At 36.3% G+C, this 60,948-nt stretch overlaps 1 protein-coding gene across 1 annotated transcript; it reads right to left on the bottom strand.

Annotated features, from left to right (window-relative positions):
• Positions 1-647: 647 nt before the first annotated feature.
• Positions 648-43,914, bottom strand: SHOC1 (shortage in chiasmata 1). Its single transcript, XM_058824259.1, has 28 exons — positions 43,870-43,914; positions 40,079-40,208; positions 39,406-39,487; positions 37,618-37,808; positions 36,698-36,860; positions 34,709-34,811; positions 33,863-34,013; positions 32,460-32,567; positions 29,014-29,143; positions 28,098-28,192; positions 26,863-27,105; positions 25,284-25,730; positions 22,794-22,919; positions 21,222-21,398; positions 20,826-20,933; positions 19,038-19,225; positions 14,141-14,213; positions 12,650-12,719; positions 11,866-12,050; positions 11,262-11,367; positions 9,538-9,649; positions 8,476-8,597; positions 7,439-7,532; positions 6,473-6,604; positions 4,938-5,087; positions 3,778-3,918; positions 2,974-3,538; positions 648-755 (listed from the first exon to the last, which is right to left on the bottom strand). The coding sequence occupies exons 1-28, from the start codon at positions 43,912-43,914 to the stop codon at positions 655-657; spliced, it is 4,338 nt and encodes a 1,445-aa protein (XP_058680242.1). The 3' UTR covers positions 648-654.
• Between the last annotated feature and the right edge of the window lie 17,034 nt (positions 43,915-60,948).

Genomic DNA, 60,948 nt, shown 5'->3' with positions numbered 1-60,948 from the left:
TGGATGCCAACAAATGGCCTCCAGCAGGTTATGCAAAGGGTGAGGGTCACAGCTTAGGCCCCTGAATTAAATCTATGAGAATGCTAAATTTCAAGACAGTCTTATTAGCATGTTGTCCATAAAACAAAGAGCTTTTTCCTAGACTGATTATGATTAAAAGGAGGTGAGGAACTTATTGTTCCTGAAGGACCTGTCAGAAGAACAGAAGTGGAACAGAGCCCAAGGGACAACTGCAAAAAGTCACAGCTGTAATTGCAAGAAATCTCTAAGACTCTGAGAAGCCTTGAGATGCCTTGAGATTCTGGCAGATCTAGACCATCTTTACATTGGAAAAGCAGCAGAGTCAGGCAGCAAACACAGGAGCCTCACCCAGAGTGACCCTCGTGTTTCTGTTTCTTTTTCCTTTTTTTTTTTTTAAATATAAAGAGTGATAAAGTAGCTGTATATCACCCATGACAACAGAGAAGCCATAATTATCCAGCTTCAAGAAACTAGTTTGTTTAGCAACATTTTAAAAACATACAGAAAAATCCTGAGCTAGTAAGTATTTCCAAATCCTAATTACTTTCTAAAAACTAATAACAATAATTCATTTATTTCCCTGTAAAGAACAGAAAAAGAAAGAAGTATGTAATATGCAAATCTTCATTTTGTTCAAAAGAATTTAAGACGTGTTTGTCCATCTCTTCTTCCAGGGACTCTTTCATATGTCAATCTCCTTTTTTTGAACTCCTGCAGTTCTGGAAATCCTGAATCTGTAAACGAAGTGGAAAAAAGAAAAACCATGATAGTACAGCATATATGCAGACTTAACTGTGTGCTTCTCAGAAGCAGGAGCAGACTTTGGCTTTAACTAGTGTACTCCCTAAGAAAAGTATCAGCTGTCATAAAATAAAATGTGTACAGATTAATATTTGCTACTTCTTACTTCTACTGGCCTGTTTTATGCATATCATCGTGCAATAGGAATATGGGACCTCATACAAAAATAAATAAATCAACCTATACTTAACCACAATTCAAAAATATTTATTTCTATTTCATTAATACTACACCTAAATTATTCTATAATTATTGAAATTTAGTTCTTTTTAACCAGACAGTCATGTTTCTAAGTTGTTTTAAAAAGCTGCTTACATTCTTAAGATTCAAGTGCTTTTACAATAATGCATTTGAGAAATTGCTTATTCAAAACAAGTTACTCTAAGGAAGTGAGGAAATTATATTTAGCCTTTATAAAAGGTATAGTCAGAAAATGCTAAAACCGACCTAAGGATTTGATCTGTTCCAGTGGAAATACTGGCTTGGCATGGCGTCATGAATTACCTGTGGTTTAATGAGTGTTTTATCTGACATCAGAAGAAATCCTTGGGGTTTGTTCCCAGTGTGTCTTTCTAACTTGACTCTCTAAATATTTTCCCCTGGTTAGTGAATTATAAAGTAGAACAAGTCTGTTCTTCCAAAATCTAAACCAAAAATCACTTTTCCTTGTTTTGTTTTGATTCACATTCAAGCATACTTTTGTCCTACTAGGCAAGTATAATAGAGAAAGCTTATTATTTGGAGATGACAGTATTTTCAGAACACTGTAAAATTGGTACCAGGAGAATCTGCCCTGATTTCTACTGAAATATATTGTAGAATTTTATGCTCTCAGTGCCAGTTACAGGTTACTGGAACATTTGTTTTCTACTCAGCAATACTGCAGGTCAGAATTTTAATTGCAGAGAAGCAAAAGGTCTGTTCAGAGTTTCTGTATGAACATTTAAATTTACACAGGCTGAAAATTAAGAGAAGTTTACTATGTCCAATTAACTTTTTCTCTCTTTATCTCCATAATTAGCCTAAGCAGTCAGTGAAAGAGTGATTTAAATTAGTTACTTAGGTTTTCACGAATGAGTGTGATCTAAATAGTGAAAGCATTTTAATGCTGTGCTGACCTTGTACCACCAAGAGATTTAATGACAGCTGCTAACAGACAAATCATAAATTGAGTAATCTGTAGTAGGTGTTAGGCACTTTTTAAAACAAACTTAATCTTGGATTTTTTTTTAAATGTGGCATCTTACTAGCAGGGAAATAGAAGAATTAATAAAAATACTACAATAAATGATCCAGCAATATGTTGTCTGACAGAGACTGTCTTAGTTGCAAGACTCCATGGATACATATTATGGTTTATTAAAAAATGTTTCAAGCTTACTATATTTGATGGAGTAAACCAGGGATAAGAAAAGTACAAAAAATGAAAAGCCTAATATTTTGTATAAGGACTGAACATACTTTCAGGGTAAACAAAGTTTTGAAGTACACATCATACCATCTTTTTGAAAATATAAGCTTTGGAATGATTTCAAGTGGAGAGTTTAACCCTGGAGATACTAGCTAAAAATATTCCAAGAATAAGGAAGTTTATGAAACAAACTTAAAAGATTTTCGGAGTGTCATTTTTACTCCATTAGTGCCAACAGCAAAATATAGCCATTACTAGAATCTGAATTCCACTCTCAGGATTTGCTGAATCTCCTTTTGGTCCTATGGAGAAAATATAATTTTTTTGTCTAAATCTATGTTTACAAAATAATATTTCCCATAACATTAAAATTAATTCTGGCATGTTCATTATCTATATTTTAGGCACTGTCAGAAAGAGAAAAGAAACTGAATCTTATACTATTGAAGAGCTATGCTTTTCAATATTTACCAGGGAAAAATAATGGCAGTAACACTATTCTAGTTCATTTGGTTTGGCTTTTTTTTTTAAAACACCAAGACATCTTTATCCTCAAAACAAAACATGTATCACAGAAGAGATATATATGCAATTACATATTAGCAAAGGGAACATGCAACATTGTTGGGCTGAATTTGATTCAAGAACTATTTAAATAAAAGATAAAGTATAGTCTTACAACTTTGCAGTTGAGTAACAAAAAGAATTTCAGCAAAATCTTCAACTTACTTTGGACCTACCTGTTTTAACTTTTTCCTTTGTCCATAAGAATGGAGGCCTTTTTTTCCTCTTTCCTTTAGGTGTTTCACCTATTTGGCTAAAATTCAGATCTTGAAGCTCATCCGTATCATCAAAGAAATCAGATAGAAAACCATCGTGAGCAAATGAATTATGTGGGCCTGTGGATGAAGAATCATTCCACAGGGACTGGTCGATCTGAATTTCTGGGCTTTTAAATGTTGAGTCTCTAAATTCATCTAGAAAACTCTTAGAGCTCTCCTGAGGTGCACAGTCACTGAAAGCTGCAAAGAAATCCTGTTTTTCAGAGTCTTTGGAAGAATGATCAGAGCTATTATGCATTCTGAAAGGCTGTCTTTGAACATGGAGAGAATTTTTAACTTCTGGATGAGCAAAATCTTCATTGTCCTTTGATACAGCAAAGAAATCCAGCTTTCTCCTTGTAATTACATATGACGAGCATGCTTTCTTTTGCATACAACTTGGAAGATCAGACTTTAAAAAACCCTTATGATGATTCAGTGGAGGATTTAGGGCTTCAGCATTCATATGAGATTGTCCTGGTAGAGAACAATTTGAACCATTTTATATGGAGAATGAAAGATTAGCTTTTTTTCTACATTTTACAGAAAACCAAGATGTAATTGAGAATTGTGATTGCTGTCTGTCTCATCAGAATAACTGACCTTACCATGGTTAGAAAATAAAGATTCTAATACATTCAAATTTTTCACTTGGTTTCAAAGGAGACACATTTACTAGTAATTCAAGATATTACCTGTGCTGTTTTGTGCCTTATCAAGCAGCTCTAAAATCTGACAATTTTGTTTATTATCAAGATACAATGTGTTGACTTTATTCTGGTTTCCTGGCTGTGATGCACCTTTCACTGTTTTTTCTAGAGCTGCAGCATTTAGGCTGTATGAAGATATCATGTCACTGAAATGCTGAAATGATGAAGAAAGTATTTGTTAGGAATGTTGATGATACATCACTACTTGGTCTACATTTCCAAGTACAAAAAGTTAAATCAGTTGTTAAGATTCTGAGATGTATAAATTTCTGTTTACTGGAACCAAAAAAAAAGACTTACCAAAGCAGGAGAGGCATGTACAGTACACAATGTACCTGTCTTACATCTATAAACAGATTAAGTAATAGTCTCTGTCTCAAAACACAGGAGAAGCAATATCTTAATAATACAATTTATTCTCCTTCATTACTCCAAGACTGTAGGAAGCAGTCTGCAATTGGCACCTATCATGCATCACAGAGGAATTTAACTGAGCTTTTTCTGCCAATAAAGATAGCTTTACATATTTACAGTTAAAAACAATAGTATGCAAAATTTCACATCCAGGGCTCAAATACCTGTTCACTTGCTCCTTCACCTTAATGGAATGCTTCACCTTAAATGAATGGTGTCCTCAGCCATTTTCTTGAATGATAAAATATGTGTATTTTTCATTGAATTAGATGACTATATTCAGCATACAATTTTCCCAGACTTGACCCAAAAGTAGGAACAGTACGAGCACACAATTCTTCATCTCTACGGCTGTGTCGCTTAGTGCTATGAGGAAGGGAGGCAGGCAGGAAGGAAGGAAGGAAGGAGGGACGGAAGCCCTGGAAATACTTAACTGGAAAACATCTTTTACATTAGAAATACAGAATACTCAATATTGTGAAGCTTGAGGAGGAAGTTGATCTAATGAGTATTTTTCCAGTTAAGGAAATGCTCTCATTATTTTCCCACAAACAAAATGGTGACTTCACAAAATTTGCTGAGAATCAGCAGACTCAACATTTGGGATATGAATGATATGCTAAAACCTGTAATTAATTTTTAAATGACACCAGCAAATGCACATTTAGCATAAGATTAAAAAAAAACAAAACAACAAAACAACCACATATTACAACAGAGCAAAAAAATGATGTAGTACATAAAATAATTTTCACCAACCTTTAAAACTTTTTTTGGAGCCTGTGGCAGTAGTTCCTGGAGTTGATCAAAGCTTGCAAGAAATAATCTGTTCAGTGATGATCCCTTCTTTAACATAAACTGGGCAACCAAAGGATTGATACATGGAAAAGTAAGCAGGCATTTCTCTGGCTGGAAATGGAAATTATTTTGTTAGACTGAGATCTGACAAATTTTTAATCCTTTTTTTTTCCTGTTCTCCAAAGTCACATCTTATTGAATAAGTCCTAGAGTATATAATAGAAAGACAGCTTTCAAACAGTGCACTTTTATAGTCCAATAAAAACTAATGGTTTTTTAGTATCATTTCTGAAAAAGAATAAATTCTGCATAACTATTTGACAAAAAGCAAGTCTAAAGATGTTTATTTTCTAAACTTTAAAACCAGTGAATAACTTAAACTTGATTTTAAAATGCATGGCCAGATTTACTAATGCTCCATTTTAAAGTGAATTACCTAGATCAACATAAACTGACAAAACTGGTTCTGTTTTACAAAAGTTGTATTTGCTAATGTCAATGAAACAGGTGGCAAAAGCAGGAGTTCTCAAGGGGAGGATGAATGTCACAAACAGGGCAGCATGTTGAGAGTAGCTTGTTTTCAGTGTCACCTTCCTGTTCCTGACTTCCATAAAACACTGCCAAGATCAAATATGTTTAACAGACACAATACATTGACTCCTCTACATTCTTTACCAGTATCCTCAATCTCTAAATTAGAAAACTTACAACCAAATATCCCCCTCTTGAAAGGCCATGCCAATACTTGCTTTATGCCTCTGAACTTTGCAAAGCCGAAAACCATCACAGCTTTACAAGAGTTCAAAGCTGTCACATAAAATGAACAAATCTATACATTTAATTTGAGAAACTTACTAGACAAGTTAAAGGATATAATATATTTGATGGGGATTGATGGGCCTGTTCCAGCATTTACTGGAATATGAGTTAAACAAGTAACTGCAGTAGTTAAACGAGATTTTTCCATCTGTTACTGAAGCAAGTCAGCAAGCAATGCCACTGACTTAAGTAATGGATCAGCACTGCTGAATTTGGCTTCCTGCCCAAGTGAGCCACTGTATGTTTTTCTTTTACAATTTGGGTAGTTTTTTAAACCTACTGCCTAGAACTATAGAACTGTACAAATTGGCAAGTAGATGTGGTGGATAAACCTCCCTACAGGTTAATTGTGAAGGCACAGGGAAAGTCCAAGTTGCATCTAATTGTACTGACAAAGATGATGAAAATATTACACACACACACACACATATATACATATATATATATATGTATGTATACACATGTCTTTGCATATATACTAGAAATATGCTTGTATATATATCTGCATATATATATATATATATATATATATATATATATATATATATACACATACACAAATATAATAATGCTTGTTTTAATAATATATTTAAAGAGAACTACAATAAAAAACCCTAAATCTTTATGAATCTTAGAAACAGGAAGAAAACTGTCAATTCATAGGAAGATAAGCAAACCTCAGATGGTAAGACAGAAAGCCAGGATTTGTCCAGCCACTCATGAGGGCTGATATTAGATGCTATCAAAATGTTGTCAGCAATCTGACGAATTACCAGTGCTGTCTCTTCAATCCCTGGCGTAAGTACTACCTAAAAGTGATACATAATACTCTTGGTTAAAACTTACTCTAAGGAGTGTATTAATTTGCTCCAGATATTGACATGTCAACTAAAGGTCACCCTGAACACAAGAGTCAGTACTGCTGAGTAATTAAACCTGATCAAATCTGATCCATGCTTATCATGCAGAAAAACTCCAACCTTTGACCGGGCTGCAAATCACACTCCTTATTTATGAAGATCCTATGTAGGTGAAAATAACTTGTTTATCCTAAAGGTCTTTAATATGTGATCAAGTTTATGGTCATAACATGAGCTCCTAATAAAACAGGCAATTGTGAGATGCCTACTACAGTTTTAGATGATGTGTAACACTTTGAAGCTATAATTTCCATAAAAGCTACACTGGTGAGTACATGAAATGAAAAAGCTTTGTCCTCTATTCATCCTCATAACTTTCATTTAATCAGGTAAATTTTATACAAAGTTTAATATGCAAATAATATTGACTTCATAAAGATCTGCAAATAACTTATTTTTTTCTTCTGTTACATCAGCAACAAAATATTGATCTGAAACTTCAAATTAAGACATAAGCAAAATTAATGTATATTCTAATAATTTATTAAAGGTGTGATTCCATTTTATGACTCCTAGTTAAGAAAATATTTCATCTGCTATTTGATTCTGATTCAACTTGTATTGCAGTCAACACAGTCTTTTCACTGACTTTAGCAGCACTGAATTAAGACCTTCTCCTATTTAAGTCATTTTGAGCTATTTTATGTTTTTGATGTAGAAGGCATACTTGATTGAGCTTTTTAGAAATAGCCTATCATGAAGATTAAGACAGAAAAAAGTTACCTTCACTTCAAAGTCTTCTGACTTCTGTGTAAGTTCAATTAGAGTGGCATAAATTAAGACAAGGTTAAGCAGAGTATTTCCCTTGAGACTGTACCTGTAAAACAGTTTCACTGGATCATTAATATTTAATATGCACATGTAATAATCTCAAACCATTTGTTCCATGTCTTCATAAATATCTGTTTCATTTTCTGGAATTCAGAATACTGATACAGTTGGAGCATTAATATCTGTGGAAAGAAAACTAGAATATATTCTACGGACTGACTGCTGAAGGACTTTAAGGAAAGAAAACAGTAGTCTACAGAAGAGCAAGTCTGGTCTGAAGCAAAAGGTATGGATCAAGGTCAGTCACTGGAGACACTGGAGGAAAAACAGAGAAGAAATTACCACTTGCTTACAGAAAAAAATCTCAAGAGGTAATAAATTAATGTTTATGAACTATGTCAATAGAAGTTGTGCTTCCACTGCAAAAGGAGAACTACTGATGCGTTGGAAGAACACTTAAAAAATATTTCAAGTTGCAAATAATATACAATGCAAATTATATACAATGGTATTAACACAGTAATTCATAACCATGCATTTGTATGGGTTCATTTACTTCAAACAGATGTAAGAATAATTCCAGTATTTCATATCTTTGGAGTTGTGAAATTTCCAGACCTGTTGATTTCAAATATACCTCATGTTAATTTTGGCTGCCTCAAACTCTCTTATTTTATAACGACCATTTCTTTATCATTGGTGTAAGATTGAAAATAGTCTCACAAATAAAAAACTTTTCTGAGCTTTTGGTGGTCTCCAGTGATCACTATTACTTTTACAATTCCACTAAGTTTTTCAGTAGAAGCATGACAACATTTTAACTAAGTGAAAAATCCAAAGCACACTAGAAATATGAGCTTACAATATTTGTATTGTTCTAAGAGAAATGTATTCCTACAGAGAAGTTCAAAGATAAATGAGTATCAACTTGTTTTAATAAGCAGTTTTCTTTAGTGACAAGTTTGTTACAAAAGAATTTAGTAACTTACTCTAAACTCAGTCTTTCTTTGGAATAGAAAATAATCCAACAGCACATATACTGGAGTGATAATGCCATCAGCCTTGATATTACAGTGTCACAGGAGTCCTCATAATTTAGTTCTTTGACACTCTACCATGAAATTTAAATAAAGAGTAAAAACAAAATAAATACATTACCATGGCTGCCCCAAGCTTTTAATGAGAATCAATATAATATGCAGAAACTAGATCAAACATAAATACAGCTAAATAATGTAAGCATTAAGGACACATATGAGAGTTGGGAGAACTAGTTTGTATTCCCAACTTTTATTTTCTTTGAACATCAAAAGGCTGAATCAAGCTTTATGCCTTTTCTTCCTTCCTTCCTCTAAAAAGAAACAATGATAATACCTTTTTAGGCTGTTCTCAATATTTTTGTGAACTTTAATAATGCAAAATATTGTTATAAACTTCTGAAGTACTTACTTGGCCTATACAAGTCATATCATAGCTACACGAACTATATAAAGTACATCACTAATTGCAGCAGCTAGTAAGAATGTCTTTGCTGTACTTGTAATACTAATTGATTATTTTATTATGTATCTATCTTTCAGAAGCAGTTCTTCTACCTGTCATCTGTCTTGTTGCATACCAGAATATAAGTAGTATGCTATTGCTTAAACTATTATTTTTTATTAAAACTAGTACAAATTATTCTATAGATTAATTCAGATAACCATCTGAAATGGAAGGAATTAATATGCACACTAGTAAGAGAATAGAACCACAAACACATTTAATTGGTAGCTACAAAATTTTACATAACCCTCTTTTGAAGTATGCATTCTTTAACTACATTTTGTAAAATCAAATCACAGGTCAAATGTTACTTCAATGAAGAAACTGAGAACATTTCAAACTAGTCAAACTGGCACAGACTTTTAGGGTTAATGATTTGTGATGTGAAACAATGCATGAATTAAGTAAGATTATGGGGAAGAAAAGATGTGTCAGAAGTCTGAAGATATGGCCTAGAAGTGACTGAACACATAACAGAATTTGGACACCGTAGTTTAATTTTGTACCTGCAGAAAGATAGCAGTGCATTCATCTACTGTCAGCACAACATATCGATCTGCACTTCCAAAGAGCCTTAAGGAGTAACTGCTGCTTCTTTCAACAAAGGTAATGCTGTACCTGAAAAAGTAAAATTATTTCATTAAAACTCAGACAAGTAAAATAATACTATTTTCTTAAAGGAAATGGATAACAGACACCCCTTAATACAGTTTTTTAATTATATAGTCTTGATCTTTCTCAAATGCTCAGTTCACTTTAAGATATGTTCACATTTGAATAAAACATATCAATGTAGCAGTAATTAAATAATATTGCTAACTGCATTGAGTATGACCTTGACATCCAGGCTTTGAGTTTACAAAAAATATAGTGGTAACAGAAACTAAGATAGATACTTAGAAACTTTTTCTGACTTTACATACTGCATTTCTTTTCCTCCTTTCATGATTGTGCAGCATAAAGCTGCACAATCATGAAAGGAGGAAAACTGCCTGATTGCCATTGGTATGATCCTAAAATTTCTGAGTGACTTAAAACTGCCAGCAGTAAAGGTTCCTGTTGTGTTTTACTAGGAAACGCAAGAAACCTAAACCTGAATCTGCCAGGGTGTCCTCTAGAAACTTGTATGGACAGTGTATTCAGATATTTTAAAAAAGTAAACTCTTCCCTTTTCTGAAATTGTACAGCTCTTTGCTCACCTATTTAACTCCCTCACCAGTGCTAAAAGAAGCTAGTGAAAAAGTAATAAAACATTGCTCCCTATGGCCAGGCTGAACAGAGAACTTGAACAAGTCAGAGTAAAAGCATATCAGATGATGTGTTCAAATTTTAAATGTCAGACATATTTTTTCTCCCTACTGAATTGTTAGAAACAGAACAAAAATGGCTCCACAGCTGACTTAAGGATATACCCAGGATTAACACTGGCATGTCTGTGCCACAATATGATGAAATCAACTATCTGTATCTCTGTCACTATGTTTGAGCTGCTCTGCACCCCATTTCTTTGTTTCAGTGTTTCTTTGCTTCTTTCATTCTTTCTTTTCTTTTTTTTACTTTCCCCTCATGAGATATAAGGTAGCTTTACCAAGTATTTATTACTGTGAGAGCAAAATTCAAGTAATTTTTGTCAAAGAAATAGTAAAGAAGCACAATGATTTACAACCCTAGCAGTATTCATACAGGTTATAGAGTACTAAAAATTAAGCGAATAGTGGACTTGAATTTTATGAATAAATTAGCTTTTGCTTTAAACTTAGCCTCTCCTAAACACTGTGATGCACCAGAAAATAAGATGTTTTACTATTGTTCAGTTTGAGCATTTAGCATAGCTTCAGTGGATAAAAACAACAACAACAAAAAGCAATTTTTATGAAGAATTAAATACAAAATCTTCCAAGGACCAAGAAGCACTAAAGAAAAGTTTGTGAACATCATGATTTTCAGAGAAAAACAGACAATTAAAAAAGTTGTTCTGATTTAAAAATACCAGCTACAATTAAAAAATTTGTACAATTCCATTCTGGTTGGCATGTGTGTGAATCTCTAGTACTAAGTTATCAACTTCAACAGAAAAAACTATATTCTTGTCTCTTAAAGAGCTAGTAGTGTAATTGCAGAAATGTATGTGATAGCCAAGTAGACGACTAATACATGATATAGTCGAACAAAATACGTGTGCTGAAAATCTGAAGATAAATAGCCCACAGAAGCCCTTCTTTTCACTCACTTGGATTCAAAAAGCTGAAGAATATCTGGCATATTGAGAAGACCTTCAGTTGTCAGAAATACATATGGAATCTGTACTTCCAGAAGAAAGGAACCACCATGATTCCCTGAAACATTTTGTATAAGTAAGATAATAGTTTAATAAGCAAAAAACTATAGATATATCAAATGGACATTCAAAAATGCATCTTTTATTAATCTCCAATAATATACTTCCACTCCATCCTTTCCCCCCCCCCAAAATGAAACTCCCTCGAATCTTTTTGAAATTATGCTGAAATTCAGATTCTTTTTAGATCTGCAGAATTCCCTTAGAATGAGGAAGGGTGGATACAGTTTGCAGAACTGTAAACAACTTATGAACTTGGCACAAGTCTCTTATAAACCCACATGTACTCCTACATCCTGGCCAAAACTAGGCTTACACTCAAATAAAAACACCTTCTTGCTGCATAGATAACCTAGCTCTGTTTGTTGAGCTTTAGCCCTCAACATTTTACTCATTCTCTTCCACAGGCATAAGAATGTAGCATTTTATGGAACAGAAAATGTTTTCTTTTCATATGTCAGTCTAACTGTTTATTACAATTCTGGAGTACACTTACCCATTTGTCTTGTTTCAGGGAAGGTGGTTTTAAAAGTCATGTAAGTAACATTCAGATTTTTGCACAGATTTTTCCAGCCAGAATTTTCAGAATAATCATACTCCATTACTAGTGAGAAGTGAGTCCAAGGGAAGTCAGCTCCAATTTGCAGATTATGCACAATAATGCAGGAATATCTACTAAGACTTAAAAAACCCCCAAAAATATGAATAAAAATAAATGTAGGTAGAAATACCCTCAACAAAATAAACAAGAACAAAATAAACTCAGTTTTACTTTGACAATTCCCACTGCTAAAGTCTATTTACAAAAATATATTTACCATTCCTGGCTAAGGTTCCAACTCCTTTAAAAGTAAATTTAAAAATCAAAAGTTGTACTCTTCCTCCAACAATTATCTGCCTAAAATATTATATATTTCAGAGTGTCATAATTTGTAATTTCTTCTGTTATGCCTTTTCACCATCTTTTTCTATAACAAGCAAACATCATGTTTCTCTACATATTTCTCTTTTTCTAAACAGGCAAAACAACATATAAAGAATATGCAATTGTTTGTTCCTAAAGTTCCTCTAGGCCTCACTAAGCCTTTTTCTAGAGTGGACAAAATTCTCAACTCTAAAAATGAAGCTATAGGTGAAAACTACAGCTATCAAACTAATACTACCATGAAAACTTTACTCCAGACTGGAAAGACTCATGAAAAGGAACTAAAGTAACTGAAGTTTCACTGACCTTAGTCTAGACTAAAGAATTTTTTTCATGAATATAGAATTTAACTTACTTGCTTATGATCTCTTTGCAACTTAAAGGGCTTCCTTTTTTCTCAGAATTCAAATCCACAGCTTTCAAACCTGTTTAAAAAATAAAATTAAACAGATGATGAAATAAATAAGCCTCTGTGACTATGAATCAACACACAACAGTAAGTAGCAAATGTGGAAAACCACAGGTTATTAAAATTTTAAGTCTTACATAGTCTATCTTGCTTAAGTCCTCTACAATTTCTGCATTGTATTGTTGAATGTAATGATTTAGAAACTTCCTTCTCAGAAACCAAGGAAAAAGTAATGCAAACAAGTTTAATGTCTCAGAAACTCACAACCCTATTACCTTAAAATGAAAAATTAAAGGGTAATGCAAAAGGAAGCACATTTGCCCCTTTACAAATTAAATTTCTTTACACTTTTTGTACATTTGAAATTTTAACTGGAAGATGTATCTAAGAAGGAATGTTGGTTCTACACAAGTGCCTTTTTTCAAAAGCGTAGTTGGATTGATCTGTGTTTGCAAACAAGTCTTAAGATCTTAAAACAAATAAAGCTCTTTTCATTAAATATTATTATTAGTAAAAGCATTGCGAACATGCCTCCTCCCTTTCAAAACATTCTAAAAGACAGACTTTCTTCTTTCAAGAGCACAGGAAATCTAACTTTTTTTTAAAAGGCAAAAGATCAGCACAATACACAACACTTGATAAGGTTCAAGCAAATAGGATTTATGAAAATGGATTTTAAAAAATCAATTTAAAAGGACTCGGTGACTTGTCCTAAACATAACTATAGGCTCAAATTATAATTTTCCTAAAATGTGTTTGTTGTACCATCTGAATTTGCAGTGTTGAACAAGCTTGTACTTGTGAAATCACACAGGTAAAAAGTTGAAATTATGAAAATGTTGCCTGTATCAGTAGGGAGGTGGGATATTGGAAACAGTATATTTTTACCTTGAGCTTTATAGATTGATACAGCTTATGCTGACATATTTAACATATTAGCAAACAAGATCAGCAACATATAGTTAAAGGAAATTTGATTTATACCTCATTCAAGGCTTTATGCTGGGGAGCTTAGTTAAGACTTCTAGAATCTAACTGCTCTGAACATGCTTGCAAGGAAGAAAGCTTGTGACTAATGATCAGCTAAAAAAAATGAGACAATGTGATCAAGATAACAGATACAAATATAATTAGACTATGGGCTGTCCACAGCTCCTTCATGTTCTGTTAAAAAAAAAATCTTTGACTTGGCAGATAAATTATCACTTTCTTGAAATAGAAGGCATTAGACCAGAACTCTTAAATGGGAGAAAACAAAATTAAAAGATAAAAGGCTGATAGAAGAGTTATGAAATATTAAACACTGAGAAAAATACGTAGAAAGGATCCTGATGAGAAGGGAGAAACACCTGCACCAAGCATCTACACAGGAATGCAGCGATCTACAGAATAACAGCCACTTTTTATTTCAAAAATACACATAAAATAATAATTCACCTTCTATCCTAGATAATGGGTGAATGAAGGCATCTTTTTCTCTTTCAGAGTCCATCCTTGTAATGATTAGTATCTGTATGAAGACAATTAAAAGAAACTCAAGTAAGGTAAGTTTTTTTTTCTTTCAGCCTGCATACATCTTTCCTTCTCCTCTGCACAGAAAACACAAGATTGAATAAACATATGGCAAACCCAGAAACTGTGGAGTTTTCCACAATAACAATCAAAGAATATTTCAAGTTGGAAGGGACCCATGATAGAGTCCAAAACCCTGCTTCTCACAGGACTACCTAAAACCAAACCATACGACTATATCCAAGAGCTTCTTGAACTTAGATAGGCTTAGTGCTTTAACCACTTATACAGAAGTCTGTTCCAGGGAAGACCACACTCTAAGTGAGGAATATTTTGCCCAATGTGCCTGAATTTCTTCTGACACTACTTCATTCCAGTTGCTTGTGTCCTATTACTGGTCACCCGAGAGAGGAGATATGCACCTTCCCCTCCGCTGTTTTGCTTGAGAAGGAGTAGGCTGTGATGGGGTCACCACACAAGGAACAACAAAAGTCACCTCAGCTGCCCCTCCTCTTGCCCTTGAGGCCTTCTACCATCTTGGTTCCTTTCCTCTGGACAGACAAAACAGACAAGTTTGATATCCTCCTTATATTGTGGCACCCAGAACTGCCCCCAGTGCTCGAGGTGAGGCTGCCCCAGTGCAGAGCAGGGCAGGACAATCCCCTCTGTTTCTGGGCTGTGATGCTGTGCCCGATGCCCCCTAGGACATGCGGGCCCTCCTGGCTGCCAGGGCACTGCTGACTCAACTTGCCATTGACCCAGACTTCTAGTCTCTTCCCACTGTGCTCCAGTCTCTTTCCCAATTTGTATGTATAACATGATTGCCTGTCGCAGACATCTTTTCATTAAAATCCTTTCATTAGGATTTTTCCTGCTGAAGCTGAGAAGTTTCAGCAACAAAGTGTAAACAATGGTTATCTGCTGCTGTGGAATGCAACAGGTGGATCTGTGATTGGTCTCCTGTGGATGTTTGGATTTACTCACCACTCACGGCAGAGCTGTTCTCACTTTCTGCCGGGACACAGAACTTTGTTATTCATTCTTTTCTATTCTTAGCTCAGCTAGCTTCTGAGAACTTTCCTCCTATACCTTTTAGTATAGTTATAATGTAATATCTATCATAAAATAATAAATCAAGCCTTCTGATCATAGAGTCAACATTCTTGTCTCTCTCTCATCCTGAAAACCCCTGTGACCACGGTCACAATTGCCCCATCCCAGGTGGAAAATTTGGCACTTAGTCTCCATATATTTCATAGAGCTGGTGAGTACTCAGCTGTCTAGTTTAACTTTTCTGTAAGGCCTTTCTACCCTCAAGAGAATCCATTTAGTCCATTTCCTCCTAATTTAGTATCATCAGTAAAATCACTTAATGTACTTTTAATTCCTGTGTCCAGACAACTTATAAAAACATTTAAGAACACTGTCTCTAAAACTGAGTCCTGGGGAATGTCACTGGCCATGAGCCTGATGTAATTCCATTCACTGTAATTCTTTGAGCTCAACCCATCTGTCAACTGCTCACCCAATCCAGTATCATGCCTAGCTCTGTGATGAACAGTTCATCTAGGATACTGTGAGAGACATTGGCTGAAGTTAAAAACTACACTCACTGGCTTCCCTTGGTCAATTAGATGGGTCACCTTGTCATAAGTGGGAAAAGAAAGGAAATTTAGTTGGTTAAGTGGCACTTTTCTCTTGTGACCCTGTGCTGGTGATGGCCAATGACTGCATTGTTTCTCAAGCATTTTTCAGTAACTCCCAGAATAAACTTTTCTATAATTTTAACAGGCACCAAAGTGGGACAGACAAGTCTGTAATTACCAGAGACTTCCTTCCTTCCCTTGAAAATTGAAACAACATTTAGCATCTTTCAATCAGCTGGGATCTCTCCAGATTCCCAAGACAGTTGAAAAATAATGGAAAGAGTTCCCATAATGACATTTTTGAGCTCCTTCAGTACCCTGGGATGAACCTCACTGGGCTCTATACATCTGTGCACATCCAGATGGAGCAGCAAGTCTCAAATAAGTTCAGGAGTGGCTGGGAGTTCAACATTATCCTTAGTCACAGTCTTCTAACACTGGGCTCTGGGGATTGAAGGCAGAGGCCAAAGAAGGCACTGAATGTCTCTGCTTTGTCTACGTCCCAATTTTGAGGTGACTATCTGTGTTGAGAGTTGATGATGTTGTCTCTGTTCTTATTTTGCTCTTGACTTATTTAAAAAGCCCTTTTTGTCACTCTTCACAGTGTTGGCCAGCTTGAACTTCAACTGAGTTTTGGCATATAAATTTTCTCCCTACAGGAGTGGACAGTCCCCTTTAAAGTCACCAGCTCATAAGTGACATCCCAAGTCCATACACATTCCTTTTCCACCTATTTTCTAGAAAATCCCTGCTCAGGCAGGCCAGGCTTCTGCCTTGCTTGCTTGGCTTTTCATTTGACTTGCTCCTGAACTCAAAAAGAACGCTAGTTATAGACACTATCTAAAGATATTATACCCCATTATGACTATTGTACTATACAGATCTGTCACATTAGAAAAATCATCCTCATGGAGACAGAACTTAATCCGAAGATATTAGAATTCAGCCTGCAAGGTACTTATGTAACTGGATGTATTGCTGAACTGGTTAGAAAGATTTTCCAATATGTAGATAGAGTCACAAAAGTGTTTCTGCCAGAGATCTGGAACTCATTGAATATTGCTGAACACAAAAATGTTGAAAAGAATTAGAATCTACCAAACTGACACAGTCTTAAAAAGAATCCCCATCAGTGAAAGTGTTTACCTCGTCCATCATTTTAACTGATACAAACTAAACACATGCTACACTAAGTGTATAAAGAAGAATATGTACCTAAATACATCACCATACTTTCTGACAGGATGCTCTCTGAACTTTTTTGCCATTGTACAGATAATTTTCATGTTGTACACAAGATATAGATTTTAAAGAAGGCACATAACATTGTCTGACTCTTAAGATTTACAGTCATAAGATAATGGTACATGTAAATATGAAAAGCATTTTAGATCTTGTCAGAAAAGGACTTCTGGTCAGACAGCCAGAGGCAGATTTCAATTTCCATAAGCAGATGCACAGAAGAGCCACTCAACCATCCACTGGCATCTTTATAAGCAGTTTTGGACAACTGCATTTAAAAATGTAGACCTGCTTTTCCACACACAATTCAACAACAGACTCATTATATGTTCATGTGAGCCAGATGAAATTTTTAGTCATTTTCTATCTAATCATTAGTACAAAAGATAATGAAACAAAGAGCAAAACTCTTTTTTTCTAAACCAGCAGTAACTTCTTTCTTACAAAGGAAATGTCCCATTACAATCCTGCATCAATAACAACTTTGGCTAATAAAAGGATAATGAAACTATCCTATTTCACACCATATTAATGGATATTTGATGTGATATGATAGAACAGTAAATAGTTCAAGGAATACAACTTTTACTTCTTTTGAACTGGAATACTCCTTTTACCTAGTCTTGCTCATTAAAACCTGTCTCTAAATGTTAGGAAACAGGAAACAATTAGTAATTGTGAATAAAATCATAGATGGCATTATATTGCATGCATATCTCTGTATGACTAAGTCAAGCAAACAAATCAAAACTCAGGAGTTATAGCTAAAAACTTAAAAAATCATGTTTAGTGGAGTTTAGAAGAAAAGCCAAATTGCCACTGAGCTGACTTCAAAATGACATCAAGTTCTCATACACCTCCTAATACAACATAATCCTAGTATCACAAAGCAAAATGTGCTGCTCTTAAGATGACAAAAAGGATGCAAAATCATCTTAGTGTGTCTGTTGAAGGACAGACAACAAGACAATCAGCATCATTTTATTTTTGTTGCTTCATTTTAATTTTAAATTCAAAAAGGGTGTATTATAAGTTATTATATTGTTCTTCTCAGCAAAATTTAATCAAAAGATATTCAGAGCTCCAAGTGCAACTCGTAAACACAACAAGAATAAATCCTCAGGAAGTGAAGTATGGAAATAAGCTAAAATGAACTTAAAGACCTTTTTTGGCTGTGTTTAGGATCATAAATTCTATTCCAAACAGTTAGAACACTTTAAACACTATGCATTTCATCCTGTTTCTTAATGTGATTAGTTTTCTGTAAAGAAATAATAAATATTCTGCAAAGGAAGGTGGTATTTGGCACTGTGTCATATCACCCAAAATATTCACACGTCCAGGAGAGAGAATCTTTCGGTAATTTGAATATAATCCAAAACTCTCTCTTCCATGCCAAAGCTATCACTCACAGATATTTCCTTCTTGTATCATTCAAATGCCAGGAGATTGGCCAGATACACTGGTTAAGCAGAGGTTATCTGTGGATAACACCATCCACACACTCCTTGGCGTATGTGTGCTCCACATCATGCCATGAAAGCACACAACCATGACTTGCACTACGACTCTGTCTATGCCAGATGAATGAGGCTTTCAACAAAAGACTATATTATAATTTTTAGTAACTGATATAACTGATACAATAAACTTATCAGGAAAACAAAACCACCTGCAACAAGATAAAGTGCTGGCAATGCGAAAACTCTTTTGCATGTTATTTCAGGCATGGAACAAAAGGAGCTTTGATCAAACAAAAACTTGTACTGCTGTGACAGAGTTCTAAAAAATTATTTAGCCTTATTTAATAGATACCATGAAGTAATTATTAGACTTTTTTTCATAAATGAACCTCTGTTCAAACACCATCTAGCAATTAGTCATGTAATCTGGAACAATTTTGTTTGTTAAGAGAAATTGGTTACTTTGTTAACCTTAACACTGCGTTTCTCTCCACAACTTTTCATCCAATTTAGCATTTCACACTGAAGTGCTGTTATTTTGGGATGAGTTTCATGCTTTTTCTGGCTGCTGTACTGTACAATCTTCAGCTGCCTCCAGATATTATTCAAACAAGATTCTAAAATGTTTTTGTAGATATCCTTTGCCTTGGACAAATAACCTGTTAATAAAGCAACAAAAGAAGTAAATGGAGTGACAAAAGATAGATGTCAAGCATTGCGTTCAATCTGCACACCAATTTAAAATCTATGTGAAGGTATCTTGCACAAAAACAGATGAAATGTTAATGGCTCCCCAACATGGAAGGAGAATATGACCACTGGTACATAAATCATGTTTATAAAACTGCTGTACTTTATGTAGTATCTGCTATGTAACTCCAGATAGAATTATATAAGATTGCATCCTAAAGCTGCAGATGCTAGCAGCAACATTCCTATACTTAACTACTTAACTAATCTGTATTGTTTACACTGAGTAACAACAGTATTTCTATGACTGTTGTCTAAAGCTTGTTTGTCCTGTGTGTTTACCACTCTCCATATTATCACAACTACTCTCAACACTGAATGGTGCCTTCTATGTATAAATGATGAACAATGCTGGAGTTATCTGAAAATGCATAAAGAAAAAATAAATCCAATATAACTACATGATGAATCACACAGCACAAAAACAACAGTGAAGACTACAAGGCCTACTTAGTATCTCACTCAATTTTCTCATTTTTTTCAGATCTTTTTTACTTGTACAATTTCCTATGTGAGCTGTTCCTCAGGTTTGGAAACATAGGTGCTTTTGCAACTCTGAAATATCATCTAGGAGTGCTTCTGCTACATAAAGGGTAGAGGAAGAACTGCTCATTTTTCTTCCTCCCATCCTTCTATATTGTTTATAGTAATGATGGAAAAGAATTGTACTTAGGCTTCTACTTACATATTCATTCTGTATTCTTCTTCCTACTCTTTTATTGCTAGAAATATTTAAGGAAATACAAAGTATTTCCCCCTACAGTTCAGTTTATGGCAGATGTTTTACATTTTACATCAATATTAAGGAAACACCTTCCATCAAGGGATAGTTCAGAGTGAAGGTAGATGCTCTGAAGCAACTTTATCTCCTATAAAGACAGAAGGAGTCTGACTTTCCTAGGGCATTCATAAACACTCACTTCAACATCTTGTAGACCTATCGTGATAGAGATATTTGAAAATTCAAAGCACACCTATAGGAATTTGACAAGCTCAGCATTATCATTTCAGGCATTAAACTGGGTTACAATGGATTGCCATATTCCAAATTTGAATAAGACCAAAAAAGCTCAAAAAAAGCGCTTCTACATAAGTCCAGTGTTGGAATATCAAACCTGTTTCCTTCTGACACATTAGATAATATTTAAGATTTTGCTTAAAATGCTCTCAGATTTAAATAGTTCACTTCCATGAAGCCTAACAATATTTTATGTGGAATGTGTTCCACATTCACAAAAGATAGATGGTAAACAGAAAAGGACTTGATTTTTCCATGTTCCTCAGTTTCCACATAGAGATTCCAATGAAAATTTGTCATTCTGAGATACAAGACATATTATATATGTGAAAGCTGTTAACAAATGGAATAACAAACAGCACTCTAGTAGTCATGAACTGAGCATATGCCCTGATGGTAAAGAGTCAGAGCTAAAAACATGAGGGATTGTCTGCAGAATGCACACAAAGATTTGGGTTTCTGGGTATCATTATTCAGGACTGAAAACATACCTAGAGCTGTATCCAAGCCACATGTTAGTAGCAGATCTCGAACTGTCACCAGCAGGTGTACCAGAGCAGCATGTTTGAACAGCAGGATCTCCTTCTCATCTATTTTACCTTTACAAATAGAAGACAGATGTGTGGTCTACAAAAGATGTCAGAACCTACATTTTATATGTCTATATATGTAGTCAATATATATTGACTACAATATGCAATATTGAAGTTAATAAATGTAATGTTGAACAATGAGACATTTTTGAAATAAAAGAGGAAATCAGTTGTTGTAACTCTATAAGATAAACTGTTAAAAGATTTACCATTAATTTATAAAACATCTTGACCTTGTCTCACCAATTAAGTCTGAATTAGTTGCAAAGAAGAACAGATGTTTTAAAGACATACCTTGTTTAAAATTATCACATATCACTTTCTCTTGTTGTTTCAAGAAAAACCTTGTATGATCAAATTTAACACTGTCAAAGCTCCAAGTAACAGAAGCAAGTACACCCAGGTGTATCAAATCTTTTAGCACAGGAATAGCTGCTTCTTCCAAGAGGCAGTATGCCTGGCATTGGCTTTCTGGATAACACAATGAACAAAACATAATAATGAAGTTTGGTTTCACATACCACTACTGGACATGAATATTAAAAAGACCCAGCAAAGCATTAACAACTTTATCTTGTTCAGGCAAGCTGCAACATTAATGGAATGAAGTTAACTTGCCACAGGCTCTCCTGAGTGTATCAATCAGCTCATCTTCACAGCAGGTAACCACATTGCATTTGATAACATGATGAAACTCCATGAGGAGAAGCTAGAATTTTTTACTCCTGTGACCCACACTAAGATTGTTCTACTATTCGCCTGTTTCTACATCACAGTCATTTTTGAAATGCTTATTTTTGTTTTGACTGCAGAAATGCTTTAATTTCCCTCTCCTGTTGCATTAAAGGAATTTTGCTTCAAAATTTAAAAAAAAATAATTCAAAAATAAGCTTAAAGATATGATTCCCATCTCAGATGTGAACAGATGAAAAGACCACTCTACTCTTTCACTGGTTCTGTGAAAGAAAATTCTATTAAGCACATGGCTCAAATGAATGCATTTCTCAGAAAACCAAAGTAATCTCTGCTAGGCCTACAACTTCCTAGGGCTGGTTATATATATAGCTTGGATTAATATTTTCTAGGTTGTCCTCTACCATTTCTATTACATGAAAAAAACATTGTCAGTTATGTTCTTTGATACAATGCCTCATACAACAACCAGAGTTCAAGGGGTAAGGCCCAGTCATATCTGAGATAAATCTATTGCTGATCTCTACTGTGGTGAAGACCTTTCCTATCAAAACGACCACTGATCTCTTCCATCCCCATTTCCCATTTACTTAGACAAAAATGTGCAAAATAATAAATGGAAAGTACTAAATGGTATTAAGAGATTTCATGTCTGCTAATTTTGATCAGACATTACTCTAAGTCTCAGTTACTTTTTTTCCATGCATGCAATTGGCTTTAGTCTTAAGATGGAGCTCCATAGCCTCCTCTCATCCCTGTGCCAAATAAATATCTTTCTACTTATAATACTTCCAGCCACAAAGAGAAGAGACTAAGTCTAATAATTTCTGTATTTGTCTGAGCACTACTATTTTATATAAAATTCTACTACAAAACTATATAGAATCATAGAATAAGTAAGATCATTGAGCTCAACTGCTAACCCAGAATCACCATGTTCACCACTAACCCATGTCCTCAAGTGCCACATACTCAGGTTTTTTTAACACTGCCAGGGCTGGTGAGTCTACCACTACCTCGGGAAGCCAGTTCCAATGCCTGACTACCTTTCCAATGACAAAGTTTTCCCCAATTTCCAATCTAAACCTCATCTGGTGCAGCTTGATGCCATTTCCTCTGTCCTGTCACTTATTACCTGGGAGAAGGTAAAACAGTTCTAAAAACAGTGTATACCTGATGGCTGAATATTGATAGTGATACTGTCTTTATTCTCTTGGGTTTTTTCCTCTGTTTTTACAGTCTCACAAGAAGAATTGTCTTCTTTGAGAATATTGATATGCTGATCTTCAGGCTGTACCACTAAATAATGAAACCACAAGTGAATATTTAGCTAATCACAAAACCAGCTCAATAAATAAGAAAACTGCTCTATAAATTACTCTACATGCAAAAAAAATTTCAAATGAAGTTGGTTTTGTGAAACATACACTTTCTTTTTATGAATTCTTTATTGTTTTCCTGGACTTTTACAGTACAAAAATCCACAAGGTGCAAAAACAGGTTAGGCCCTCTCAGCCTTCACAGCCCAAGAAGTTAAGCATTATCAGATTGCTCTTCCTAAGAGCAGAAATACAGACCTGGAAAAGTTAAGGAGCTGGTACTACTGCTCTATAATATAGTTCCATAGGAAACCTCATATGCCTTTATATGGAGAAAAAACTTGCATGACAGAAAATATGCTGCTGACGATAAGGAGCTCCAAGTATGAAAAGTACATCAGTGAGTGTGAGTAGAAAAGTTTAGATACTTTAAGCCATGGGGAAAGAACACAGAAGTTGCAAATGGAAAAAAAAAAAAGATAAAAAGGATTGCATATTGAAAATAATTTTTCTCCTTTCATCTAGCTATCTTCTGCAACTTGTTAATATTTCTAAGTAGCCTTCCTTCTTCTTGATACATACACACGCATGAGCTTCAACTTCTGGCCACAAAGCCTCTTCTCTTTATTTCTGATTATTTTTCTGTGAGAGCAGTTCTTATTGAATAAGAATATTCTTAAATATTATTGACTTTTCTACTTAAGAAGGCCACTTCCCTCAGCAAATAAACTAATAATACAGAGACAGAAGGCAAAGAAAAACTGAATTTTTATTCTAGTTAACTTAGATAATTTGCCTTATTTTGAAAAGAAGTCTGGGGTTCAAAACTGGATCATTGAGTTGTTTCTACTATTTCCCTCCTGCGTATTTTCTAAACATTACACGAAATTATATCTTTAAAAAAATAATTAAAACAATGAAGAGGCCTTACAGGCACCTCTGGCCTTTCTACTTTTCAGTTAGAGTTAGAATGACCCTTGATAAAAACTTTTCTTTATTGCAAAAGGATGCTATGTTTTATATAATTTCTACATCGATGTGGCTCATCACAGTCCCCTGTATTTTAATGGCTTCTCTATATGTCAGGCGTAACTGATCCGCACACTGTTGACTACCTGTACACAATATCCTAATCTGCACTGAATCTTCTGAAACCCTCCCAAGCCTACTCGAGAAGGTGACAGCTTGTCTTTCAATACGCTTGGATTCCTCGTTAGCCGATGCAGTGCTGGTCAGGGTCCATTAGACGGCAGCATAAAACTTCAGATACCTTGGTCTCTTACTTCTAAAATTTGGATTATTGCTTTCTGACGCCATGAAAAGTTTTATGCATCTTCGACAGAGTCAGAAACACATGAATTTTACAAAAAGAAATTACTCCCAAAAGATTACATAAGCTTGCAATTAAACAAACATCCCAACTCTACAGGAAGTATTGCTGAGGCTTTTATGTAACAACTGTTTAGTTTTGGGGTTTTTTTTAATGCTAGGACATTTAACTAAAACACAGATAAAAGTTATTGTAAAAATTCTCTCATACAAGTCCAAAAAGTTTATAAAAAATTTTTGTACATATAATTACATTCTGAAAAGTGAATTTGGAGGTATGCCACTGTTACCTGCCACTTTATGCCACAGAGAATTTTTTTACAAACCAAATAAGGAAGTTCTTCTACTTTTTTTTACCTCTCTGCTATTTTGCACTCCTTCAATGCTGAGCACATAATATGATATTCTTTTCCAAGTACTGTCATCAACAAGAACAGGCTACCAACAATTTTCTGTTTTCCCTAATATCTGTTCTGGTGCATTGTTTGATGAATTGATGGGGTTTGCACCAACGTCAATAGCTCCAATGAACAATTCCTGTTCATTTCCTAGGCTACAGAAGTGAGTACTGATATTTGCCATCTGACAACTACAATGAATTTGAGGATTACTTCTTCTCCAAGTGGCCAGGAGATCCAATTTAGAACATATGGATGGAAGAGATCTCCAGAATTAAGAACCATTTACAGTTACTTTGTCAGAATAGGAATAAACTCAAATATGTATTTTATGAAATATCACTTTCAACAAAAAAAATAGCACCCCCGCCCCCAGCTCATCCTAAGTAAACCAACCAACCAACCAACCAACCAGCCAACCAAAATCCTCTAATATATCTAAGGGAAAACAACAAAAGGTAAGATAGTTAGCTAAAAATTCAGTTACATTTAAGACCACAAAAATGTTGCCAATTTACTTCAAATAATTGACTAGGATGAACTAGCATCTGTTGTAACTGGTGAAATGGAGAAGAATTTAATCTGGAAAAAATGGCAGATTAAACTGGTTCACATACCTTTTTCAGGCCTATCTACATAATATTTGTCCTCTCTTTGGGTGACTGTATATTTAGATCTCATCATAATGAAGTTGTTCAGATCAGAATCATCGTTGGCCCATTTAGAAGCAAGTGCAAGAGATGCAGGCTTTCCACTACAGGATGATTTGTCTAGTTTAGAAGACACATCTTTACAGCTGTCTGATTCAGATGGTTTGGGGGTTTTCTTTTCTTGGTTTAAGAACCAAATTGCCTCTTCTGTCTTAATCTTGCTAATGCTTCCTCCAGTAAGCTCTGCCACAGATGTATTTGTACTGTGAATTTTGGCAGGTGATGGAACACTCACAGCAAAGTTCTGCCTTTGAATCTGCAGTGACAAGTCAGGATTAACTACTTTCTCTGATGAATGTCTTTCAGCAGAAAGCAACTCTTGGTTTGTCACACAATTCTTCTCCTCAAGCCATCCTAAAAAATACAATTTAATTTATGTGCTGCAACACAGATTCTTTTCTTTTCTTTCTCCTCATTGGAATTAAGGACTTTGTGTGATTTAAAGACAAGGTATTTTTACAAACTTCTTCTTTGCGCCTTCTCAGATCACTAGGATCCCTTTTCAGAAAACTTGCACTGACTAGTTCTAAGTAAAAATGCACAGTATTAAGATACAGAAGGCAAGGCTATTGTTTGAAGTTTTCACCATCTACATGGAATTTATTGATGTTAGATTTCTAGAAAGTGAGATGAAATATATTTCATTAGGAAGAAAAATTGTCAATTTTTGTTTCCTAGAGAGAAAAAAGAAGAACGCAAACAGTTCCCTCTGAAGATATGCTTCACTAGAACTACGACTTCTTTGCACCGTGGCTGCACACCCATCTGAAATACAGTAGCTAAACAATTAAAGAATGTAAAAAGCAGTTAATTGGAAATGTTCCTGCATGAGCAGTATCTACATGTTTCACAATATATCATGTTACTGTCAATCCTTGGAGTTCTACAACCACAGCTGGTGCCTTGCAGTCTAGCCATAGTTATACAACAAAATCTGAATAACTTTTTGCTTTTTTTGTTGAAGTTTGATTACAAGTATGCAAAAATGTCCATGAAAAATTCTGAAGTGATAAGCTGTTCAAATTTGAAATAGTCTGCATAAAATAACTCCTCTACAGCCTCACAAAATAATGAATTTTCACTCTAACATACTCCCCCCACTGACCTTGTACAGGTAGGACTATGTGAATATCTGCTTTATTAAAATATTTCAAAGCAAAACTACTACTACTTAAGAAATTATCCTGAATGAAACTATTTTATTAAAAAATGACTGGTGGAGGGTATTCTTCATCTGCCCAGTAACAGAAAAAATGGCTTTGTGTAGCTCAACACTTTTCTTCCTCCAATTTCTTCTAAGTTAGTGAAAGTACACCTTAAATGCAGTAGTGCCCTTCCTTCATTTTAATGTAAAACATTTTGTTCTTAAGAATAAGAAAAAATTAATTTCCTTTGTTCTTGGAGATCTGTAACTCCCTGCGTGATTCTCTGTTTAAGTACCAATCTTTGCCTTTCCATCACTTATTTTAAAAAAGAAGATACTTACTTTCTAATTGATATGTTGTAAATTGTGTGAATGTTTCTACTTCTGTTGGAAGTAGACTGTTTGCATTACTTCCATCCATATTGAATTGTTCCAAAATTTCTACAGCTGCTGGATTTAAAACTCTATGAAGCCACCAGCCCTCCTCTAGTGAGCCAAGCATTGGTGCTTCAACCTCAAGTAGCAGCTTTTTCTGCAGCTCTCTCAGTGAATGATGCTGATGTGCAAGGTTAACAGCTGGATGCTCTACAAAAGAACCAGAAATTAACACATAATATCAATAAACCAGAAAGAAGAAAACAGAATGTCCTTTTTGAAATGAAAGCTCCCAAGTACTCCTGGCCTATTACATGTATCTGTTATTCATACTTCCATTTGTAATTCTGTGTCCATCAATAAGAGCAAAGTCGTTAACACTATCAGAGGAAGTGTGCTTTTCTGAGTTCTGTGAGTAGAAGGGGTGAGGGTTTCAATTTTTTTTTTCAAATCTAATAATGTGTAGCTGCATTACTAAAGTTACAAATTATCTTGTTAATTATCTGCGGGTTATTGTCATGGTTACAAAGACTTACCATATCCTTAGCTGAAAAAAAATTAACTGAAACAGTAATGAGCATACCATACATTATTTTCAATTATAAATCAAAGTACAAATGAATTGGACAACAAAAAAAGTCAATATACAGAACTTAATCCTGAGACTTGTAAAATGAAGACAAATAAAGTGAAATGAAATAATAGTAGTAATATATATTCTGGCACTTTCATGAATAGCCTGCAGCTTGTTTTGGTTTTGTGTATTCTGCTTCTCTTCTACTCTTGTGAAGTTACAATATTATTTTCCATTAACAGTACTATTGTATTGGTTGCTACATATTTTGAAACATTACTTATAGGAAAATACCACACAGGAATGAGTTAAACAGATTACCAAATTTCAACTATAAGCTATTTCATATAATAGTAGTGAACACTGTCATAAAAAAATAAAACTCTTGCTTAATTCAAATTATTGCCATAGAAGTATACATGGTATATAACCTTCTGTGTTGCCATACTCTAACTTCTTGTAAGTACTAAAATAATCACAAAACTTCACAGGGTTACAGTAACTGAATAAACTTCAATTGCTCAAATATGTGCTCTGTAATATAACATTATATTTTCTGCTATATTTCTGCATGTACATGGAACTTATAAACATCAGTTAGAAATTGATCATCGATTAGAATCCTTACCGACAAGCAAAAGAGAGCTCATATTATCCCGATACTTCTCTGACTGCCATACCAAAGATTCTAAGAATTCCCTAGAGGGCTCTGCAATCAAAATACTATGAAGAACATAAAAAAATGTGCATGTATGAAATTTAGCAGCATTATCTGTTGAATTTTGATTTATATAGATATACTTTTAAAGATATATATACTTTGTCTTTAAATTTTCAGTTCATTCATTCATTCACTCGTTCCTGAATTTTTTTTTTCCTATCTATATGGAGGATGATAGGAAAGAGTAAGTGGAGGAGACATCAAGGTTGGGTCATGAAGTAAAGCAACACTGAGTGAAAACTCTGTCTAGACTGTGGCTCCCATCCCAAAGGGATATCAAAATTCTTTCTGCATGTGTTAGAAAGATAGCAAGGCAAGAAACGCTAGTCTCAAATAAGATGAGAAGGCAAAGAGGGAGCAATCCTAATCCTATATTGGCATGAAAAGGCCTGAAATCTATTGTTGGAGGGTATCCCTGAAACAGACAATACTTTCTTACTATATCTCTTCTGGACATTTTGCAGGTGATCCTTGTGCAACATATGTGCTTGCCATAAGGATAAATACATGCATATGCCCATACATACACTTGCTAAATACTTTAAATATTTACTGTTGCCTACTGCAAAAACAAGACTGGATTTTCAGGCTATAAAATCCTCCCAGAGAAAGAGGACTATGGAAGCAACTTCCTTTCCTTTTTCAGATGCCTCTAGAAAACCACATATATGGACGGTGCATTCCATCACTCTTTCGCACAAAATAAAATATATTTGCAGCTCAAAGAATGTAAGTAAGTACCAATTCATAAATACAGTGAAGTTATTGTTTCATTAATTTTGAGGATTCATGACAGAATTTGTCACCACCAAGGCTTCATTACCTGTTACCAGAGAGAGAAATAGGTTCTTCTTGAAGTCCTCTGCACAGAAAATTAACCCATGATCTTTGTTGTCTGCATGGAGGAGTTAAAGGCACTTCCATTTCATCTTTCAAATATGGAATATATTCAGCTGGAAATTGCATAAATCCCCAGCCAAAACAAAAATAAAAATCAAAATCACAAAGCCACTTGTGAATGAAATATACATGCTTATGAATCTTACACAAGTGAAGTTCTGGATTAAAATAGACAATATTTTCATGGGACAATTCAGTAAGCTATATGCCCCACACATATAATTTCCAGACAGTTTGGGGAAACAATTGTAGATCACATTCCTTGATGTAGTTCTGGGTACATATGCTTCACAGATAAGATTATTTTTATAATTAATCACCAGGTATCACAGCTGAGATTTTGATATTTATCCATAAATGAAGTTAATTAAGTGTGAGAGACACTATAGGCAATATTGTGGTTGCTGAAAGAAAAGCCTCAGGAACTTCAAAACCAGTCAGGATTTTAAAGAAAAAAAATACTCTTTCAAGCAGAATTAGTTCTCATTGAAATTTCTAGGGAGATCACTGAAATTAATTACAACACCAGTTTTTGTTTTTGGATGTTTCTTTTTTTTAAAGGAGTATACAAAAAACCTGCCATGTTAAAAGTCTTCTACAAGTAATTTTGAACATTCTTTATTTCTTCCTCCCTATTATATTAAATGTGGACATATTAATGATTACTGGGTTTTATTCAAGTCTTATTCCAAATTTGCAACTTCATTGATTTTGATGGTTCACATGATTGCCCTGGTATTAGTCTCTATGGCATTCTACTAACCCAAAAGTAGAAACCACAAAAACCACAGTCGTTCCATGTTCTGTGAAAACTAAAAATTGTGAATAAATCAGCACCTCCACAAGGAAAAACACTTATAATGAATTCCCTGTTCCTTCCACCAGGCAGCAAGTAGATGCAACCATCATACCCACATTGCCTGGACAATTAGCACAAAGAAGCCTATGAATCAGTCACCTGTCCAGCTGCTCACAGCTTCTCCTTGAAGGACCTAACAAGCTGATTGTTAGGCAGGAAGGGTAAGAGACAGTGATAGAAAGCCAGAGGACACAAACATATCAAAAAAACGGGGAAAAAAAGTAAGAAATTAAAGTGGGTACAAAATAAAACAACACACTTCCAGTCAGTATAATTTCTTTTCCAGTTAGAACAAAAAAGGTTCAATGAACTCATGCTGTGAACTTCAGCTCACAAACCAGTTTTTGTGAGGAGCAACAATTTTAGGACTTTACTTTGAACAGGACAGAAGCTGGTCTCAGGACAGCAAAAATACCTGCTGTATCTAAAAAGAACTATTCTTTCTCTTTGAGCAATACTATTAATATTTGTTCTTGTCTAGTTATTTATGCCTTTGAGACTGGAATTCTTCATCAGCTACATTAGTTAAACTCTGCCTACACCCAGAGTAACATTCCCTTCTCAGAACACTGCTGACTCAGAGAACTATCTTGTCTCTCAATGCCTTTTCTAAACAAACTCAGTGACTACAGAAAGAATGTTCAGTCTTATGACTGCTTCTTCACTGAATTTAAGCAAACATATTTCACTTCTGGTAACTCATAAAGAGCAAAATTAATTAGAAGGAGAAGACTGCTTGATAGCAGAAGTTTCTGTATTGGGTGTTAGGTTTCAGCTGAGATACCTGACAGTCTTCTAGTTACCTATGCTTGCACACATTTGTAGGTCTCTAGCCTACAGATCTGAGTCCATTCTGAAAAAAAAAAGAAAAAAGAGAGAGAGAGAGAGAGAGATGGAAGCTGATTGTGGCCTAACAATAGAATTCTGCCTGAATCAACACCAGACCTAAGAGAGCAACTGGTAATAAAGACTAACGCAGCCACTTTCTTTAAAAGACAATTCAAGATGGCTTGACCACTCATCTACTGCAGAAGAATGAACAATACCCTAAAGAAGATCACAGTCTATTTTTTAGTACTACATACAGCGCAAGAGTCTGATCTACTGCACTTAAGCCCCTCCTGCTTGTAAGCTTTAGAAGAGCAGTCAAGAGAGCTGACTACACACAGATTACAGTTTATCATGCTAGACAATAATCCCAGATGTAAAATAAGCTTAACTTTATCTTGGTGGAACTTGGTGTGTTTGCATTGAGCTTTTATATCAGACACTTTGAACGATATGATTGTTCCAACCAAAATTCCACTACAATATAGTATCTAAAGCATGGTGCTATTAGTACTATTAGTCTGCAGGGGAGAACTATCAGCTAAATTTAAAACTTGTTGAAACTAAGACAATAAGAAAGGTCTTGGTCTGGAGAAAACTCAACATTTCTGGAGCATTTTAATAACTTCTGTATGGAAAACTATCAAGTAAACAAGCACTGATGGATAATACTGCTACTGTCCACTGCAACAATGGATAGATCTTTTCATAGAAAGGATATACATAAGGATGAGATGTACATGTATCATCATGCTCAGATCACATTTATTTGTAAATGTTACTCTTTGTGCAGGCTCTTCTACATTAAACGAAAGGTGAAAAATGTCACCAGCACAGCCATTTTCCTGCCTCGCTTAGTCAGCCAGAATTTAGCTGTGAATCTAGTAGGGCTGGCAAAGACTGTACATTATTTTGAAAGGTTACACCTGGAACCCAAAAAAACTTTAACTAAGGTTGGATGACTAGGTTGAGCAGTGAGACACCAAAGCTGCTCAGCCCTAGTCAATGGTGTAAACAGCATGACTTGGGTTTTCAACATAATAAAGGTGGACACATGGAGTGTATTTCCTGATTCCAGTGCAGGAGGAGAAAGGATCCAATGCATATTAGCACATACTTAACAGGTGGAGTTAATTTCTGTAGAAAACAGATCTGGCTTAATTTCCCAATCACACACAATTACTGAACCATTTGCAAAACAGGATATCTGCACAGGAGTTTTCAGTCTCTAGAATTTATAAACACAGCACTGCTACCTGAATTGTTTCTCCACCACCCTCTTTCGAAAGCATTTATATCAGACTTCAACAAACTTTAAACTGTGCTCTTTGACTCCACAATTTTAATCAATCTGCCTTAACTTTCATCTCCCCTCTCTGGGTAGATGAGTTGCTAGATATAAAAAGATCTAAAAATCTAATAAAGTGCAAAAGTTATAGACATTGCTTACAGCCAAATGCAACACGAAGGAATTGTAAAGTTGCTTGTGTTTAGATTATAAAGCTCTACAAAGGAGCATCTGACTTCTACCTCCTTATGGTGTGTGGGTACAAAAGAATAGATTACACAAAGTGAATCTTCTTACCTGTGTGGTACATGTTCTCCAAAAAATAGAATATTAGAGCAACTACTTAAAGAATTCATCTTAAATATTACCCCTTGATTTATACAGATCTTCCTACCTGACTCACAGAATTCCAACATACTTGTGCTAATACTGGAGCAAACCTCTTGTGGAATGGCACAGTACTTGGAAATTTCTATTTTGCATGTAATTTCTGCTTTGAGATCTGAAAACAGATTTTAAAAGGAGCCATAAATGAACCATTTATTAATTTTTCCAGTCAGACCTTTCAGTCTTTTTATCAAAACTCCATGATAAATTGTTATGAAAAATTAATCACGCTTGGTAGCCCCAGATGCTTTAACTGATTAGAGCAGTGCTCAGTCTTGTCCCTTAAGCGACAAAAAAATCCCCCCCCCAATACTGTACAGTCACTATCTGAATTATCCCAAGATCTTATGACTACAATGATTTCCAGAACAACTAAGTAGCCTAAATATAAGTTACTAGGAGTATGTGTATGTAGATTCTTTTGCTACCAAAAAAGGACTAAAACAAAACCACCCAGAATAGGTTGACTTTTATGTACGGAATCCTCAAATCTCTGCAATCTCAGCTTGAAACATGACACATACTAAATATATCAGGGAATGCACACGAAACTGTTTTAATGAAATATCCACTTTTAAAAGTATTGTTTCTGTCTTCAGTAAAGGACTGGTTTACTTCAAACTGCTGTTCTATGAGACACAGAATTCAGCACATATCCTCCATCTTTAGAAGCATTAAGCCGCCTCCTTTGAGCTGCTTCCTGTCCACCAAAAGTGTGGAAAATTATTTATTTTGACTTTAAAAAAGCCCAACCCTCAGGCAATGCCTTTTTCTTTTAACTAAACAAAACACTGTCATACAAATCAATCCATTAGTCAACAACTGTCATCAAAGTTATATTTATCAGTAGTCTGAAAGCATTCAGTAATTTTTCGAAAATTCCTTTCAAGAAACTATTACTGCCATTGAGAATAATCCTGTTATCCATGGAAATATTTAACCATTTTCCCCCAGAAATCTGCTTTTGTGTTTGCAATTACAATGCAACAAAAGCATTTTTGATGGTATGACTGTTCTGCATATAATCTTCTTAGGGATGTCTCTGAAAGTAAACTTAAAAACACATTAGAGAGCACAGCACCAAATTATTATAGCTATATTGATTATATATCTATATCTATATCTATATCTATAGCTATATACAATCACAGCTCAAATTACTTTTGTGTTCAAGATGACAACACAGCCCTGGACTGAGTCAAATGGCAAGTCGTTCACTACCCCTAAAGGAGACCTGTCTAATACCAGAAATTTGGGTGTAACACAGGTCCTAGTTCATCAACAGAACTTCTCATCTGATAAACTGTGAAGTAATTTTTAAGTGAACTCAATATAAAAGAGCTTGACTGTGCTAAATGTGTTCAAATGAAAGGAAAATCAGGTCAAGCACTTAAAAAAACCAACCCTCACCTTCTCTGATCACTTGTTTGCAAAGGTCTTCATCATCTACAGTGACTGAAGCTAAATTTAACACCTTCTTTAGTTCCAAGTATGATGGAACTGCCACAGATCTGCCACTCTTAGGTTTGCTCAATTCTAAATCAACAGGCAACAGGAAATACTGAAAAAATATTAATCACAACAGAACGGCCAGTAAATTTCCTTTCATATGACTGTACAGTCAAAGCTTCTTAAAATCTTCAAATAACTTTTATCCTAAACCAATTTAAGAGCTCTTAGGAGAGAAATCATTTGACATTTACACATGAAGCTTTGCTCAATACAGAGTAAAATACAATGTTACACAACTTCAGATTGACTCAGTGGAGCACAAAAATTGTGCCTTAATTTACAGTTCCCAACCAAGTAAAATCCTCCTTTATTTTACTAAAAGTCTGGTTTTTAGAATTTTGAAAAATGGAGCAAAAAGTAGATTTGAATTCTTTAAAAAAAAAAAGCCAATCTGGCCCTCCAAATCCCAGAACATGTCTTGTAGCCTTCCCTTTCCCAAGCTCATGTCATGGCTTCCTGTTCTAATTAATTTTTATTCTTAGCGTAACAAGTATCTACATAAAACTGCAAACACATCAGGTACCAGGACAAACAGCTTGTCAGAGCAGAGATTCCTAAAAACAGCATCCAAGAATTAAAAAACCATAAATAATGTCAGTGTTTCCTAATATTGGAAACATGAAAGCTTGAAACATTTGGTAAATATGAAAAGAACTCAGTAAGATGACTTGCAGGTGAACAAACACACATGCATAACAGAGAATAACTACTAATGTAATATAGTATGAAAAAACAGTATGATACCTCTTCATCTTTTATAGATACAGTACAGAAACTCTCTTTAATCCCCTGCAAATCATTATGACTCTCTTCCATCTTCATTCCATTTTGCAAAGTCAAACATTCTCTTTAAAAGATCATAAAAGAAAGTAAGTGACTTCTCTATATTACCTAATGTCTAAAACTGAAACTCTTTGCAATAGTTTTGATAGCCATATACATGGCAAACGTATTTCTAAATCCATGCCTTTTCTAAGAAGGCAATTCCAAGTGATGCTGTACTGATCTGTGTAATCAACCAAAGAAAATTTTTAAGAAATAGTTCATTATATGCAGAGTAGAATTGCTTAATATTGGGGCTTGCCTTAAACAGTTACATCAAAAAACCATCATACTATAATTCTTCAGCCTCCCAGCACAAAAGTCCCCTCATGTAAAAGCCCTTTCTGCAAAAGCTGCAGATCTAATTTCTTCCAACGTACAATTTTTTACTAGACAGAAAATCTCTGTAATCTATTTGCCTTATTTATCTTTTGCCACCTTTTGTTCCTATTTTCAGGAAAGATTCAGCATGAAAGAAGGCAGAGTGTGCTTATTACTAGTTAAAGTGAAAACTAAAAGTATGTTCCTGATTTAACTGAAAAACTTTAAAACACTTGGAAGTAAAACTCAGGAATGAAGCTAATACTTGCATTGTAAAGCACGGACGCATGCAGCACAGGGATGAAGATTTGTCAGGCAGAAAGAAAATGCTTCATCAGGCGTTTGTGCCAATTACAGGCACTAAATTTGTAGTGACTTGTTAGGAGAGTAACTTCTTTATCAGTCCCTCACACAACTATCTTCCAAAGGAATATTTTAGATCGCAGAGTACAAACTGTTCTATGTCCAGCCTTGGGCTGCTCATTAATTTTAACTCAAGCGGAAGTCTGTCTAATTGAGTCCCTTTCAGTAATTGCATCTCCCTGTGTGCTGCACTAGGAGATCTGGACTCCCACCTTGGACAGGTCCATGGTTTTGCTAGTCAACCACAGATCCGAAGGTCAGAGCCATTTCTGTAAAGCTTCACATTAGCATTTTTTTCTCCAATTACTGGTATTTCTGAAAGTCATTTATAGAATTTGGATCATGGTCTCTTCATGATCCAATACCCACCTCTTTCACTGTATATTTACAGCATTCATACAGTCTTACATCCAAGATTCACTGCAAGACTGGGCTCATCTTTGAAAAAACAGGCAAACAACCCCATTCCTTCTTGTTCTACTATGGGTACAGTTGGTTCGGTTAGAACCTGTTTTACCTTGCCTGTCAGTCATGCAACCCTTCCAAGTGCAAAGGAAGCAATACAAATAGTCCAGACATGAAGTAAATCAGCACAAATGTTTAGTCAGACTTTATGAATGCATATACACGATGAGTATATTAACAAAATACTAAGCCCATTTTTGATACAGCATAGCTGTTTAAATCTACTGGTTGGTTAAAATTCATGACATAGGTATCATTCAATTAAATTCAATCAACCTAGCAATACAAAACTGAGCAAAATCATAAGAATAAATAATATTTGAACTTGAAGAAAAACAATTCAACAGGGAAAAAGCATGGATTTACTGGCAGCACATCTGAGAGGAGAGAAAAAAGGAACATGGAAGCATATGTAAAATTCTAGCCCTACCAAATTTAGTGATACTTTCATGATAGGGAATCAGTCAGTTTGAGGAAGGACTAAGTCCCTTAAAGATGCACATTTTTTCAGTATTCCAAAACTAATATCCTGATTGCATTTCACATCTATAGAATGTAAGAATGACAATTTCATTAATCCAGTTCTCTTAATGCATATAAATTTCACCCTCCTCATTTTATCCTAAGATGAAAAGCTGAAGTCTTTATGTGTTGCAAACATAAACTAGTTACAAAGGTAAAATACAACAAACATAAAAATGCTAATGGCATTATACACAGACTATATTTTATGTTTAATATTATACAGAAATTTGTAGGTACCTGAAAATATTCTCTGCTGTTAAAAACTGTCCTTCAGAATCCAAAAAGGGATCTTTCACTAAAAAAAACTGTAGTCTGCTCAGAAGTATAGATAAATTTGGCAATTTTTTACGAAAACTTTCAAGATTGTCAATAAAAACAAACTCCTCTTCCAAACACAAATCTGACAAAATAGAAGAAAAAACATTATAAAACAAGATAAAAATACTAAGAATTATCAGAATAAAGAGAATTGTTCAGCAACTGTCGGAATACATGTCAGCAAAACAATAAGCTTTTTACTTTAAACTTAAATCTTAAAACATTTAAAATGCAACAAAGTCTAGACTTCTATGGCCCACATGGTAACCTCTAGTTTTCTTTAGCTTTTTCTTTTGTCTTATATAACACCTGTTAAAAACAAGAGGTACTTTTTTTTCCTTGTTTGCACTTTCACGTATGATAAAGGAACTTTTGAAGTAGGTTCTGGCCAAGAAACTTAGCTCATTGCAATTTTAAATGATGCACTCACTCCTCTCAATCTAACTAGAGTTCCCTAACTACAAAGAAAAAACAATTATAAAAAAAGTTGAAAATTACTGTGAGTTCAAGAAAGATGATATTGTATCAACACAGGTTGGGGAATGAACAAATCAAGAGCAGCCCTGTGAGCAGGACTGGGGGGTGCTGGTGGGTGAGAGGCTGGGCATGACCCAGCCATGGGCACTCACAGCCCAGAAAGCCATCTCTCTTGAGCTATTAAAACAAGCCCTGCTTCTCCAGGGAATAAATCTGTCTTTAGTGGTTATACCTTATGCAACTGCAAAGTTTTTGAACACTCAAATGATTTCATCAATGTTTCTGGAACATGTGCAAAAAACTACAAAAGTTAACAAGATTACTCAACCAAAACTCAGAAAGCAGCGAATTGAACATTTTACCTTGTTGTGGTTCTTTAAATTCAGTGGCATAATAAATCTTCAAATATTTGTCTTGGGTGGAGTCTTCCTTAAAACCATTCTTCATAAGTAAAAAAGATTCTTCTGTGTCAGTCTGAGAGCAAGGATTTGAACTTGGAATAACTTCTATTAAATCATTACTAGTCTGAAACTCTAAAGAGGATATAGGTTTCCTAAAAAACACAAAGAAAATGCCTGATGCTAAAGTTGTAGCAAAATCAATGCTGTAACTTCCCTGACTCCTCAGTGAATCAACAGCACTTAGATGCTCTAAGAACTTTGATAATCACCATATTTACTGAAGAAGATTGGAATTTAGGGTTCTCTCTATTCACTGGATACATGGTCAAACTACATGTTCAATTTTTCCGCAAGAAAAGTCCTTTAAGTTTACACCCAGCATAAAACTGCACAAAAAAAAAAAAAAAAATCAAACCTATTGATGTCATAAGGTTCGTGATAAAAATTTGCTGCTGGGTTAAATGTACACTTTTGTTTCAAAAACCATGAAGAGATAGCAAGTAACAGCAATAGGAAAAAGACAGGGTAAATGAAGAAACAAAACCACTTCTATTTCCTGCAACTTTTCATACTAACCTCAGTACTACTGTTATTTATTAAGAAAGCCTCCCTACTGTTTGCCAAATAAGTAGGAAAATCATTTGACTACAGAAAGGAAAAAAAAAAAACCCATGATTTTCCTGAGCTAAGCATGCATTTGGACAAAAGAGTTACAATAGTTTATTAAAATATGTGTTAATGCTACCTAGATAAATTGACTGCAACAATATAGTAACTCTGACAAGTGCTGACATTTCTGAAGCACCCAAATCAGCTCATCTACAATTATTGTACTTACTATTCTTATTTCAGATAACTGATTTCTCAATTTTGCATCCTATTGATTTATTCATATTTTTAATAATACTTAGCATTACATCATCTTGCTATTTGCTAGTCATCTAAAGGTAAGGCTCATAAAAACAATCAGTGTAGAAGTACACGTCTGAAATTCAGTACAGGACTTCATGTGCAAACAGCAATAGTGGGGAATGTGTGCTGCCCATCTTAAAAAAATCAACTATTTTACAACATTTTGACTGTAGTTCAGAAATTATTTTAAAGCTATAAGTAGTATACTTCACAAGTAATAACTATGCGGTACTGATAATAACTAATATCCAAAGTTTCACATGGCATAAGCGTCTGAAAATCCATGAACCTTAAAGCATTGCCCAAGTTAGAACTTCACTGACATCACTCCGTGTCACTACAGTTTTATAGATAGAACAAACCTAACTGAGTTGCTTATTTTGAGACTACACAGACCACCTCTTCCAAAATCAAAGTCCTAGTAAGGCTTTTCTAGAAAATGGCAAATATTTTAATGCAGACTATTCTAAGTATGGAAAAATATTTTCAAGTCACATAGCTATGCTTGTACAGTTACATAAGATAACTGTCTTAGAGAGGAGAAGGGAAACGGCTTATTTTCATGTTTATGCAGTTTTCAGAGACTTTCTCCAATGTCATAAATAGATTACACAACCATTAAAAATATATACAGAACCAGTGAACTCCATAAAAAGACAATGCTACTTTTAGTGAAAAAACCTATCTTTAAGTTATCTGATAGAGTGTACAGCTCCAGCACACTAGCTACTATCAGGAAACATCTTCATATTCTGTTTTCATCATTAATACATAAATCACAAAATACCTGAGTGATATCAAAGAAATCATAAATGTTTTTAACTTAAAGTTACTGACTTTTCCAGGAAATCCTCCACAGGTAAAATTCTCTTCCACTGATCCAATACTGAAATAGCCATCATGTTCTGTGTTGAACCAACTAAGATGAAAAGGAGAAAAAAATTAATGCAGAAAATATTTAAATTAATTTTTATATATTGATTAAGTCATTGCAGAAGTTAATCAAACTTTACACATGATGCATAGAAGAAAAAACACCTTTAGTTTCCATTAGCAAAAGTAATACAAACGCACAAGAAAGATGCAAACACTTTTATGCATGTATTTCCCTTTGTCATTCGAAGACCTCATTTTTTGCCACATCTCATAACCTCAGCATCATCTTCCAAACCTCTCCCAGCTAATCAGATTTGGTATTTTACTTATCTCTGATCATTGCTTTTCTTCCATAATCATTTCTCTGGAAAGAAATCTATCCAGAGAACTCTACAAACTAATCAAATATAATCTCATTTATGATGCCTCATATAAAATAATATACTCAAATAAATATCCATTGCCCATTTGCCTCAATTTGGACAATGAAGATGTTCTACCTTCAAAAGCTATAAGAAAGGGCATAGTGCTATGTCTGGAATATTTTTTATCAGATTTATCTCATTATGGATAAACACAAGTTTTTTTTCATCTACAGTAAATCTACAGTAAACTTAAGGATTATATTACATACTTCTAGTCCATGGCTTCCTATACTTATCATCAGCAAAGAGTCCATTGAGATGATACTTTTCATCTTGATGCAAACAGGGAGGAAAGCAAAGTGAAAATTTCCAGATGGAAAACTTCTGCCTTGCCATGCTCTGAATAAAAAAAAGGCATGTGATAAAGTCATGAGAGAGATAGCTCCATTCTTTTTGTGTACTGCCTCTTCAAACATTCCCACTGCTTTCAAGGGTTTTATTCTTCTTAAGAGAAGATACTAACATCTACCTGATTTGTTATTTAACTTTTAATCTACACGTCTGAGTATGCAGAATTGAACATACACTTAGCTAAACTTTAACTAAGCTTTGAACGTGCAATTACACGTGCCTATCTTAACACTTGGAATGGTCTCCTGAATGGACATATGGATAAGCTGACCAGAAACAATTTAGCATCATTCCTACTACTGCTGTTTCAAGTGCTTTTAATATTCTAAGGCCTCCTGTCTTTCATGTGTCATTATGAGCTAATGAAAGCACTTTTAAAGCCTTTCATTTTCTCTAAAACCAGGGACAGTAATCAATTGAATTCTGGAATGAAATACTTTATGTGGCAAGTTTAGTAACTTTTCCCTGAATCCAAGTTCAATAAACTACCTTACAATTCTTTTGTCACAGAAACCCATGCCTAGTACTTATGCAATAGAGCACAGAACCAAAGAATAACCAGTGAGTTCAGGAAGCAAAGAAAAATTATACTTACACATTTGTGTTTAATGAGTTTATAGAAAGAAGAAGAAAGAAGTTGTTCTTTAAAAGTCTGTGGAGTTAAAGGCATATTGGAAAAGAGAACTAGCTATAGTCATGTGGAACAACATAGTGAATGAAACCAGAAACTTTTCTCTAGCTGTAAACCCATTGCCTCACTTCAGCTGTGTTGCTCCAGCTCAAAGAACTGCCTGACCATTCCAACATATGCTGTCAAGCCAAATATTGCCTGTACTACTAGAAATCTCAGGTGACAGACTACAAATATTTGAAATATTTCACTGATTTGGACTGCAACCAGACTAACCATGCTTTGGTGTACTTTTCAAACCTTCCTATAAGAAAAGAGAAAACCTAGGGGCAAAGAAATCCCAAAACCACAAACCAAAATAAACCAACATCGACAAACAAACAAACACATGGGAAGCAATGAAAACAAATACTGCCACTGCATGAATACAAATCCTTTTTCAATTTCTATTTAATCCTTTGTGGGATAGTTACAATTCTGGAAATGCTAGTTAATTTTAATTAAAAATCCGAAAACTCCTGCCATCATAGCATCTTTTCCTTAAAAGGCTCTTGTGAAAAAACAGATCTGATCCAATGGAGTTCTTCTTGCCTAAGTCAAAGCATGGCATTTCCTCACTGATCTCTTTCAAAAATTCTGAATAAAGAAGACAGAATCAGACAACTATGGGCAGCTGGACCAATGTCTTCTACATGTTACTGGCCATGTATCAGTTTAGGCAATCTGTATTGGAGTTACTGCTGAAACAACTGCATTTATCATAAAATAAAGGGCAGCTAGTAAATTTCCTAATAGAGATAACAGAAACAGGAAATGCTATGGATAACCCTTCTCTTCATTAAAAGAAGCTGTCGGAATTTGCATATAAAAGTTGTCAAAGGACACATAGGATAAAGAAGAATGCTACTGCTACTGTAGAAGCTGTTGAACAAGCAAGTATATACAATAATAAAACAGAGATCTGAAAGAAATTTGAAACACCACTGTGTAGTTTTACTGAGGCTAACTTTAGCTTAATAGCTAAAATTGTTTTCTGTCACTGATATCTGTGAAGTGGAAGAAATACATCCTAGAGCTATTATCACAGGTAATAGCCTTAAACCAGGAAAATGGTGCATTTTACAAAATATTTTAAATGAAACAGTTCAAAGGGTAAAGTTTAAGCTAGATTAGTTCACTTTATAAAGTCTGATAAAACACAATTTTTCTTGACATTCTCAAATACATAAAAGTATTTTTCAAGGCCATTATTAATAGCTGTAGCATTCAATCAGTACATGTTTACCCCTGTTTATCAAGAAAATATAAAGGTCTCTGCACATTTTTCTTCCAACTGAAAGATATTATCCCAGTTCCATTCAGTTTGCATGTATTGTTTTCTTATAACACTAGAAAAACTTGCACTACCAAGATGACTTTGCAATCACACCTACAACACTCAGGAGCATGAAGTTCGTAACTCTTGTGTCTAGGATGACTGAAAGTATCTTTCTTCAAAGATACTTATAAAGAGAAGCTGGAAAAACTACACCTGCAATTGATATAAGTGCATAACAAGTACATTAGGAGCAGGATTCTGCATCCACTTAAGTGAGCTATGTGCAGGAAGCAGTTTGATATAAGGTCATTGAATTCCAGTGTTTCCTAAAACCTGGAAGCTTTAGTCAAGGGCAATTGATAGAGGAAAAATCAACATAGCTTTTTCTAGAGGGCAACAACTAGGCACAAGAGTGGAACCAGTCCCAGCACAGCATCTCCCTTGCACAGTCAGATCTGTATACCTTTAAATGTGTGACCACATCCTTGTGGTAGCACCACAGAGCGAGATTTACTCTGCTCCAGAGCAGCCGTTCAGCAGGTCCCTCAGCATTTCTCTTATAAAAGTTTTCAGTTGTCCTGATGTCAGAACCATCCTCCTCAAAACTCAGCCAAGAAAAGCCATGCAATTCTCTTTTGCATAAAGCCCATGACATGTTTTGCTAACACAGCTATTTTTGAGGAACTTGGAAACAACTGGTGATCAAGCTCAATGGAACTACACTGAGAAGATATCCACACAAACACTGCATGACAGACTGCATACTGCAGGAATTACAACAGAAAAAGAAGTTCTGGTTGCTACAATCTAAGAAAACAGCAGGGACAGACAGAGGCACTATACGGAACAGCTGCTGTACCCTAAAGAAAGGGATGTGGGCGATATTTCATAATACAGACTGCAGTTCAACCACAAGTGCTACAGCCAGACCACTTCCCAGGCTGCAATTCTCCAGTTAAGTGCTAGGATCGCCTCCGAGTGCCCCTCTGCTCCCCCTGAACTCCTGAAGGCCTCATGTCTTGCTACATTGTTCTGCTCACACACCACAAATGCCCCCCTCTGGCAAAACACCCCTCTGCTCCTCGGCAAGAGAAGTCTCATATTTGGTCTGTGGCCTTTCTTTGAAAATATAAGTAAGTGAAAACCAGTTATGACTGGGTACTTTGGGGATAAGAGGTTGTAAAATAGTCATCGTTTGTGTGAGGAAAAAAAAAAAAAAATCTCCTTTCCATGAATTTAATCTAAAACATTGCAAGAACTTTTCCCTACAATCATTAAGGAATACAGCATTATTTATCACTATTCTAATACACACCAAAGTAGCTAAAAAGTTGGATTATTTCTCCAGAAAGTAATTAATTTAATTTAACAGTGTATTCTCCAAAGAAAGCTCTGGGCAGAAAACTTCTATGTGCATAATAAGTAAATCATTATAAGTAAATGCAACAGACACTAAAAATAACTGATGTTTTACAGTCTGTGCAAAATTGTACCTAAATTCTCTTATTAAAAAAGCCTGTAATCACTTCACTATGTTATCCCACAAAGTGCAGCACAAAAGCCTCTCTTAACGAGAATTTGAAAAAAAGTATTCGTTTTCTTTTTTAATGTGCACTCAATCTTTTAGCACAATCTTTTCTCAATTTCACTGAATTTGCTATATTTTGTTCAGACTATTAAGAGAAACAATAAAACCATACCTCATATAAATAGTCTGTTGAGTGATACTTCAAAGCTGCAAACATCTTGTTTTGTGATGTTCTCAGCATTTCAGTTGTCTGGAAGACATACAGAATACGGATCAGTTAAAAACTTTTCATATCACCTCAAAATGTTGAAAGAGGAGGTCAAATTTCAGGTTCAACATGAATAGCTTCATAATGTCTAGCACATGCACAATGTAGCAGAAGGCTACACAAAGCATTCAATAATCTTCCTCTGGAAGGAAGTAACAGACCAACTACAGACCATGAACATTTGATTTCTTTCTGAAAGAACTGGGTTTTTTTATTTTTTTAGCTATGCTTCTTGGTGTTTATTTCTCATAAAACCTCTAGAACCATTAAGAGAATGTAGGCAATACAAATTATCTCCCTTAAGTAATAACTCTTAAATTAACTGATTCAGTGATTTTAATGGATTATAAATTTGTTTTTAAAGGTACTAATTCTCACTGCCCCATGTATTTGTGAGGGGGCTTTCCCCCTTCTTCCAGTTTCACAAGAAAAAAGGAGATATTGTATAAGCTAGTTGAGAGCACCAGGTCTCTAAGTGAGTTGATGCTTCTGAGGGGAACCAGGAGAAAGGCAAAAGCTATACAAGGCTAGAGACACAGTGTGAATGCAAAATAGGATATATTGTAGCTGGCATCCACACAAGGTAATACAGTACTTTTTCTTAATCAAAAATAGGCGGAAGACTCAAACTCAGATAATTACATTAAAAAGTGCATGATGTAATTTAATTTTAATAAAATGAACTGTAGGGCCATAAAGAAAACCTGTGACAGAAGGCAATTTTCCTGTATGTATCAGTAAGTATCATGACATGAGGCTAAAAAACTGCCTACCTTACAAATTTGGAAATACCAATTACAGATATGAATGTAATAGAATTTGAACCAATTCTATGGTGGAGGAAAAGGTGACTTAGGGGGTAGTTGGTTACTTGAATGGAGTCTGGACAGAGAAAAGTAGTGCAGGAGAAGTAAAAAGGTAGGTTCAGGCAAAGAAACAAAAAAGGCTAAAACATATACAAAATCATATTGAGAACAAAGTAGAAGGGAACCTTCTAAGGGAAGGAGTGTGGATAGCTTGAAGCAGTGGGCCAAAATCACAAGATCGTAGAGAAAATCCTTTGGACAGCCTGCTGGGCGCTCCATCAGATCTACATCCAACAGACTTGGTGTGGGAGAGTGGAGCAAGCAGGGACGGGTTGGTAAGCAGGGATGGATCCACACCTTAAGTGCTGGAAGGCAGTGGACAGTACTGCACCTTAGCATAACTGATGTGTATCACTGACTAAAACTTCTTTGTAGCAACATAACCATGGGATAATTCAAGTATTAGCTATAGAATTGTAACTACTACTCCCAGTGATAAAATTTGAATGAATACACTAGAAGTAGCGAACTGCTCAGTACTCACTCCAGGTATCACTAGTTCCTTAAGGGTGTGTCAATCAGTAAGAAAAAAAACCACTACGTTCATCCAGCTACGTGCATGCACTATGCACTACGTGCATCCAGCTACGTTCCAAATTTCCAATTTAAAACTGAAAAAGTGGGACCTAGAAATACCAGTCTGTGAGCCTACAAGGAAGTCTTCAAACTTTTTAAACCAAAAATAACGAGTATGACCCTGCTTCATTCTCCAAGGACTCGAGGGAACACCACGTTCCGTAAACGAAATATTCTGGATGAGGAACTTCTGCCAGCATCAAATGTTTTTAAATCTACCAACAGGAACGAAGCACAGTGACCCACCTCAGCCCCTCACGCCGCCACGACAGCCCTTCCCTCAGCGCCGCGCCGCCTTCGCCCCGCCCTCTCGGGACTGGGAACCCAGCCCTCTGATTGGCGGTCTCCCCTAGCGTTCCCCTCTGATTGGCGGTCTCCCCTAGCGTTCCCCTCTGATTGGCGGTCTCCCCTAGCGTTCCCCTCTGATTGGCTCTCTCGCCGTGCTTGTCCCCTCTGAGTGGGGGCCGCTGCTCCCGCCTCCCGCCCTTCCCTCAGGAGCGGAGCGTCCCTAATCGCTGCGCGGACAAAGGGGAATCCTCAGGAGTTGGCCGATAGGAAAGCTTACGTATTTTTCGAAGCTGAAAATATTTTTAAAGCAGTAAATGCACAAGTAAAAGCAGTTAAGTAACTTCTTCTGTTCCGCGGGTAGCAGCTTGCATGGGAGAAGAAGTTAAAAGGACGGGACCGAGTTAATTTTTAAAGGGATCATATCGGAACGGCTGATCTGCTGCCTGTTACCTGGGGAAGAGAAATAGAACGAGGCCACGACTTACTACGCAGAAATGCTTACTCTTCTATGTTCGGAAAACCAGTGGAATGTCAGTGACAGTCAGTTTACAGCTTACGGGAAAAAAGAGTGGGTTTGTTTGGTTATTTTTTTTGGGTTTTTTTTTTTTTTTTTTTTTTTTTTTTTTTTTTGTTTTTCTTTTTTTTCTTTTTTTTTTTTTTTTTTTTTTCTTTTAATAGTTGCCTAGGTTGCTCTCTGAAACCTCAAGCTGCTGCCTGTTGAACGGTGTTTCTCAGAAGGCAGTTTAGTGTCAGATTTCTGCAGTGTCCAGACTCTTGACTAGTCCCTGGAATGACAAAGATTTCAGGAGTAGCTGTGCAAAGGCCCCATCTCCCCTCCCCTGCCTCACACCACCCTAGCTCGTAAATAGGCCCAGCACTTCTGCTCGCTGAAATGACACCTTGCTGTTGTTGGTGACACTAGGCCATTTATTGTCCATCCATGCCTTCTCCTTTTGCCATGGATGTGGACACCCACAGAGAGCCCATCCGAAGTGCAAAACCCCTTGGCAATGCTGCAGCAGGTGCCTTGAGCTGCTTGGTATAATAGTTTGGGGAGTCTGGAAAAATGCATCTCTTCTAAGAACTCATTGCAGGTTCAGTTCCACATGAGGGTTGGTTTCTCTGTGGAAAACAAAATTTATGCTTTTCACTCTAGTTCCAGGAATTCCATCAGTGTTTATAGATTCCAGTGAGTGAAAAAGTTAAATAAAAAGCATATGACAGACTGTTTCTTTACTGCTATTGGGGGTAACTGGGGTTTTAAATTTTTTTTTTTTAAGCCTGAGGATGGGTTAAACTCAGTCACAGGAATCTTGCTAGTGTTTCCTAGTTAGATATTCATATGGAAAATGCAAATGCTGGTAATTGAGTTTTCTTGGTATTTATATATTTATAATATATTTTTATTCCGTTCTCTGAGAATGAAGAGATGAATTGTTAGGCCAAGTAGGCACAATACAGAACCCACTAACTTCCAATTGAAATGTTTCATTCAGAAATCCATCCTCTCTAGTTGGAATATAGAGAAATGCATGTTTTACCCATGTTAAGATGACCCCACCCCATCCCCAGGAGAAAGAGAAGCTGTTGGCAGAGGTTCAGGCCCCTGGCACAGATGCCCCAGGCTGAACAGGAAAGGTGAGGGGGTATTTGCCTGGTGCAGAAGCTGGTGCAGTGCCACTGCACGGCCTGCAACCTTCCCGGTGTTCACACTCCTCCCTGCATGCTTCCTGCAGGGCTCGCTCCCCTTCCTGCAAAAAGCACTGCAAGATATTGGCTGCTGAGGCAGGGGACAGGGACTCTTGCTGCCCTGTGCCAGGGCATGCTGGTGCATCCCCTTATTTCCCTTCAGGGTCAGGATTAGTATTCATGACTTGAGGAGGGGTGTGAAGCCCCAGCTATGCTCATGGCCTCCAGCCATGCTACACGAGCCTAGATATGGAGCAGCCCTGCCTAAAAGGCTGATGCAGCCTGGGGATGTGCTCCACATGTGGCAGCCTGTAGGGACACAGGGATGCTCTCAGGGAGGGGAGGCACTGGAGAGACCACCACCTGCTTCTCACCCTGTGTGAGCAGTCCGTCCACAGCCCCTCCTCTGCCTGCCCAACTCCACCTGTGCCTTGGGGTCTTTTCCTCAGGAGCAGCCCCTACTGCAGACCAAGCTTGCTGAACTCTGTTCTCGGGGGACAGACTCAAGGAGACCATGAGTGTCTGAGAGACAGTGTGCATCCTACCACCGGAGCAGGGCAAGGAGACTCAGCCGGACGAGAAATGGACACTTCCACAAGCAGGCAAGAGTTGCACCTGCTGCCGAAGGCTTTAATTTCCCTTCAGTTATCTAGAAGCAATCTCAGAGCATCTGAGTAAGCATCTGCCAGTAAGTAATGCCATAACACTTCAAGTGAAAACAAAGAACAAACAGATTTTTTTAAACTTGTGAATTAGTGTAATGATGAAAGCAATAAAATCTTATACTAACCTTCATTTCAGGAAAAATGTAGCTGGAAAATATAATTAGTAAGTGTAAGTCTAAAAATGGTGATGAGAGAAGAATAAAAAACTTGATGACAGAGGGCACATAGCTAATTTCTAACTAGCGTGCGTGAAAAATGAAGACAGTTGCCATATTAATTCCTCATTTATAGAAAAATGTACGCCCATGTGTTGCAAATCCAGCAGTGGTTGTGGAAGAGGTTTTGTGAAAGGCTGCTGTGGACATAATTGAGTTCCACTAGGGGCTATCATTGTCACACATCTAGGAGAACAGTTTTCTCTTGCAAGAGCAAAGTGTAGGCAGAAAAATCCCACAGGGACTGAAAAAGAAGGGCTTCAGATCTCCAGGTATCTCCTTTCAAGAGGTCTTTGTATTAGCCCAAAGTCTGTCAGAAGGGAAAAATCTCATGAGGGAAATTGGATTTAGTGATAGCCCCTGAAATAAAAGTACAATGCTTTCATGAAATTTTGATGTATTTTCTTTGCTGCTTTATTTGCTTTCTTTTTGAGAGAAAATAAAAACTTTATGACAACTAAATGATTGTGCTGACACAGAAGTTTTGTGAACTTGTTTAACAGTTCCCAAATACTGCAAATTATCATTCCATCTTCCTAGAAAAACCATGTATCTATGGTGTGTGGTCATTGGCATATAATACTAAAGATTTTGTTTTTCCAAATCCTGTTTGTTGAGGAGGAAGTATTAGGTAATATTTTTGCCTTTTTTTCTTTTTTTTTTTTTGGTATGAAGATTACTTCTGTCACATGTATCTCACTAAGCCCTGAAAGAAGTTCAAGTAAATAAGTAATACCATTGTATTATTAAGAATGTTTTTTGAAATACATTTGCAAACCTTGTCTTATACTAACCAGAGTAGGCATCAGAGTGAGTGACCCTAGAAGGTGACTCCAGCCCATGTGCATGGTAGAGGAAACTCATTTAAAAGTGACCTTATAAAGATGTGCTGGCCACTGACAACCCTGGAGACACATAAAAACTCCACATGAGTGAAATGTTTTTATTCTGTGATACCTGTAAGATGAAAGCTTTGTTATTGTTCATTTAAAAAATTGGTCTAAGACATTTTGCAGTGGGATAATGTAGTATAATACTTTGCCACAGGTATGGTCGCTGTAGAAATGTGGTGAAAGCATAAAGCACTGCCTCAGAGAAAGTACAAGGCAAAATAGGTATACTTGTTTCAGTGTTTCTCAGTGAAGTGATTTACCTGTCTGAGACAACTGCAGCAATATTTCCAAAAATTCCTGGGACAGTTAGTTATGGTGACTTGAGTCTAAATCTGAACAGTCCTTCCTGTTATGCACAGGTAGGAAGCTTATGAAATTCTGGACTTTTCAGTGGCCATGTGTGTTTTTAATCACCAGGGAGAGACATGCATTGTTTAATTCAAGGAGTTTATTGGCAGGGTCCCTGTACAGTCAATATAGGTTCTCTGTATTTCAGTGCATGGAGGAGTGCTGTGTGTTTCATTGCTCAGGCTGGGGAAGGGCTTAGCTACCAAGCCTGTCTCTAAACTCAGATACATGCAAAGTGTGAAGTTGGATGGATTACTCCCAGCAGTCCTGGGTTGCATTTCTGGCCTAGAAACACCATTCTGCACTGAGCATGTGCCATTAAAAAGAACTCAACATCCTTGTCTTCCTTACTGTGTTGTCATGCTGCCATTCCTGTCTCTGCTGTCTTAAACTTTTGCCAGGTTATGGCAAAATATATTCTGCCTAATGGAAATATATAATGCAAATATATAATGCTTAAGGGCAGCACCTCACATAGAGACACACATCTGAAATACTGTCCTCCATTAATTGCTGCAGCTCTCAGACCAGATCAGTAGACTACCTGCACTTAATGCTTAATTACACAAGCCTTCACGGCATCTGGATCATTGCTGGGAAACTCTATATGTTTAACATTTCCTCTACAAGCTCAATAGTAGCTTGCTCCACTGTGATGTGTGAGTGGAGGATTCATGTTGCAGGACTCTGTGAAACCTGTACCATACGGTCACAGAATGGTTTGGGTTGGAAGAGACCTCAAAAGATCCTCTAGTCCAGCCTTCCTGCCATGGGCATATCTGTCTTCTACTAGACTAGGTTGCTCAAAGCCCTATCCAGCCTGGCCTTAAACACTTCTAGGCCTTATCCAAAATGGCCTTAAACACTTACTGGGATGGGACATCCACAGCTCGTCTGAGAAACAGCTCGTCTTTCACCCAAGCTGCCAGTAGAGGAAAGGTGAGGGGTTGAAAAGAGAAAGGAGGCAACATGCTGACAGCAGAGTGGCTGAAGAGGTCGAGGATACACTCCTTTACTATGTGTTTTAGGAAGGTCTCACTGCAACATACAGCCAAGGCAACAGGAGGAAAGCAGGGATTGTATTTTAAGGTTTTAGAACGTTTGTGAATTATCATAAGAGTACAATGCTGTGAAATACAGAGGTCCAGATTCAGGGAAGGTACCTCTGCAATGTCCTTAGTGATATAACAAATCAAACAGGAATTATCTGAAACCAGATATTGTGTTTAGGTGGAGGAAACCAAACAGAAAACTGCAGAAGGAGCAAAGATAAACACAAAATTTGCATGTGTTATTGGGTGGTTCTCTTTCCTGAAGACAGTTTTCCAAGTCTCAGTGTGGTTATTACACCAACTAAGCCTCTCAGGCATTGTTTCATGCATATTTTCTGCACTTGCTAAATATTTGTAGTGGTTGTTAGTTTCTGTGAGCTCATTTGATGATGGAGGTGAGGCATTTACATTTGTTTTTCTCCTGTGTATCCAGAACTGTGAAAATTTAGGTATTAATGAAATTCTTAATAAAAAGGGCAACAGTCAGGCTATTCATAGTACTGACATGGGGTTGGTGATAAGCTGCAGCTTTTTTATTCTCTTGACTTCAGCAAGTATTTATAAATAGCTTGAATAGTTCTCTCCAGGACAGGTCTGTGGCTGACCAAAACTGCCCTAACATCTTGAGCAGTCATCTTGGACAAAGTGTCTTGGGATTTGGACATGGAGAAGCTAAGTGCTTCAGCATTACAGTATTTATTTATTAAAGTCGCAGTATTTATTGCTGTTGTCACTGGTTTTTTAATGAACAGCAAATTAACAAATTTTGAATAACACAGTTGAAATTTTAATTTGTTAAGCCAAATAATTGTGATGTATTTGTAGACTGAGGTAGTTGATAGAATGCTAAAGCAAATCCGTGAAGCTCAGCTTATCAAGTGTTGCATTCAAATGTAAAAGTTTAGTAAAAATCTGTTTGCTTGAGTGACATATGCTTTTTTACTTAGGAGACTTACATATGGGTTAAAATATGGAGATCTCTTCTACTGAACATTTTTGCACATGAGTAACTGTAGTAAATACACAGAAATATGATTTGTGTCTCCAGATGTCTTGACTTTGGCTAATGTTTAGCAATTTTTTACAGTAGCACTTCAGTTAAACCTGGAAAAATACATTAATCAGGATATAAAACTGTAACAGAAACAAAGAGATGCTGACAGTGGTAGGAAGTGTTACATCCCATGAGTTTTCATAAGTCTCCTGAACAGGGAGAATGCATTGTTGTAGCCTGTTCTAGATGACTTTATTGGCTTTGATATGCACTAAATCACTGAGAAAAGAATAATTTTTTCATGTAGGAATTGCAGGAAGATATTTCTGGTGTTGCAGTGAAAAGCACAGGTGTGCCTAGAAACTATCTGAACGTTTTGGCTATTGTAACTATGATGGAGCAGTTTTCCTGGATAAATGGGGTTTTCAGAGATTTTTGAGAGTTTCTCCAGATGCTTTCTTATCCCAGTCAGACTCAACATCTTCTGGTCTGAGCTGAAATGAAGCCAAGTTGTTGACATTCCGCATACTAAGTTTGACAGGTCCTAGTATCTTCCAGCTCTGAAAGCCAGTTAACTATCAGATTAATGACAGGACTCTAGTTCAGATACCATCTCAGGAGTTTCTACTGCTTACAAATGGGACTTACAAATGGGAGGGCAGGGCAGCAAGTCTGAGCACTGAATAATTCTATCTCTGCTGCTGGAAGGATGACCTGCTCTTTCTGTCAAGCACTTCAGGCAATAATGAGAAAAAAGAACAAAATTAAATTGGTCTTTCTCTCTGTCAAAGGAATCAGCAGCCCCCTGTGATTGTTAAAATGGAGGGCCTTGAATAAATACTTGTAGCAGGAGAGTCTAAGGAAGTAAGAACCTGCAATGACAAATTCTTTGTATATGAGGTAAGTGTCCCAGTCTGTACTACAATGGGCAGTGAGCAGGGACTGACATCATGATCTCACAAGGACTAACAGCTGGTTGTGAATTCTTTTTATATAAGCTTAACTGTTCACTGAACACTTCCAGACTGTTAAGGTGTTGACAGATTCTTGGACATTAAAGTCCAAAACAAATGCAGTTTTTTTGCAAGGCTGTGATGTAATACATCAGATAACGCACTAATGGGTATTTGGAATGCACTCAGGAGCTGTGATGTCTGGTATAGGGTAGGGCCTCTGAAAAATAGACTTTAAAATATATGTTTTTAAAGAGCTAGAATAAGTACAGCTCTGCAATTAAATATTTCAAGGCTTTGTAACAGCAGTGGTAGTTCCAAGGAGAGTTCAGTTTTTCTAACTAGACAGAATCTTTGGCAAAATGATCAACTCAGAATTTATCTGAGTTCAGGAGATGTCAAGATGTCTGTGCTTGGGACTATGCTGATAATATTCTGGCTGCAATTTTTAAACTATCCTTCAAACAGCTTGTGGGGGTTAAAGACAGCATTATGGTCAGAAAACTTCAAGTGGACCAATAATGACAGACTTATTTCTTTCCCCTTCACCTTTCACCAGTCATTAGGTGTTGCCAGACCAACATGTATTATCTATTTATTCTGTCAGCAGATGCAATGTGTATTGGTGGCTGTTGGAGGAGACATGAGACCAGACTGGATGTAAAGGCGTTTGATATAGGAAGCTACATTCAACATTTCAAAACATCTATGAGTTGCTGGGCATTTTTACTTGGTTTCTCCAGACTTTTATCATCTGTTTGGCTTCATATTCCACATCTGATAGACCACAGAGGGAGGCTTGTTTTGAACTGACATTAAAAAGCCATAAAAGTTTAGCTACTGAAAAACCATCACCCACTGTTTACTGAAGTGTTGTATTGCTGACATTGTAAGCATTGTTGAGTAAAATATTTTCCAAATTGTGGCATTTAGTAAATATTTGTAAGCACCAATGCTTTCTCTTTATGTGGATGTGTAAAACCTAGTGACAAGGGTTTGGTACTTTTTAAGGGGAAAACAAAAGAAATTATCACATAGAAAATAGACTCTGTAGGTACTTCATAGCAGGGATAGCTTGTTTTAAAGAAAAGGTCCTAAAATGTATGTTACGGATGGTAACATATATTTTATTAAGATTTTATTAACAGACAGTGTCTAATATACTCTGGGGACTGGCAATTTTGAGGATGTTAGTTGCCCAAGAAACAGAGGTAAAACTAAAAGTATGCAATGTGCTTTGCCTTATCAAAGTGTCGTCTTCTCACTTCTGATGCCAATTCTTATTCTTATCCAAGCCTGACTTTGAGTAATGTATTACAACAGAAAATGCTTTCAGAATCATGGATCAAAGTGTCATAATTATTGCAAGATGTTTTAAAGTCAAGTTTCAGTTTATGAATGTATTTGAACAAATTATTTGGTGTAGTGAGAGGGTAGTTAATGTTTTGTTCTGGAGTTCTTTCTTATGTTTGCTGCAGTACAGCAGGTCAGATTTTTTTATACCACAGAAACGAATCAAAATGCTGTTGCCTGGTTTCCTGCTGAAACATTGCATTTAATGTTAAAAGCTAGAGTCATGGAAAAGAGGAAGATGTAACTGATGCAAATTCTTAGGTTGTTGATGTAGCTGGAACAGCTTATATGCATAAACCGTCAGAACAGGATATAATTACTTTGTTCTTAGGGAAAAGGTGGAAGAAACACAGCTTTGGAAGCTGTAGCAGTAGCAAAGAGTTCACATATGGCAATAGCTGTCTGAAAGAGTTTGTCATGTGTCCCTAATACCACTGGACTGTGCTTACAGTGACAAGCAGCAGCGACAAGCATCATTTGCTTCTGTTTCACAAGAGTATTGCGTCCCTGTTATGTATGTCATCTGAACTTTTGTGCTGGCAGTGCCCTCAGTCTGAGATGAATTTGTACATAGATATGTTTTAAGTGCCTTCATGTGTCCTCTTATTTACTCTCCTTCAGTTCTGTGTCAGTAGCAGTATCTAAGCCCATTTCTTCTACTCAGCTGGAGACACCTGTACTGTTATTTGAGTGGAAGGGTCATTTTTGTGTTGACAGAAAGTCAGCAGGAGAGAGCAACTTTAGTTAGTAGGCTTCATCTCCAGTTCCTGCAATACTCCTAACTCCTGTTTTAGGCCTGTTTGGTCTACGATAACTCACACTACTGTGCACTTTTTGTTTGGGAAGTTCAATCCAAGTTCATAAAGGAAGATGCTTAAAAATCAAACACCCTTTCCTTAAACTCAAGACCAGAAAAGTAGCAAGACTTGTCCTTCGCAGCATGCCATATAATCCCATTCCTTATGCTCATCCATTCCATTCATCATGTATATAGTTTCCTTGCAATGCCACACAGTGATGTTAAATTATAAAATTAGTTAGTTATTTGAATGAGAAAGCTTCTTACACTGCATGATTTGTAATGCACAGGTATAAGAATGATACAGTCACGTAAGAAGTGTTTGCATAACACTGGTGATGTTACACTTCCAGAGCCTAATTGCATGTTCCATCAGTATTGCAGGGAGGACAGGAGCATAGTTACAAGACTCTGACATATTGTCTTCTGCAATGTTGTTATGTCATGTCATGATTTTGGTGCCTCACTCACTGTCAGAAGTTTCAAAACTGTCAGAATTCCCATGCAACTAATATGACATTGGTTAGTAACTAATATGACATTGGTTATAGCTTTTGCATGGCACTGGAAGATTAGGGAATGTTTTCATAATGTGTGTTGTGTGTACTTAGAGGAAGTCCAGCTGAAGTTTCAGTCCCGCCAGCTCTCCCTACCTGAGCAGGGTGACAAGAGCAAAGAATTACTATTGGAGAGAACTCTTGAACAGCAAAAGTATAAAACTGAAATTTCTGTTCAGAGATGCAAACTTAACAATGCTTAATTTGTATTTTTGTAAATTGAACAGAAAAACGCAAGCTAAAAGTCCATATAGAGATATTTCTGGTGTGTTTATTGCCCTTATGAGTTTATCTAACATGAAGTAAACAAGATAGAATAGTCTTTGGTACTTCAAATGACAGAAAAAATGTAAAAGCTTTAGTCTGTTTTCAATAAACTGCACCCCATGCCTGTGTCCTGTTTTTTATGTATTATTTCAAAACTGTGTTGTTCTTTTCAGGAATGAGACTCTCAGCTGTAAAAGTTAACATAACTTTATTATTCATTAACAACAGACTCAGCCAAGAAAATTTCTTTGTTAGTATGTGCCATGAACTGGAATTGATGGGCAACACCACAGTTTCAAACAGTTTTGTTTGGTTTTGGGATTTTTTTGTTGTTTTGGTGTGGTTTGTGGTTTTTTGGGTCTTTTTGTTTGTTTTAGGGGGTTTTTTTGTTGTTATTTTTGTGGGTTTTTAAAAATTTGAACTTCATTTTCACTATAATAATAATTTATCTAACTTTTACTTGAAAGAAAACTTCTTGATCTTTTTTATTCTTAAAGCTGTCCTATAAGATAGCAGGTAGTGAAGGGAGCTAAAAGGTTCCTTCTGTTCTTTTGTGGTGGATTGTTACACTCAGGAAGCACCTGTAATGTAAAATGTCTTTTGGGAAGTTCAGCACTTTACTAAAAGCTACAAGAGCAAGATTGAGCAACAAAGTAATCCCATTTATAATTTCTTTTAGCAGGCATCCAGAGGCAAAGAAGCAATTCATAGCTCACAGATTACACAGAGCACAGGAACACAGGGGGAACATAGAGTCTTTGTTTCTGCTGGGAAAAAAATCAAAGCAGCAAAGACTTTCTTCTTCTTTTGATGGTCATTTTCTGAGGGTAGCTATGTCCCTACCTGCAGCTGATGCTGGAGACTCTGAAATACAAGAAAGCAAAGATAAATTTCACTCTTCGAAATAAGTCAGCTACTCCATTCCCTGATCTTCATGTCGTCCGTCATTGTGCTTTGTGCAATCTTATATTGATCAAGCAATTTCCTTTTTTTTTTTTTTGCTAACATGAACATTCTTGCTGTGGCTGGTACTTGTTCTGGTAGTTGGAAGATACGAGTGTAAACCAGGGCACTATTATGCTGCACTGGGAATGTAGATTTCATGGGTGAGTGAGCTTTGGTTTCAAATGTGCTTATAAGCAAATCAGGTTTTGATTTACTCAGGATAAGTATTATATACTGAAGTATTTACTCAGTAGGATCTTTTTGGAAGAGAGAAAATATTTTAATATTACAAAACTCCTTGTGTCGATGACTCAGCTCCCAGTGATTCATACTCTACACTCATATTTCATTTAGTTTTCACGTCCTGAAGATCTGGGTCTTGGATGACACTTTTATATGGCTGGAAGATTTATCACAATGCAGGACAAAGATAAGCCCATTTGTTTTTTGCCTTAGCCTGCCAAAATCCACTCCCTCCTGCTCAATACTTAGCTATGTGAAACTTGGTGATAAGAAGCTCCACCCCTGATTTTGTGGCTAGTTCTGCGTAATTCTTTTATTGTCATAGTGAATAGATAAATGAATGAATCCATCCCAAAGAGATTGCAGTTTAGATTGGATAAGATTGAAAAAGATAACAAGAAAATGGAAATGGTAGGAATGATTACAAGTGAAAGGTAATAGGCACCTTTCTTACTAGTATGCATATATTAAGCCTGTTGGTATCATTAATGAACACTTTTTGCAGATGCACATTGTGTCTCACAAATTCATGCTGAATTGTGTTGCAATCCGTGTGCAGTTCAACAGGAAACTGCTCAGGAGTTAGCAGGACTGGCTAATCTTGGAAATGTACCCAGCAACGAGATGTTTTGATTTTGAGGAGACATTGTGTAAATCAGGAAAAGAAGGGAGTTTTAGAAAATGTGGCAGACAAAACAGAGAAGGAAAAGGAATCAGTAAATCTGAAATCCCCATCTATAATATTAAAGCGTGTATGGTGCATGTTTAAAACACGTTTCCAAAAAGAAATGTCCACAAAGCCAGAAGGCTACAGAGTGTATAATAGGAATCAGTATAAGGGAATCTAAGGCTGAGAGGACCTTTTCTGACACTGTAGTAGAATTTAATTTGTAGCAACCAGTAATCCTCAGTTGAACAGCTCTTGAATGTTGCAATATGATAAAGCTTACTTTGTGCCAGGTCTCTTTCATGTGAAAATGTTATTTGACCTCCACTCACAAGGGCTTCACTTCATGTTGACAGCAAGACTTTCCAGTACAATATGTAAGAGCAGACCAAAGAGCAGTTTACAGAGAGTGTTGGCACACTGTGTTTCACAGTTGTGCAGTTGGTGTGTGCCATCAGCATGCCTGGAGTAGTCAGTTAATTTTTGTCATGGACTGTACATATTTACAAAGCCATGATTTGCTTGCAGAGTGCTTACCCAGTCCCTATTCTCTAAAGGACTATAAAGAGTACCTATAAAGATGAAGGATTACAGATGTCACCATGGGAAACACATAACAGGATTTGACTTTAGCCTCTTCTTCACTGAATCATTTCCTTCACTGTTGTAAAAGGGCAGAATTGGAAGGGAAGAGGGCAGGACTCAGCTCCTCTGCCAAGACTGGGCTATGAAGGGAATTTGTCTTGTGGGAGCATATCATTGCCTCAGAGTTCTTCGGGACAATGCTGCTGGTCGTAGGGCTTTTCCTGTTGGTGAGTGTGATGAGGTTTTTGGGTAGTAGAATGTCCCACTGAGCCAAGACAGCTGGAGGTTAATGGACCGGGAAAATCAGAGCATGAAATTTGCTTACTGTCTTAAACGCTTGTGAGGATTGTCATCCCAGCTGCTGCTGCTAGTGAGCAACACAGAAAAGGAGGCTCAGCATGACTGGCTGTGAGAACACACATTCATGCAGCTGTATGGGGCAGCTGGTTTTATCATGTGACTAAACTTTGGGAATATCTTAGAAACTTACTAAGCCTGGTAGCACACAACTTTATTTAAAGATGGTTAAGGTTATTTCATCACTAACTCATACCTAACATGAAAGCAAGGAAAGATATTCCAGGATTTTTCTTTCTAGGAAATTTTGGGGACATTGATGTTTCCTTTATTAAAATATTTAATAAACTTTTGTTAGATATAATATTAGTTATGCGTACATTTGCAGAGTGTTGCAGCACATACACTATGTAGCCACAGACATGGTAGGGGGGTAATGTTGCTGTCCTGTAGGGGCTTGTCCTGTCTGTGAAGGTCCTGAGGTTTTGGGATAGCATGGTCACACTGAGCCAAGTCAGTTCCTGTTTAATATGTATTACACTAAGGGCAAAATAATTAGTGAAGTTTTGGTGATACCTAAATCTAAAACAAATGCACTTGATAGGATTTCTTTCTGGTTTTCTTACAGGGTTCTCTCACTGAATGTCACAAATATCTTCTAAGGCTGAAAAGGTAGAGTTTGTGCATGGAAGCATGGAAGTTTAATGCTGAGACAAAGCTTCTCTCATAGGCTTGGAGGTGTCCATAAGCATGCCCTTTAGCCTTCACAGTACATGAGATTGTAATGGAGTAGCCTTTGCTACCAACCGGATGGCTTACATGGGTGCAAGCCATGTCCTGCAAGCCTGGACTCCATTTTTCCTGTGTTCTCAACATGCAGTGAAGCCACTCTGACCTTGTAAGCAAATTGCTTTGATGACTTATACCCAGATGATCCGACAGTATATTACTTTCCAACTGCAAAAAAAGTATAAAACCAGTCAAAAAAATCATCCCAGATTACATGTCTGCTGATGAGGCTGATGGATCATTTGAGCATCCAGGAACAGACATGTTGGTATCACTCCTATGCTGTGGTTGCAATCACCTGATGTTTTTTGTCTAGCTGTGGCCATCTTCTAGCACTTCAGATAATGGCAAACTCCACCCCACAGCTTCCCTTCCAGCCCCGCATAGTACATATAAAGCTGAGTGTGTTGTTCCCAGAAAAACAAAATCATTCTAGGTTTTGGGGGTGTGACTGCATGAACCTTGCAGAGCAACAAATTCTATAGGTACACCTAAGGTGTCTGTCCTGACAGCTCTCTCTGGAGATCTTAGGAAGAGGTGAAGAAGACATTATGAAGATTTATGGGAATGTACATCTTCTCAGCAATATTTAAGACTGATAATAGTGAAATAACAGATTATAAAAGTGCTTTTTCTTGTGCTATTTCCACAGTTGTACAGAATAGACACCAGTGCCAAGGGACCAACAGTACAAGAAGAATTGCTGTGTGAAAGTCCAAACTAGTTCAATTCAGGCTTGAAGTAATGGAGGAACTTTTAAAAATAAAGCAAATTATTGCCTGGAAGTCATATTTTCTCAGAGATTCTTCATCTCCAGCATTGAAAGTTTGTTGAAAAGCAGTGCAGAAATGCTCAAACAGGAGGTACAGACTTGATGTAGAAATTGCTGAATTTCTGCATCTTACAGGAATTCTATACTGTCTGTCCCCAGCAGCTCTGTGCCAAGTCATAAAACAAAACACTTCCTCAGTAACACATAACTGCCCGTAAATTTATTACCCTCAAATCTAATACTAGCAAACCCAAACAAATTAAAACAACACATTCTGGCTAATGCTGATGCTTTCAGATATATGAGACAGGGTACAACTGTCATATTTGGAGGGGTAAACAGTGCACAAAAACTAGAGCAAACTGCATGGGTGAAGTGGTGAGATGAGTCAGTTCAGGAAGCCAAACAAGGGTAAAACCATTCAACCACTGTCTTTAGCAGTAGCTAAAATTATAGTTCATGTGCACTGTACCCTAACCCTGAGAGCTGCTTCTTAAAATCAGACAAGGTAGCCACTTGAATCTACTTCTTCTTTTCTTGTGGGAAAGATGTGTAAGAGCTGGTGTTATTTTGGTTCGTATTTATTGTTTGTATTGTACTGGAGCCTCATGTACTGTACTGGGCCATCTTGTGCGACTATCCATTAACTGGGAATTATTCCCTCCCCTTCATTTCCTTATGATAGGTATAATGGTTGGTGAGTTCCATCCCTTAATTCTGGCAAGATGGAACTATGTAAGGCTTGTCAAATGACATGGCATTCAGACACTACAATGATGGGATGAAGTGTAAACACAGTAACAGTTAGGGAGAGCAGATTTGCTTCTGGAATTGTCTGGGTCTCAGATTGGAAGAAATGATTGATCCATAACCAGGACAATTTCTTAAGCCCCCAGATGGCTGTTTGGCAGTGATTAGGAATGTGGGGTGGCCTACAAGCAACAAGAAGCAGGCCAGAAAAAGCAGGGAGCCAGGACCTTCTCAGGAAAACTTCATCACTGAAGTAAAGGCACCACTGAGCCAGGCTGTTGGATTCTCCATTTTTGGATCCCAGATAACTTACTCTAGTTTCTTTAGTTTTGAAAGGGGTTGCACCAAAAGCCTGAGTACAAGTTTGCAAATACAAAGTGTATTTGCACATTTAAATTATTCTGTGACCTCATTTTAGAC

Source organism: Ammospiza caudacuta, chromosome Z (genome assembly GCF_027887145.1).
Source record: "Ammospiza caudacuta isolate bAmmCau1 chromosome Z, bAmmCau1.pri, whole genome shotgun sequence".
Lineage (NCBI taxonomy): Eukaryota > Metazoa > Chordata > Aves > Passeriformes > Passerellidae > Ammospiza > Ammospiza caudacuta.
Note: the sequence above shows the minus strand (reverse complement) of the source record. Positions and strands in the feature narration are given on the sequence as shown.

Bases quoted from the DNA above. Each gene is read 5' to 3' on its own strand.
- SHOC1 (XM_058824259.1), bottom strand. From the start codon at position 43,914: ATGTTTGCAGCTTTGAAGTATCACTCAACAGACTATTTATATGAG. The intron at 34,812-36,697 runs GTACCTACAAAT...GATCTTTTAAAG, and splicing joins ACAGCAGAGAATATTTTCAG to AGAATGTTTGACTTTGCAAA. The intron at 14,214-19,037 runs GTTAACAAAGTA...GTCTTCATACAG, and splicing joins GAGAGAAACGCAGTGTTAAG to ATACTAATCATTACAAGGAT.